The sequence below is a fragment of the Pezoporus flaviventris genome, unplaced genomic scaffold, assembly GCF_033815535.1.
Source record: "Pezoporus flaviventris isolate CSIRO_AGI_PZ_B2104156 unplaced genomic scaffold, CSIRO_AGI_Pfla_v1 ptg000001l, whole genome shotgun sequence".
In the NCBI taxonomy this organism is placed as follows: Eukaryota; Metazoa; Chordata; class Aves; order Psittaciformes; family Psittacidae; genus Pezoporus; species Pezoporus flaviventris.
The window spans coordinates 51414697-51486785 of record NW_026892549.1 but is presented as its reverse complement, the minus strand read 5'-3'; the positions used below and the strand labels follow the sequence as shown (position 1 = coordinate 51486785).

The following is a 72089-nucleotide window of genomic DNA, read 5'->3' as shown; positions in this document are numbered from 1 at the left end:
AGAGTAAACATCACTTAGCAAAAACTAAAAACATTGGTGTTATCAGTGTTGTAGCCAGGCTGAAAGTCAAGAACACAGCACTGCACCAGCTGCTAAGAAGGATTAAAAATGACTGCTACTGCTGAACCCAGAACAGTATCCACTCCTTATTCCATACCATTCACATCATGCTCAGATCCCACATTTTTCAATATACTTCATCCAGTCCATTAATGTTGGGCTCCATCTCTTTAACAGTCTTTCAGAGCAGGACAGACTGCGTCTAGTGTTAGTACTGTTGCCTGCTGATGACATCAGCGAACTTGTATGGTTACTGCTGAGCCCATCTGATTTTGTCAAAGTTCATTCTTTGTTGGCATGATGATCAGAGGGAAGTCGGGGTCAGTCACTGGTGACCTGAAACAGCTAGCTGAATTGAAAATCCAACATGCAATACAAGCAAATATACATTTTGATAGTTTAAAAAAGAAAATATAATTAACAGTACATTTTCATGCACTCAAGTGACAATTTGATTTACTTAATTTTTAAAAATCTAAACATATCTCTGCATGTTTAACATTTTTACTTGCCAGTTCTCAGAGAAAGAATATTAATTTTGGTGCTTGCAGACAGGTGAGATTTTTGAGACTTCTCTTGATGCTTCTCAGTCTGTGTAGTTGGGTAAATGGTGATCAAAGTCCAATTAATAAATTACATCAGTCATTCTTCTCTCTGAATATAGAATTACTTCACTGGTCTCCTACAAACAATGGAGAGTTTCAAATGTGGATGAACTTTGCCATCACTGGAAGTTAAACGAAGAGTTAAGTTTGCTTTGACATTGCAGTCCAGGCTGTGAAAAATAGGCAATCTCTACTACCTTACATTACAAATAGGGAAAACTATCTCTGTTTCCCATATCTTACATACACATGTGCTTTCTCAAATGCATATCAGAAGACTGTCACTTCGGAAGTGAACAATGAAGATTAGTTTCACCACCACATCATTTTAGGCTGCCTTGAAAAGCACGTGCAGAACAAGCCAAAATATATAAATGTCTTTTAACCAAAACAACAGAAATGATTTGTCAGTCAGATAAACAGATCCAGCATAAAGCTCTGATATAAGCAAAATATGTCTATAAAAATTCTCTCATAGATTATTGCGCTGCTTGCCAAATCAAAACTTAAAAAGAGATTCAGCATATGGTTTGCAGATCAGATAGTTTTCACAACTTCATAGTTAGGTTTTCTGGTTTGGTTTTAAGAAACAACTTGTACTTCATGTACCACATTTGTTAATCAGTATACCATTTTCCTGTGGTCAGTTTCTGCAGCTTTCATTAAAATGTCAATCCTTCACATAACTAAGCCCGAGGCAGGAAGAGAATACTACAAACTGAGGTCTTGAAAAAATCTGTAGTTATTGTAGTCATGGTAGTGACTGCTCTGGAACAAGTTAATCTTACTAAAAGATATTTCTTATTAAAACAAATTAGAGAAGAAAGTCAAGCCCACAAAAGCCAATCAGTTATTTCCGTTCTTTTTACGCACGTGCAAATCCTGAGTTACAACTGAGAGGGAATGCTCTAGTGCTTGAAAACTCAGGGTCTCACAAGAGTGGAGTAGAGGGGGAGAATTCACTCCCTTGACCTGCTGGTCACGCTGCTGGGGATGCAGTCCAGGACACGGCTGGTTTCTGGGCTGCAAGTGCATACTGAAGCCAGCTCATGTTGAGCTTCTCGTCAACCAACACCTCCAAGTCCTTCTCCTCATTGTCCAGTGCTGTCCAGCCTGTAGTTGTGCTTGGGATTGTCTCAACCCAGGAACGGGACCTTGCAATTGGCCTTGTTGAACTTCATGGGGTTTGCACTGGCCCACCTCTCAAGAGTGTCCAGGTTCCTCTGAATAGCATCACTTCCCTCCAGGATGTCAAATGCACCACACAGCTTAATGTCATCAGCAAACCTGCTGAGGGTGCACTTAATCCCATAATAATATGATTCATACTTCTTCATATTTCTTCTTGGCTAAGACAAGAGCTAAGTGCTATTAACTGCTGACTTTCTTGGACTAGCCTGTGGCAAGATGTCTCAAAACCAAACTCCTACTACATTTCAAAGCTCCATATCTTCTCCAGAGGTAGCTTCTTAGTGCGATTAATATTTCAAAAATACATTTTCTCTGTCTGAAATTCCTTACTTAGTACCAGAAACACAGGCTTTGCTAGAAGGTTTTGTCATGGAAAATCCTATCATGAGAGTGCTGTGTGTGGTTTCATTGTCCAAAAGGGCTATAAGCATAACCAGATGGGAAGATCTACTAAACCCCCCTTATTTTTCTTTCTCAAAAAAGCATTTATTGCTGTGGTAGTTTAGAATTTAGTTAGCCAGTGATTCTGGTAATCAATGTATTTTTGTGAGGAAATGATCCTGCTTTTGTAAAGTGCCAGCACCAGGCATCACTGTAATTCTGAGCTCAGCTGCAGATCCACCATAAGCAAGGGTAAAATGTTGTGCTAACGCCAAGCATACAATAAAACTACTTACTGAAGTCCTCAAATTCAGAATTACAGTCATAACATGGCAAAGAGAGATAGTGCAGGTGATACGTGAAGAAATATAAGCACCTCTGTAAACATAGCTTAGTGTTGGCATACCAGAGAAAGATTTACAGGACAAACGTAAGCCCATGAAAATGGTTTCCCCATTGATTTGGATATGAACTTTAATAAATGCTTGAAATCAAGCAGTAAATAAAGTTCTTACTGATTTACAAAGCAGTGGAAGCTGCTATGCTACATACCTAGCCAATGCAACTCCAAGGATTATCAATGAAGTTCAGTTTCAGGGTATTTTTGTTTGACAAGAGCTTTAGATGGTTCTGAATTACTTTTTATGTCATCAAAACCAGTTTGACATAATCTCTGGAATATGTGATACTTTTTCCCCAGTTTTATTCTCCTCCTGTAGTTTTATAGCCCCCATTAAGACGAAGAGCAAAATCTCAACTTCCAATTCCTTCACAAAGCTAATCCAAATTTTGTCTTGCTCTGCTTCAACTCTATCTGAATGATTTGTGATGCAACAGAGAGAAACTGAGCCTCACCACTAAGTCATTGCTACTTGCAGTAAGGTAAATGAACTCCAGTTCAAAGACAAACCCTCAGCAGAGCCAAGAGGCTGGACCAAAGAACAGAAAGGAAGAACGCTCTGTAGCACCCATTAAAGAATTTCAAAAGCTTGTTTCAGTTTGATATCTGCTGGTATGTCTCCAACCAAGTTTTGCTTCTATGTATATGAAGCTGATGAAAGTTAAATCTACAGTCAGTGAACACTTAAAATGGTTCATTGTTTGGAAATAGGCTGTAAAAATCTGTATAATATGAGCAGACCTAACTACTTGTATTTCTGAATTAAAAAAAAACAACCACCCAAATCAACTGAATAATAAGAAAATAAAAGAAAGCCTGAAACTACAGTACATAGTTGAAGCACAAATTTAACATGTTTGCTCGAAAAGGTATCACTAGTTCTATCATAAAATGCATTTAAAGAAAAGCTAAGGATCAAAGGCTTCTTCTGTTAGTGATGTACAGGATAACCTGCAATTTCTCCTGCAAGATTGCTCCTGCAATTTTGCAACAAATAAATATACTGATATTTAGGGGGCAGGGAAATGTCATAGCATGCCCTATGGGTCCCACCAGCAGAAGTTGCAAACGTCAGTCACACAGTGACAAGAGCCAGCAAAGACGCCATCCAGGAAGAGTCAGTCTCCTCCAGTGATGAGATTTGCTGCTGCAAGTCAGAAACCCTCTCGCTGCACTCAGGGCATTGCAGAGTCCCTGCCAGAGCTGTCCCACAGCCTTTCATGGCCCCGCTCCTTGTAGCGCCTTGCTCTGCTCACAGCAAGTGCCCAGGAAGGGGACACACGAATCTCACAGCTTCGCTCCCCCAACAGTAAGATAGAGACTGAGCTCTGGCTTACACCAGAGCGGGGAGGACAAGAACAACCCAAAAGTGCCACAAGACCCCTTCCCACCACCACCACTGCAAAACATTGGGAAGTGCGCACATCAGCATCGCAGGGCCAGTGGTGTCAGCCCCATCCATTCCCCTTGGACACAAAATTCACCTTCCCAAGAAACACCATCAGGATGGGAAACCATTGTGGGCATGAGAAACCATGACTTAGGACAAGGAATTGTCAGCAGGGGAGGAAACCATTGCAATGGGAAGCTGTTGGTGTCCAATAGCTGCCAGGCTGCTGGAGCAGCCAGGACTGGTGGAACGTTGGGTGGAACCTGTTGAAGAGGCAGTTGGCCCAAGCCCAGCCGACACCAACCAACAGTCACAGCAGGTACAGCAGCAGCTCCCATTCCTCCCAATGCTCCTGCCCTCCAGGTAACCCCCCAGCTGGCTCTGCCTGCCAGTTTCTCACCCCATCACCTCTTTCTGCTTCTCCCAAAAGAGAGGTTTCCCCTCCACCTGCCAGCGCCATTGGAAGTGTCTGATCTGAGCTCTGGCTATGCTGCCTCCCATGATGTCCCATGCATTACCCTCTGTCCAGCGGCTGCCGGTGTCCTTCGGGCCTGCCCAGGACCAGCCTGTTCCCTACCAGCTGGGGCAGGGGTGTCAGGGCCCCTCGGAACCCTGAGGCAGCTGCTGCAGCTCCCGTCTGTGGTGCCACTCGCACCCATGACACAGCTCCTCTGAGCCCATGGACAGGAGGTGGCCTCCAGCAAAGGCAGAGCAGCCTTGGAGGACACCATGCCCACCGCCAGTCCCCACCAGCATGCCCTGACCCCCAGAACCACCGTGAAGCCCAGAGGTGAGGCTTGGCGGGTTGAGGAGCCTGAGAGGGGGCAGTCACACTGAGCAAAGCTTCCATCGTCCCACACTTGGCTTGCCTTTGGTTGCTTTCTCAGCTGTGGTGACCACCCCAGCTGAGGTGTCTGAGCAGGGACCAGCTGCATTCGTTAAGGCCTTTCCTGAGTAGCCAGCAGACACCATCTTCAGCCATCGGCTTGCCTGGCTAGACACTGCAGACAGAGACGACACCATCTCTCACGTCCCCAACTGGGCCGCCTTCCTCCAAGAGTTCCCTGAACTCTCCGAGTATGTTGTGCAGGGTGGTGGCATGGTGGTGCTGTGGCTAAGGGACACTCAGGACACTTGCTCTGATGTCTTCCATTTCCCCAACTGTCTCACCATCACCAATTTCTTCACCAACTTCATCAATTTCTTAGGGCACGTAGTGAGTGATGACTGCCCATTGGACCAGGCAGTGCTGGCACAGCCTCCCGACACTGATCACACCACAGTGACTGCCAATGTTCCCAACTGTTCTGACGAGGTCCTCCACAAGCTCTCAGAACTCTCCAAGTACACAGCAGAGGGCAGCTACCCCAAAGAGCCGGTGGTGGCTGGGTTTGGGGCTATGGAGGACACAGTCCCCAATGTCCCCAAAGTCCCCATCCTAACCAGCTCCCTCAAAAAGCTCCACCTCCTCTTGGTGTACAGGGCAGAGTACAGCTGCACTGTGGAGCTGCAGGAAGGCAATGACACCTTCTGGGATGGCCTCAACAGCCTTGCCAGCACCACCTCCTACAGCCCAGTCCCTGACCTGCTGCAGCACTGGGTGGAGAGCAGGAGAAGCAAGGGCTGCTTGGTGACACCAATGCTGACCCCTTCTGGGGGGTGGCAGACTCCCCACTGTGGGACCCACAGGGGAAGCAGGTCAGGGGGTCAGCAAACCTCCCACCCTGGCCAACACTGAACAACTCTGAGATTCCTTCTGAGGAGAGCTCTCTGGAGACCTCTGTGCAGAGCTACAAGAAGGCTTCAGAGGCTCCAGGGGACGGTGCTGTGGAGAGTCCCTGGAAGGATCCCGACAGCTCCTGCAGAGAATCTGCTGCTGAGCCTCCAGTGGCAGCCAAGGGTGGTTCTGACCCACTTGCCACTGGGGAGCCCCCAGGCCAGCCCCCCCGCTGCCCTCCAGCACCATCTACCCTGCAGAGCCACACTGGTGCAGAAGGCACTGCACAGGCAGCCCAGCGTGGTTTTGAGCCACTTGCCACTGCCCCTGGGCCTTGTCTCCCACCAGGGGGTACCCAGATTGGCAGAGGTGGGCTGCAAGCAAGCCAAGCACCCAGTGCCAGCTAGCATCAACAAGGAGCAAGAGTCCTCTCAGCAAGACCATATCCTGCGAAAGAAAAGGAAGAAGACGGAGCCTGACCAAGCACTAGGCAATGCTGTGTGAGGGGCAGACCGATGGGGACAGCATGACAATGGGCAGCAGCAGGCAGTGGGCAGGAAGCAGCAAGGGGAGAGCTGAGGATGTCCTGCACTGACCAGCCCGCCAGAGCAGGTGGCGCGGCCCGGCCACCATCTCACCATCCCCTGTGCTCCCAAGCAAAGATGATTCCACCCCCCTGACTGAGCACTCAAAATCGCAAGCCCGAAAACAAGGAACTGAAACCATTTCAGTGGTGACTGAAAAGTCCCTTTGCCACCCAGGACTGGGATTGCTCAGCTCCTGCAGCACAGACTCTTTGAAAGTACCCAGTTGATGCGAGTCTGGGCAAAACTGGAGTTGTGGCACCCACACCACCAGAATTTATGCTTCTATAAGCAACAGTGCAATTACAGCTGTAGCACTGCTCCCCCTTCCACACTGCAGCAACCAACATCATTCACTTCTCTGCCCCACTGCACCCATGTGCATTAGTATCCTTATTTCAGAGTCACCCCTGCATCTGAAATAATGCTCCACAATATTCATCACTGTCCTGAAGAAGTGCAGAGCTGTGCCTGCTGTCATAAATAAAACCCTGCTCCAACCACTGACCTGGTGGATAGGACCTCTGCACAGCCAAAGCTGTTCCCACATTTAGGCACCTTCAGGACTCTCTTTGAGGAGTAGAGGCTGAACTCAACCATGTGCTGTCCCACACGTAGATGTCTTCAGCAGCTTAGCACCAATCTACACCAGCTTGAAACCCAGCTGATGGCTATTCATGGAAGTGTCTGAGAATTTCAAAGGATTTCACATCCTTTGAACACCCCTGAAGCCAACCTGGTCCTTTTGCTAGGAACCAGCACGTTGCTGCATATGGTGCAGGCCTTGTTTCAGGTTAAACAACTATCTAAGAATGCCACCAAGAGACACTCCCCGAGGCTGGACCATCATGAGTGGCAGGGTATGGGGACAGCATGGACAAGCACAGATCACTGGCACCTGCAGTGCTTTGGAACTTCACCCCTGAACAAGTGTAAAATCCAGACAAACTAGTAAAACACTTACAGACAAGGTGTGCTGTGGTCTTGGCACCATCAGAGAGGGACAAACCACTGCAACGTGCTGGGTCCTGGCCCATGCCTACTGAGCCCTGCTCAACACTATCCCATACCCTCAAGGGGAAGATGTCTCTAGATCTGACGGCAAAGAAACAGACACAACAGCAACTCCAACCCCAGCAACAGACACTGCAGCTTTTGATGGCAAAGAAAGAAACACAGCAACTCCAATCCCAAGAACAGGAACTGCAGCTATTCAATCCCAGCGACAGACACTGCACCTACTCCAACCCCAGAGACAGACACTGCAGTTACTCCAATCCTAGCAACGAACACTGCAGCAACACCAATGCCAGCAACAGATACTGTGGCGAATCCAATCCTGACAACAGGGGTTGGACTACTACTCCAACTCTGGTTGCAGGCACTGCAGCTGAAGCAAAGAACCAGTCCGTGCCGCTGTCCGTCACCCCTGTACAGAAGAAGACGCAGACACTGAAGTCACCTCGTGTAATGAAAGAGGATGAGGCAGGGCCAGCACAGCAAACAGAGGAAGAGGCAGAATCAGAAGTAACCTCTCAATCCCTGTCCCTGAGTGAGCTGAAGAACAGATTAAAGGATTTCACCTGCCATCCAGGCAAGCACATGATCACCTGGCTGCTCCGATGCTGGGACAATGGAGCTGGTGGCCTAGACATGTCGTCTAGTGCATGATTCATGTGGCAGAAATTGGTATGAAGTACACCATTGTCACACACCAACTCACTGGCAATAACGAACTACATACATATAGAGGCGCCAGTGGTGAATGAATTCACTTGCCAACTCCAAATATTAAGAAAAACTCTCTTCCTCCCAATGATCTTACATCTTGGCTGTGGGAAAGCAGTCTGAATGATGGGAGAAACGGTTGCAGGAATTCCAGCAGCAAATAGAGGAGAGGTTCCACTTCCCACCTGTACACACCAACATCTCAGTTACTGACAGTAAGCAGCCTTCATCTCAAGAGGGAGGATACAGAAGGTACACTCCATAGGCTTCCCTGTGGTTTAACCTGCGAGACCACGGAGAGGACATGAGGAAGTGTGATGAAAAACCTACCTCATTCCTGCTTTTCCTAGATGGAAAACCTATCTACCAGTACATGAACAACCATATATGGGGGTTCTTCCAGAAGAGACATTGCTCCAGTCTCTGGGAGACAGCTTCCCAGACAGAGTGGGAGGGCTGACCTTACACCTCATCCTAAAGTCATGAATTCTAATCCATTTTTACAAGAAGTGGAGCATCCTAGGACCAGGCATAGAGGGGCCCTACCTCCAGCCAGGTGCAGGAGTGAGAAAACCACATTAATGTGGTATGTATGATTAGATGGCCTGGCACATCTGAGTCACAGAAGTATAAGGCCCTTGTAGACCCCTGTGCAGAGTGTACCTTGATACCATTGAGCGTTAGACACATTTGTATTTCTGGAGTGAGAGGGGCATCCCAGTAGCTGACTGTACTGGAGACCAAAATCAGCCTCAATGGGAAGGAGTGGGAAAAGAACCCACCCCAGTGCGACTGGCCCAGAGGCTTCATGCACCCATAGCATAGACTATCTCAGGAGAAAGTACTTCAAGGATGCAATAGGGTACCCATGGGCTGGTACTACTTTGCCTGGTCTCTCTGTTGTGGGGTTGCTGATGGTCAAACAACCACAAGTGCCAGTCATAACCACAACAGTGCACTGGCAGCAATATCACACCAACCAGGACTCCCTGATTCCCAGCCATGAGCTGATCCACAGACTGGAGAGCAAAGGAGTGATCAGCAGAACCTGCTCACCCTTTAATAGCCCCATGAGGCTGGTGTGAAAGTCTAATGGAGAGCAGAGACTAACAGTAGACCCTTGTGGCCTGAATGAACCATACAATAATAGAATGGTTTGGGTTGGAAAGGACCTTAAGATCATCTAGTTCCAACCTCCCTGCCATGGGCAGGGACACCTCACACTAGACCATGCCACCCAAGGCTCTGTCCAGCCTGGTCTTGAACAATGCCAGGGATGGAGCGTTTACCACTTCTTTAGGCAACCTGTTCAGTGCCTCAGCACCCTCACAGTAAAGAACTTCTTCCTTATTTCTAATCTGAACTTCCAATGTTTCATTTGAACCCATTACCCCTTGTCCTCTTGCTACAGTCCCTGATCAACAGCCCCTCTCCAGCATCCTTGTAGGCCCACTTCATGTACTGTAAGGCTCCTATGGGGTCTCCATGCAGCTTCTCTTCTCCAGGCTGAACAGCCCCAACTTTCTCAGCCTCTCTTCATAAAGGAGGTGCTCCAGCCCCTGATTATCCACGTGGGCCTTCCATGATCCTCACGCCCCTCCTCTGAAGTCACACCACCAAGCACTGCCGTACCAGACATGCTAAAACTTCAATATGAACTGCAAAGGCAGCCAAGTGGTATGCCACAATTGATACTGCCAATGCCTTTTTCTCAATTGCTTTGGCAGCACAGCGCAGGTCACAGTTCACTTTTATTTGGAGAGGCTTCCCATACACTTGTAATTGACTGTGCCAGGGGTGGAAACACAGCCCATGTGCCATGGACTGATCCAGACTGCACTGGAACAGGGGCAAGCTCCAGAACACCTGCAATACATTGATGACATTATCGTGTGGGGCGATAACAGCAGAAGTCTTTGAGAAAGGGAAGAAAATAATTCAAATCCTGCTGAAAGCCGGTTTTGCCATTAAACAGAGAAAGGCCAAGGGACCTGCCCAGGAAAAACAGTATTTGGGAACAAAATAGCAAGGTGGACATCACCAGATCCCCACAGATGTGATCAACAAGATAACAGCAATGTCTCCACCAACTAATAAGAAAGAAGCACAAGCTTTCATAAGTGTTGTGGGTTCTGGAGAACACACATCCCAAGTTACAGTCTGATTGTAACCCCTCTCTATCACATGACCTGGAAGAAGAATGATTTCAAATGGGGCCCTGAGCAACAATAAGCCTTTGAACAAATTAAACGAGAGATAGTTCATGCAGTAGCCCTTGAACCAGACCGAGGCAGATATGAAAAATGTGCTCTACACTGCAGCTAGGGAGAATGGTCCTGCCTGAAGCCTCTGGCAGAAAGCCCCAGGGGAGACTCGAGGTCAACTCCTCTGCTTTTGGAGACGGGGATACAGAGGATCTGAGGTCGGCTGTGCTCCAACTGAAAAAGATACTGGCAGCCTATGAAGGGCTTCTAGCTGCTTCGGAAGGGATTGGCATGAACCACAGCTCCTCCTGCCACTCTGGTGGCCATGCTGGGCTGGATGTTCAAAGGCAGGCTCTCTTCTACACATCATGCAACTGACGCGATGTGAATTAGCACACAACGAGCTCAAACAGGAAACCTAGTCACCCAGGAATCCTAGAAGTCATCATGGACTGGCCAGAGAGCAAAGAGTTTGGAATGTCACCAGAGGAGGTGACATGTGCTGAAGAGGCCCCACTGTACAACAAACTACCAAAGAATCTATCTGCTGGAGAAAACAGCCTGGGTTATTCCAGCCTCGGGCAAAGGCAAAGCCACTCATGGGACTGCTTTTGCTCAAAGACCTGGGTGCACTTGATGGATAATGTGGGAGGATGGGGAAGTCCTGTGTGTACCTCAGGGGGATTTAATCTTGGGTGAGAACAGCCAATGAACTGAACTGCATGATACTGTATACATGGGATATTATCACTTCCATGGTGGCCATACACCCATCAGCATGCAACAATCCAACACCACACACTATCCATCTTTCCTGCCCGGAGAGACTCATGGCAGATGGAGCCCAAGTCATGGACTGAATGAAGTCAATGAACATTTGTAGGGATGGTCCACAGACTACAGGAATGATATCTCTGTGTGTGTGTATATATAAATATACAAGTATATATATACATATATAAATACATACCTCTGAAAGGACAGGAAAGGTGATGGTGGAAAGTGTGAGACCTGGTATGACATGAAGCTATGAAATAAGTGGTGGATAATGCCCTAGTTTCAACTGGGACAAAGCTATTTTTTTCCCTAGTAGCTGGTGCAGTGCTGTGTTTTGGCTTCACTCTGAGAACACTGCTGATAACACACTCATGGTTTAGTTGTTGCTCAGGAGCACCTACCCTGATCAAGGACTTTTCAGTCTCTCGTGCCCTGCCACTCGGAGGGGCACAGGAAGCTGGGAGGGAGCAGAGACAGGACACCTGACTCAAACTAGCCAAAGGGGTATTCCATAATACAGCATGTCATGCCCAGTATATAAACTATGGGGAGTTACCCCAAAGGGAACGATCAGCACTAGGGTCAGCAGGTGGTGAGCAATTGTATTGTGTATCACTTGTGTTTATTAGGTTTTTCCTCTTCCCTTTCTCTTTTAGTTTTACATTCTATATAAATATATTATATTGTACTTTAGTTACTAAACTGTTCTTATCTCAACTCGCAGGTTTTACATTCCTTTGATTCTCCTTCCCTCCCCTCTGGGGAGGGGGGACAAGAGGGGTGAGTGAGATGCTGCATGGTGCTGAGTTACCAGTTTGTGGTAAACCATGACAGTGGCTTACGGACAGAATTGTTCCGTTGCTGTGAGTCAGACTGTCATCACAACCTGCAATCGGCCCTCAAAGACCACACACAAACACTCAAGTCAAGTGCTAAACTTGACATTTATGATCAAAACAATAAAATTGCCATCACAACCAAACCCCATCCTAAGTGGTGCTTCTGACTGCTGGAGAGAGCTTGACCATGAAATAAGGAACAGAGGGGGTTAGGAGTTCTTTCTATTTACCTGTTCATACTGCACCCATGTAAAACGGTTCTCTATGCCTCTCCTACCACCTTCTCAGAAACTGAACATGCAAAATCCTTAACTAAGGATGCACTCAATTCCCAAACACCACCATGGGGAGAAACAAAAAAGTATCCACTTGCCTTACATGTGATGATACCCAGCATGAGCAGCCTCTGAAAGGACCCCAAGGCTGGGACCCAGAACATCAGAGTCACACTTAAAAGACAAAGCCCCAGACAAGCCCCCACCTCCGGCCAGTAACTCCAACCCTCCTTATTCTCCTTCATGAGCTGGCACCATTGCTCACCTTTGCTGGCAGTAGCTAGTTCCCTCAATGAGATATACAGGCCATTCTGAAAACAGGCTGTGTCAGATCTCCAGCACATGGCCCCAGATGGGATTCTGGAACAAGGACACCAACCACAGGACTGCCTGCCTGGACCCTTCTCATCCTTTAGACACAGGAGCCAGAAGCAGCCCCCAGACTGCTGCAGAGCCCCTTCGGAGCTGCCTATTGATGCAAATGCTGGGACCCCAGCAGCTGTTTGTGTTATATTGAGAATGGATGCATTCAACAGCATTGTCAACACGCTGGGAGAGATGGAACATGCCACATCTGGCAATGTATTTGTACTCCCTTGCTCCACAAACAACAGGCCCAGAAGCAGCCTTGCCATTTAAGCTTCTTTTTCCTCTTGTGCTCATCCTCATTCCACTGAGCTCACTGACACCAGTGCCTTTGCTCAAGCATAGCCCACAACAGCCAGCATGGTGAGCCAGGGAGGAGGCAGGATGGCACTAACACCCAAAAAGCTCCCAGCAGTCAGAAGTTGGCAAGTCAGAAGCCAGGTCTGCCCAGAAACAACACTGAAGGAAGTGGGCAAGCTGAAAGCAGGCAAGGAACAGCAGAAGGTATTCATACAGGTATTTGATTCAGTACTGTACAAATACATAGCTCTCAAAGGTCATATCTCACTGAAAACTGCTCAGAATGAGGGTCAAAAACCCCATGAAGTAACATCTCAGAAGGATACACACACAGCTTACTCCCCAGCCTCACAAAGTGCTTGAAAATGTCACTAGAAATCCTGCAACAAGACAAGAACACTGTTTAAGGGTCTATCACAAACATCTGGTGGCAAACAGGACTGCTGCCAAGCTTACCTGATACTCTGCATTTCAGTTGCTTTAGAAAGCTAAAATCTACCAGGAGAGAAACCAGGTATGCAGCTCTAACTAAAATCTGTGTTCAGCCTTATGGAGGAAAGTTTACTCTTCTCTTTGTTTTTAAATACTGTCCCAAGAAAATCAAGTCATTGAAGACTGAAAAACAAACCACTATGGAACAGCTCATTTGCATCTAGGAAGGAGCAGACCAAATGATACAAGCAGAGTCTCCTCAAAGAAGAGGCTTCTGCAAGCAGAAGAGGTGAAGCAGGCCAGTGGAACACTTCAGAAACCATCTCCATTCCTCTACTTGCTACAGAGCCACTGCCACAAAGAGTAGAGTAGTGCAGGGAGAGGCAGAATATGCCGTTAGCTCACCACCCTCTGCTCACAGAGTGCCAGCACACATCCTCCCAGTTGACCCTGACATGTCTGTCAGAGGCAGAGATCCCTGTACAGACAGAGGAGGTGGTCAGACCTGCATCAGACCTCTCCATTTCCTTCTTCACCCTCATACTGGGGAATTGTCTCAGCTGGTGGGAGAAACAAAGCAGAAGTGCAGAATCACTCATGGCCTAAATGCTATCCCAAAAGTCATAGCAGGCATCCTGCCTGCACTCCTGATGCTGGTTATCCCAGACACCCAGCATTGGAGCAAGAGACACTCCATGCTGGCAGCTCAAGGCTCCTCAGCCTGGCCACTGCCTGAACCAAACAGGAGTTAGTAAGGACATTCCTGAAATTGAAAGTCAGAAAGGATACAAATTCAGCTCCTTTGGAAACCTCCAACTCCTGATCAAATCCAAACAGTTATGTCGTGCTGCCTGGTTTTGATTCATGCTCATGTAAGACTGCCCAAAAAATGGAGACAAGAAGAGCATAGAGAGGGGGCGCTGCAGCCCAGACCCAAGCAGCAAAAGTAGAGAGTCCTAGGAACCTGAGCCGCCTTTCCCCAGGAGCAGCTACGTGCAACAGGCACGTGGCTCTACAGGCTTCATTCTCTCCACGGCAAAGCGTTAGAGGAAGGTCTGCCCCTGTGTGTGACAGGGACCACCATTTCCCTGGCTGTCTGCCAGCAGAAGAAAACACAGGCAGAAAAAAGAACCCACCAATCTTGCTTTATCTGCCATGATGCTGCTCCAAAGTCTGTGGGAGAAAGCAAGGAGAAAGAGCTAAAGACAAGCCAGTGACAAAAAAGAGCTAAAGACAAACCAGTGACAAAAAAGGCTTCAGACAGAAGAGGACAAGGGGAATAAAGAAACAAGAGTCCCACATGAGACTTGGAAGCAACACAGAAAAATGAAGATATAAGAGCTATCTTAAGGTTACATGACCTACAGAAGAGAGTCCTAAATCCACATTTTTATCCACATTAATGCTGTAATCCACATTTTTACCTTGAGGCTCTGAAATATTCCCAAATCCTATAATTAGAGAATTCTCTTTCCATGGATCAAAGACAGTGCAGAACTGTAATTCTCACTTTATTGAAGTAACCTTCCTCCACACTGCAAGAGGGCAGGCAAGAGGAGCAGAGTCCAGATGCATGGACTGCACGTGCTTGCTCTTGACTGGCGCATGCTCATAGCAGTGCAGCTGATGCGCGGATTGACTCCACAACTCGTTCAAGTTGTAAAGTAGGTATGCTTTTTATTCAGTGCTGAGACGCACGGGGATAATTCCTCAAAGTCATGCGTACCTCAGTGTTGTTTCCCTCTACATTTATTCTCTAAAGTTATATATATTCATAAGGTTGCACAACACGCCTATACATATTCATGTCCTATCCCCGCTTCGTATTATAATGAGCCAGAAGGTCCTCTGCACCTGCGCAGTGCCCCCTCTGGTCATGGGCAGGGGTCTCAAGATGAAGTAACTGAGTCTTCCTCCTGTGGGTAGGGGTCTTCAAGATGAAGTAAATGAGTCTTCCTCTTCTTGCACTTTTCACCTTTCAGTCTTCACATATGGCCTTAGGGTTTGGTCGGTATCCCAGCCATAAACCATCTGCTTCTCCCCCTTATCAGTAGATTCAGGTGTCTGCTTTTCCTTATCAATAGCTGCTTATCAATAGGATCAAGTGCCTGCATTTCCTTATCAATAGCTGCTTATCAATAGGACCAAGTGTCTGCTTTTCCTTATCAATAGGACCAGCTGCCTTTGTTCTGCTTAGCAGGCATTTACAACAGACAATACTTTTGTTTAAGCAAGCAAATTCCTCTAACCCCCTTGTACAACCCCCCTGTACAACCCCCCTGTACATTGGTCAACTCTCTGCATCACAGCCACAAAGCCATTAAAATGGAGCTGATGAAATCTTCTGCATGTCACATCACAGCCAAAGCAAGGACAGAAAGCCTGCAAGCCCCTACCCAGACACCCCAGATGTGGACTGAGGCCACATCTGTCAGAGGCACCCACCCCACCATCAGCTGAGGAAAGACACCCCAGATCAGCAGTTGTCCTGCATCTGCAATTCCAGACAGATGCAGGAAGCCGAGTCTCCAATACTTGGAAGTTTTATTTGCAACGTTAGGACTCTGTCATTCCCGTTCTCATCACCTGATAGCATTGTCTGAGATGACACAGATTTTCCAACTCTCTTCAAGGAGGCTTAAAAAATAACTTCCCCCGTGCCTGTCTCAAGGGTAGACTGACAATAAAGTGTGCCCCACGCTGCAGTTACAGTGATTCTAAAAACAATTACATAGACATAAATTATATATATATGAATAAAAACTCCATTAATGAGATAAAACTTGGATTGTGTATTGCTGCCTCTGCAGTAGTGTTTCTAAACCAGACACTGTAACTAGAAGATTAGAGGAGTTATGGAAAACCTGACCTTTCAGCTGAAAAAAATTCACCGTCTTATTTTAGGAATCATTTAACTGGCAGTTGGTGCACTTGGCCTTTCATCTGTTCCACAGCATAAACTCTGACAGTCTAACATCCCTCACTGCTGGTCAGTTCAAAGTGTGCATTTTCCAGTGACTATGTAATTCGGGTTTGGGCTGATGTCATAGCTGCCACTCCAGCAGACCCACTGAAAACATAAAACAAACACATCCACAACTTCAGCTGCTCTCCAAACCAAAACAAAACATGTAATTGCAGAAGGAAGCTACACCACCTTATAAAGGGGTTTGCTGCACAGCATCTGTTTTACTCAGAAATGCTGGAGATTCTTAACAACTAAAAGTACACACAGTTTAAAACACTTACAACTCCAGAGCAACAACACTATGCAGCATTACAAGAATACCAGATACGCCCCCCAAGACTTTCTCCAGTTGAAACTGTAGCCATAAAAACTAAATGATGCAACCGTAGCACTCAGCAAAAAGCACAATTCAACAGACACTCTCTCGTGCAATTGTTTTAATTCACTGTAACACAAGAATAAAGAGTGATGAGGCTGCTGCTTGAAAAAAAAAGTTTATTTAAGGTATCAAACCAGGCCTAAAATACAAAAGAAAATTCAGTGTTCCTTCAAAATGGAATCTCTAACAGAATGCTGAACAAATGGGGAAGGAAGATTAAAAACTTTTAAAACATGTAGTTGATGATGCTGGTCGGAAGGCCAAAAATCCATTTTCATGCACAAAACACTCATTTCCCAGCAATACATATTTGAGAAGAGATGGACAGAAATAACTCAAAGGCATGCTTTGGCAAGTGCTTAATGAATGAGCTTACTTTCCTCTTAACTTAAAAAAAAAACATGCTATAGACATGAGGTTCTGCACTTTGTCATAGCAAGGCCAGGTAACAGATACAGTAAAGTTTTAGTTTTAGATTTATGAATCAGAAGATAATGGACTTTCTGGAAAAAAAAAGGATTGCATAAGCGGTACTAAAACTGTCAGCAAGAAGCAATTGATAACGCTTCTAGAAAAAACACTTATGAAGGCTATTTTTGCCAGTGGTCTTCCTCAAATATACACAGGCGGGAACTATTGCCATCAAGAGCATTAAACATTCCAACACCATAATGCAAACTACATAACGTGTTACTTCGTTTTCCTTCAGCCTCCCATCTCCTTTTTCTCCATCCTCTTCCTTCATGAAGGAGGGAGATGATCATTAAAGTGTGCTCTGAGTTACTTAGAGTTGAAGTATTTCATTTCCTTCGCTTTGGTTGCTTCCTGAAGAAAAAAACACACCACTGTACAAAGCCTGTGACCTGACAGGGGCAAAACACACATAAATCAAAAAGTGATCTAATTATACTTTTAAAGCTACACATTTCAGAGCAAGCAAATTCCTTGAACTGTGATGACTCCATTTACGCTGTTGTTGATTTCTTCATCCTAAAACTGTAATGATATCTTTCTTAAAAAAAGAAACCTTCACACAGCAATTCTTAATAAATGTTAAAATATCACTGTGATTTTTCTTCTGCTTTTGCAGGTGGGGTTTTGTGTTTTGGCATGAATAATTTAACCATGCCACAGTGTCTTGGAATTAAAAAAGTTTACTGATTAGCCTTCAATAATAATCTTATTTCTGCATATTCTGAAAGAAAGTATCTGTAAAGAATCAATAAAACAGAGGAAGCTTCAGTTTCCTGATGCAGAGATTTACTACCTGGCTACCACATGCCAGTGACTAGCAGAGCATGACACTGACTTTTCCAGCTGTGTCTGGACAGATGCTGCTGGAAGATTTTCTTATTCATCTCATCAGCAATTTTCATAAATTAGGTGAAAGAACACCTCTGAAACAGAAATTCTGAGTAACTCAAAGCACAGTTTAAGCTGGAAACATCATGTGCATCACATGACAAATTCCATCCTTAATGCTATTAACCAGGGAATATCCAATATTTTGTGCAGTAGAAAGGAAAGTGACACACTTTTAGAAGAGTGCCAAATAAAAATGAGGGAAGATTTGGTCATCAGTTATGTCTATGCTGTCTTTCTGCTCCTGAAAAATGCTGTTGCTTCTTCTTCTCCAGAGCAGTAGACGACCTTCCAGCAGTTTCCATCAGCAAAGAATAAAGTGAAGTTCCTGGTTGGCTGTTGTTTCTACTCAGGGGGTAGGTGCTGACCAGGTACACTGGAGTTACAGTATGATAAATAAACACTTTACTGATTGCAAAGTTGCCCATTAAATGTCAGATGGGTAGAGACTGAGGAGAACCCAGGCTCTAACTGGATAATGCGTCACAAAGATCTTAGTTATCTTTGTCAACCTACCAGCTATTTATTAAATAAATATTAATTTAATATTTATTTAAATGTTATTTAATAATTATAAATAATTACTTAAATATTATTAAATAATGGGCCTTAAAACACAAAGGTAGACCCTGCTGGTCCCATTAGCCAAAGGCACAGAGAAGAGCCAAGATAGCATGGAATATCTTTAGATAGTAAGCTCAAATGATCACATAGATGTCTGGTTTTCAGTTTTGTTTTGGTTTGTTTTTTCAAGCAGTACTAGTTAAGTTTGCATGAAATAACAACCAAATAAATCAGAAAACTAAAAAGAATGTACTGTGAAGTCAGGAGGTGAATTCCATCAGCACATTCAGCATCTCCTGACTCCTTAGCTTGTAGTTAGAAGGAAGGCTTTCAATACAAAAATATTACTACCCTTATGAACACTGAAAACGTTTAAAAAAAGAGTAAGAAAATGTGTTTAGTTTACTAAACCCAGACAAGAATGAAGAAACAAAAATTATTCTTAATCTCACTTTTAAAAACCCAACCTGAAAACAGTGACATGCACATTCATATTTTGTACTGTGTTTGGAGAGCTTTAAACCAAGAATAATTTCATATTAGCTGTAATGATCATTCTTAAATGCCAAATAAGACTGATGTATTTTAATTCATGTTGAATGTCTCAAGAATACAAAACAAAGCCATTGTTTAAGTTAGCTACTACTTCAGCATCTTTTTTTAAATGCCACATTTTCAGAAAGCAGCATAGGGGATTGAGAGAAAATAATCTCAATACTGAACAAAGCCACACGGAAGCAAGAATGCAAAATATCTGTATTAAGAGCATTTTGCTGGAAAATCCCAAACTTCTCTACAAAAAGTAAGACTTTTGGTGCTCATACATGGAGCCTGTGAACTGCAAAGTTAAGAGTAATAGTGAAGTAAATAGTGAAGAGAGACGTACAGCATGAAGAACATCAAGAATAGCTGTGCAGTGTACTGCCTTGCTCCTCCTAAAACGTCTATACTTTTTCAGTGTGTGTGCTTGCAAGCATATCCCATAAAACTGCCTTACAATCATTTGTACAACTGCAATGTACAAATTACTTTTGTTTTCAGTTTGCCTCCTAAATCCATGTATTCCTGCATTGATGCTTTTATTCTGCAGTTGTAAATCCAGATTAGAGAATTCCTGTTTCTCCCATCTCCACCTTTTATGGCATCATCTCTAGTATCAATGCCAGCCATAGATCACAATTTACATTGCTAACTGCTATATAGTGCAGTAAAGTTAAAAGAGCTATGTGGGGGATCAACAATATATATGAGTACTAAGCCCCCATACCAAAGTTGAACACAAAAGAACCAAAATGATCACCATTTAGATCATCATTTTTAATCTTAAATTTTAAAGCCTGGTTCTCAAAAAAGGTGGATACTGTATTTCTCAGTGAAGACAGGTAGTTGTGAACAAACTCAGAATGGGAAGAAAGGTATCACTTGATATGGCATTACATTAAGTGTTTGGAAGATGCTGGCTTTGCCCTGTTCAATGCAGGAAGGTATTCTATAGATGTCTGGATTATGCAAAATAAGCAGAAATATTTGTTTTCTAAAAATATTGTAGTATTTGCACTGACTTTCAAATAAGACCTCAGGAAAAAAAAAAAAAGAAGAAAGCAACAATCAAATTCCCCCCCTACTGTTACAGTCACTAATACAAATGCCTATTCTGTGATACAGCCACAATACCAGGACTGCTGCTGCAGTAGGAATACGTCTTCTCTTTTCCTACTAAAAGCCATATATTATTTTGATGAATAACACATCAGAGGTTTGTTTGGCTGGTCTAACAACATGATGAAATGCTTTTTCCACTCTAACTAGAAAAGTTATTCCTATTCAGCAGATGAGTTAGGACTTTGCTTTCCTCTAAAGAACTGGCTTTGAAACAGGTTTAGGCAACACCTTAAAAATAACAAGACCTGGATTCTTCTACTTTCTGGGAGGGTCAGTCCCACTGAACTTCACTCTGAGTAATTCCTGGAAACAGAACCAGACTTTAAGATGCTGAAAATAACTAAAGCTAAAATATTAAAGAATAGTTTATATGCTTGAGTTATCTGTATGTAGAATATTGGTAAAACACAAGTTCCACCACTCAGAGAAGGTGGGATATGTAACGACTGATGTAGAATACCTTTGCAGAATACATGTTGTTAATTATCTACATTAGCCAGTGTAACTCTGGGCTCCTAATGTATTCTCACATCAAAAGTTTACCTGCAAGTTAAACATAGCAGTCTCATGTTTCTTTTCTTCAATCCACAAACAGTTCATTATCATTTGCAAAATAACGAAAGGAACAGAAGAGATTCACTCCTAGCAAACTACGAACTACTGAATGACATTCGTGTTGACAACTGTATTTCTTTCATCTCAGAAGGACTTAATCTTTTTCCTACACAGAGTAATGCCCACCTAAAAGGACCTAGTTTATTTAGGATGAGATACAAGCTTTTCTGTTCTCCCACCTAAGCACCATACACTTTAAAGTTCAAATATTTTGGCACTTATGTCTCGGTACAGAACAAGAAGTTATATACTTCAAGCAAAACGTTTGGTATGGGAGAAGGTATCTTTCCAAGCCTTGGCTGTACTCCTAAAGGCTGAATGAAATTCAGGCTTCTTCAAATTTTGGCCAGTGCTTCAGGTTTTAGGGTATTTTTTACTTTCTTAAAATTAAATTCATAGTCTCATGACTCTTAACTACACATTGTCTGTAGACTCCCCTCAAATTTGCTGGAGAGGACTAAAAGGAATTTATTCAGAAAGACTGTCTTGAAGACCTCTTGCTTGAGCATTAGTAATTATTACTTTATTTATTCTAAAAAATATGAGGTCACATTCTGGAAAGCAAATCCCATGTTTGCCAGGGTACAGGCTTAAAGGAAAAGTTAAGCCTTTAGGCAAAGGGCAAGTTATTCGCAACACTCTCCTCATTTATGGTAAGGTCTCCTGGAACTAAAGAACACAGCTGAAATGAGCTGAAGGACACTTATTTTCATGAAAGTGAAGTAGAAGCCTCTAGTTCATTCAAAACAAAAATGTCACTATTTTGTTTTCAGTTAACTGATCAACAAAAATCTTGCTTACCAGCTGGGTAATGACTCATAAGGCTCCAGCCACTCCTCTATGCCAAAGCATCTTCCAAAGTGTGGGGAGAATGACTTAAAGGCTGGCTTCAGGTAAAATTAATTCATCAGGGCTGTCCCCTGAATCAAAAAGTAGGAATTTTGGCACAAAGAAAGTACAGAAACGATTTTGAAATGGTGTAAATAGATAAAAGTGAACTAACAAGAGGGAACATTATGACCTGATGCAGGTTCTCTAATATGTATCACAGGTGTACTCCTCCTAAAGCTCATACAAAGGGGGATATCATTTAGTACTTGCTATGGTGACTATTTATTAAGCAGCTACCAGTATCTACACAGTGTATATTTAAATATATACCTTCTTGCTGTACATGAATTATGACTTGCTCACACTCATGCTCCGAGAGCTAATTTATTAAACACCAGTGTGTAGCATAAGGTGCTCAGTGGTTAGCTCAGTGGAAAACATGACCAAACTGTTCCTCTGCCTGCTTCTCACTCAGCCCACTGCCAGAACACTGTGCAGCTGTCAAAGGGAAAGATACAGTAGTCATATAAGTTGATCATGTTCTACAGTTCCTTCAGGGATCACAGGAGTCTGTCTCAGAGAAAGCCGTAAGTGAGCAAAAACAGAGCTGCACACTCTTGACATTGTAGAGGGGTTAAACTATCATCTAGCCCACCAAGGTTCCCCGTTTTAGCAACTCCGTATCTTTAACAGTTTAAACAGGAACTAGGATTTCTAAAGCTAAGCAAGACGAAAATAACCCCCAAAACTGTGTAGAAGTTATTCTTATACACCCTTTCTGTCATGACAGTCACCTGGTGATCCATCACTTCCAGCTCCTACAGACAATCACCACTTCCCCAGACTGTTCTCATATGCCTCTACTAACAATAATTTTCTGTCTGTGACAGAAATATGTATTATTTGACTTTAACCTTCTGACGCAGAGATCCAGAGTTTCACATGAAATAATTTAAACTGAGTAAGAAAAATGCTCATCACACGACATTTTTACATCATAATTGAAGATGAAACTATCAAGTTCAATTATAGCTTGATCTTCATACTTTAAAACTTGATTCACATACTTAGTAGCCCACATTTTATGTAAACCTGTCGGTTTGAATTACAAGGACCTATTATAGATAAAATACAACTGCATACTTTTTTCAGTGCATAATTCCCAGTCAAAAAATCCAGCGCTTCCATTTCTAATGGAATGATCTAATGAAAGTGTCTGAAAACAGATGCTTTCCATATTATCCTCAGACAAAAGTGGCTGGTATCCTCCCAGACTGGATGACACTGCCAGTGGCAAGGTCTTTTCCTTCAAAGGATTATCAGCAACCTCTCCCTCAGGTACTCTCACTATACTCTATGTAAATTGCATCATCCACAGGCAATACAGAAATAAACCTCTATAAACCTCCTTCTGTTCTCCTACTGAGGGTAAACAGTGCCTATATTATAAGCGATTTTTCCATTGTGATGGAATTGCTGCATGGCTGCAAACTGAAAAGCTGGATGTTCACACTTCATGCTGTAGTAGGATTGCTAGTGAAAAAAATTTGGGAGGGATTCAAAAAGCGTGATAAAAGAAGCCTGTCTTTGTTGCCAGAAACACGTTCATTTTACCGTCTGTGAAAGATTAGGCTGCAGTTTCCATTGTTTAATTTAGAAGTTCTCATTTTTTTCCATCTATATGTAACTTAATGGTTAATGAAGTGAGAGACAATGGTGAAAACCAGAAACTCTTGATTTCACCTGCACAGCAGAGGGAGCTGGCACTACAGTATCTCTTTAACTTTCTCAACAGACTCTCAAAACTCTAGATTAGTTACCATACCTGGAAAAAAGACAAATGGATTAGTTACCATATCTGGAAAAAAGACAAATGAAAGCAATTCAGCTTCATGCCCTTCTAGTTCTTTTTACTTCTGCTGATCTTCTGCTCCAACTATAAACTGGTTCTTGGTGTGCTGATCACATTCCATAAACACCATTTCTGATCTTAACCTTCTCGGATCCTTTCAGAAGGGACACAAAGGGAAAGCCATTCCTCATTGTTAAGTCTCAGAAGTTTCAGCCTAGGGCCTGCCTTTTCAGGCTATAACAGTTTACAACATTCAGCTCTGAATATTGTCTCTCTCTCTTTTCCAAACCCCTCACCTTTTCCCCCCAAATGTGCTGTTCTGCTCAGCATCTTCCAAGAATTCCTGGTGTGCTTAGTAAGTCAGAAAGCTAGACGACCACATTGAGACTTGTTCCTTCACTTGTTATATGCTCTGTTCAATACTGTCAAAAGAAAAGACTGTTCATATTTCTATCTTCAATGCTATCTTGCTTTGCTGTCTTGACTCCTCTCTCCTTTTTCATACATTTCTTCTTTCACTGCTGGAAAACTCAACTGTCCTCTAGCTTTCAAAATCACAAGAAAAAATACCTACTCTATTGACACAAAAGATTTTCCTCTTGCCCTTGAAGGAAGGGAATTTTCATCTGTCTGTAGCTAACATTAACATGCATCTTTGGAATCTAGCATAAAATAAGAAACATATTTGAAAGAAATGCCTGACAGATACCAAAAGCTATTTTTCAGCTTGAAGTTTTGAAGCAAAATTATTACAACAAATGCATCCACAAATAGAAAATTGAAGCTTTAGGTTTCTTTTTTTTTTTGTTGTTTTGTTTTGTGTTTTGATTTGGTTGTTTGGTTTTTTTTTCAAGATTATTCCATTTTAGTTTCAGGTGACTGTGTTTTTGACATCGGGACATTGTGGGTCACAGCAGGCTCTGTACTGGAAGCCTGTGTAATTCAAAGCATGACAAGTATAGGACTTTTTCTTTTTGGACTTACAAGGCAGCAAACAGACTGGTTTGCAACTGAACTATAGGTAGTATGTTTCAAAAAAAGAAAACATTTCTATTTATTTCAGTCCATATCAGAGGGGTTTGTTACAGAACTTTCATATTTATTACATTTTACTTTGGCATATGTTTTAGTTCCTTCCACACAGCTATAAATCAAACACTCCTCCTGCACACACCCAGAACAGACTTACTACGACGATTCTTCTTATGACATGGAGACACATAGCCAAAAAAGAGAAAAACAAGGAGAGTTACCCAACTAGCCAGTTTGTTCCAGATACCCGCTTACCAGACACAACCAACAAGGTCTGCTAGTCTGCTAGTGTGATGGAAACAAAAAAGCTTCTATTACCACACTATACAAGAGTGACACTGAGAAATAACCTTTCATCAGTTAATGCTCAGGTTCAAGTAACAGAGAATTGGGAAAACCTGCAGCACTGCCCATGGAAATAGTTTAGAAATACAAAAGTATTACAGTTCTTTTGTTTGTAGGCTCTTAGTAATGAAGACCAGCATCCAAGTAAAAGTGCATTAAATTCCACTCAAATCATCTAACATGGCACTCTCGTACACCAGTTGTCTTTCTTTTTTTACCTCTATTGAAAACTTGTAATCCACAAAGTCAGAAGTTGGTCACCTCCATGGGTAAAGCAGGGGTGCAGCACAACCACTGAAACAAAGTGCAGACGCAAGCACATGTCAGCACTTGCCATGTGGCTGAGGTCTGGCTTTCCAGCTTTGCACAGGAAAGCTTTGTTGTATTTGGCAGTCGTTCTCTTGTGGAGCTCTCAGGCTCTTTCTTTCGTCTACAGATATAATTGCTCAATAGAGGAAGAAAATGTAGCCAAAAAAAGTCAGTGGCAGATACCTTTGCTATTTTACTTTGACAACCCAGATTATTTTGGATATTTAACAAGCTACACATCCTCTAGGACAAGATTATTTAACCTTCATACTGCTCCTCAGACCTGACAGTTACTTAACAGCACAGATTGCACAACAGTCATCATGTGGCTAACAAACAATATATTTTACACAGAAACTGAGCACTTATCAAACTCTCTCCCTTGCCAGCCAGGTACTTCAGTTCTTCTGATGTCATGGGAGAGACTAAACATTGCTGATTCCTTTTCCTGGTCCACACAGAAGTGTCTGGAAGCACTACAGTGACAATATACTTAAGTCTCTGGAGTAAGGGAGGGCCTCACATTGCTCAACAGCTCATCTGCTGGCTGACCAAATTGGAGATTTTGATGTCTCTGGCAGGGGCTATGTCTGGCCTTTCACAGCCAGTAACCATGAGTTCTCATAAAGGATGACAGCTGCAAGTTTTGGGGAAGAGTGGAGGCAAAATATTTATCTACAAATGTCACATATAATCTTTTTTAAACATCTTAGAAATAGGAAATGCTTGCATGCTATGTCAATATAACTGATAAAAGTAGGCACATGGCAGATTCTTACTGTAGTTAAAGGACATTAGCTACCCAGACACCTATTGAGGCAGCAAAACAGCAGGATACACCATCCACTAGTCTGTGGAATATGTTGGTGACATTTTTCCTCAGAGACAGAGGAAATTGCTGAGGATTGTCAGGTTCTTTACCACTGATATTCTCCAAAAAGCTTTTCAAAATTTTCTTGCATTACTTCAATGGTGCGCAAGAGGAAAAAAGCAGATAAACCCTACCAGTTGTCATATACACTGGGTCACAACCTTACCCATTACATTATCTGCAACAGGATACCCACAAGTTCTGAAGTGTCACTCCCATTGATCAGACCTATGAACATTTGAGACTCCTCTGAGACTTCTCTCCCATTAAAGATAACCATCTCCCTTCAGGAATATTTCCAAAGTTAATGAAAATAATGAAAAAATAAGAGTCTGTGCTCACTTTCTAAACTGCTTCTCAAAACGTTGTGCAGACATTTAATCATAATGAAGTCATGCAAGAGAAGTGCCATTTTTCTCCATGAATTCCAAGTTTTACAATGAGGCTTTTCCTAAGGACACTAAAAATCGCACCAAGACCCCAGTCTCTTTGGCCTGTTTCCTCCCAGTTCCTAGGTACATCATCCACTGCTAAGCCCTATTCTTGCTGATTTCGACAGGGATAGCATTTAAAATCTCAGTGATTCTCAGCAGTAGGGGAATAACACAGGTCAAATGAAAACAGAACAGTAAAGTCTACAATCTGTTGCTCTGGGGTTGGGAATGGTAAGAGCAGAACACTGTTTACACAGGCAGTAATGCACAGTTACAGCTGGGCTGTATCAGAAGAAAGGCCATGAAAATTTGATAGGCTACAAAAAGAGAGTTTCTAAAGAACTAAGAGTCTCTCCTTTTTAATCCAGGACCTTTCTGTAAACATTACAGTACTTGCTTCCCAGCAGGGACAAAGCTTGGCCTCCTTTGGTAGTGGTAAGCATATAAACCAATAGAAATCTTCAAAGATATTATGGAACAAGAAACACCAGAGATTCAGTAGCTGCTTGAGGTAAACAAGCTCACAAGACTCATTTAATCCACACTCCTCTCACACAGTATCCTCTGTATCCTTGCTTGCTGTCACTATTCAAAGAGAACAAAACCTGTAAGCAAGATCTTGACACAAAATAATATATTCTTCAAGTATGTCTGTCTCCTTACAGCAGATTCTCTGCACAGAACAGTTTCAGTTCAGAAAGAAGTTGAAGATGCAAGAAGTTGAAGATGCACTGTTTTACTTACCTGGATATTTTTAGAATACTCAGCATCTGCTAAGGAAGCTCTGAGTTGCTCTGTTTCCATTTTTGTGGAAAGGAAAAAATATTCAGCAGAGCCAATGCCTTATCGATAAAGTAACTTACAGTCATTTAGTGTCGTGGCTGATTATAAAGGTCTTACTCTCATTTATACCAAAACTTCTTTTTGCTACTGGATTAGTGGAGAAATGCCGAAACCTAAAGGCAGCACTGCACTTCTACATCCAGCTGGTAGGAATAAGCATTTAATAGCAATGGCATTTGACTGGCATTGCCATCACAGAAGCGCACAATACATAGCATCTATTTTTCAATGAGCGAAACCCAAGCTGTAAAATGCACATGTATTAACCCTCTGGCTCCACTCTCTCTATTGGGCCAATCTAGAAGGTACTCCCAGCACTTTATCTACCAGGCACTCGCCCAGCTGAAGCCCTGACTCTTCTATGATTGCACTGGTACAAGGCACATATACATGCATAAAATATAGATGCATAAAATGCAGGTGCACAGCTTTTAAAAACTGCCTTATGGAACAACATATACATAGGATTATATACAGGTGGCATGCATGGGCTAAAAGACTATTCACAATCTGCAGACAAAAGCACAGCTGTACTTACATGGAGTTCAGTTGGCACCATATCTTCCACAGAACACCCCTTCCAAAGGGAAAGGCACAATCCAGTGCACCAAGAAAAGGCCAAGCACATCTGCAGCACCATAATGTGAGCTTCTGCTTGCCTTTTATATTACAGCTCACTTTATTTCCATAAAGGGAAGAGATGATTAACTACTAGAAATAGCCACAAAACAAAGCCTATTCCCTTGTTTCTCATTAAAAAAAAAAGGAAAATGCAGAAATTCATAAAATAAGAAGAAACATCAATGAAATCCATGTTGCATCTAATATGAATTCTCCATTTTGTTTATCTGCAAAGCTTCTCACCATGTCATTGCCTCCCTCCCAGGTAACTGACATCTACTTATGATAAAATATTATCCTAAAATACTTATCATATTTCTGTTTGCAACAGACATTCCGAATAGCTCTATTGCCAAACTAAATATACTTTAAAAATGTGAGTACTTCCTGGCCAATATTTCCAAGATACTTAACGTCTAAATCAAACTATTATGGGGTGACTTTTAGTCTTATAACTTCCAAGAGAACAGTGCATTCAAAATTAACCATTTCAAATTAAACTGAAAGTATACTAATTACTCTGTTTCACATTTACCAGAGACGGAAGCATACAAAGAGATTAAACTACTTAAAAGATATAAGGAAGAAATTCTTTACTGTGAGGGTGGTGAGGGTTGCTCAGAGAAGCTGTGGTTGCCACACCCATGGCAGTGCTCAAGGCCAGGTTGGACGGGGCTTTGAGCAATCTGGTCTAGTGGAAGGTGTCCCTGCCCATGGCAGAGGGTCGGAACTAGATGATCTTTAGGGTTCTTTCCAACCGAAACCATTCTTTGCTTCTTAAATGCTAGGCCAACCCCAAGGGGAGTGGCCTGCAGGCTCCTCCATTAAATGACACTAGTCAAGTTTATCCTGCAGCCATGGGGCTTGTGAGGCACACAGGCTGTGGGCCCAGCAGCACAGCACAGGCCTGGACATGCGCAAGGGAGTCCCAACTACCATGGGTCATGAACTCCTCCAGGTACAAATGATCTTCCCATCAAGACCACTACTACACATGGTAACAGCTATTAGGATGAGCATTTACAGTTTAATTCTTGTTATGGTTTTGCCTTTGGTTGACATGTTTCTATGGTGTCAGGTGAGACAGTACCATCTGTTGAGCACCACAGAGGAAAGAACAGGTCATATACATGAGAGTCACCATGGGTCACTGCCTTCCCCTCAACTGTAGCGGATACAGAAGCAGAACACAGGCCTGCAGTTCACAGCAAGGCTAGGCTGGAGAGATATCTAAGTGACACCTCGGCTTAAGCAACCTCTGCTTTTCCAGCATACGAGGCACTAAATACCCACTTTTCCATGGTGCAGCCATTCTTCTAGCACCCTCTGGTGTTCAGAGCAGCTATAGATCGTAAGGGGGACATGGCCGCATTACAAACCAACCTTCCTCTCCGGAAAGAACTGTTTTCCCAACTGGAAAAAGAAAACTACTAAAGTGTTCCACTGTAGAAGCTCCCCAAACAATATGTGTTCCTCTAATATACTCAACTGTAACCTCTGTCATGTTAAACTTGCTTTCAGTAAATAAATGAAATGCTAGTTTTGTTTACCACAGAAAGGAAAATTTTGTAATTTCCCTTCAAATGAATACATTTCCCAAACTGGAAATTAACATGTGAATTCACTACCTTTGTGTTAAGCAAGTTTTATACAGGCAAATTGGTAACATCATTTGAGCCAGTCACATCACCTCCTAAATGACTGAGCTATTAAAACAAGCAGCCTTTCTCATCTCTTATTTCATTACGTAAGACTACAGGGCATCAATTTCAGAACCTTCTTCTACTCTTTACAATCTACAAGCTGGTTAAGAAAAGGAAAACAAAAAAAAAACCTCACTACAACAATTTTTTCAATTAGTTTGATTTATGACAACAAAAAAAAAAAAACAAAAACAAAACATTCAAGGCCAACACTGGAGTTTACAAACAGATTGGAATTTGAAAAGTACCAGACACACTTGCTGAAACCTCAGCCAACAGGGATTTGAATGTCAGAGCAGGGTGCAGGGGACAGCAAGGGAGCTGACCATAGCTCTCTTTGAGTGGTCTTCAGAACAATGACACATAGCTCGGGGGTACTCTGTTAAGGTGTAAGGTTGAGATGAAATAAGGTCCAAGCAAGTAAGAAATCTACTGAAAAGAAAGTCAAATGTAAAACAGAATTATCATTTCAAAACAGTTTGTGTCCTCAACTGTATTCCTGACTTTATGAATTACAATGGCACAGCAGCACACTGCACCCTGCCTTATAGGACTGTCATTCTGCACCCTTGAAGCCAGAGCTGTGGTTTTCTCCTGATTGCTCTTGCATTCTGTCATTTATATAGGCTTTTACAAGGGTTTGAACAGGAAAGAAATTTACAATCTAGACACTGTACATAAATCCAACTACTTACACTTGTTTAGAAAGAACTCTTTTAGACTATTTTTTACAGAGTTTTGAAACTCTGGGAAAACAGTAACATGAGGCAAGACCTGATCATAAGTTGTATACATAACCTGACATTCATTAAATATGAGACAAGGTTTTTAGGATCAAATTCAAATAAGCCATATGCCAGCAGTACCAATGCAGAACACTGTTCCTCCACAGCAAAGTCACAGCTTTCAGCACTGGTTTCTCTGCTTCCAGCAGCACAGTTAATTTGTATTTCCCTTCCTTAAGCATTAGAACCCAGTAATGCAGCTACAGCTAACATGGTTTCAGTAGCAAAAACCATTTGATAGTTATGATATAGAGGTGTTTGTTTTTTTAACTGCATGTGTACTGAGTATTTGTTCTAAGTAATGCTATTCAAAGACATTAATCATGCTATTCCAAATGGAATTGGATTGTGTCACTATAGTAGGCTTGGTATTTGCCCTCCTAGTTTGGGGGTAGTCTTGAGTTCTACATGGCTTACTATCTTCAAAGCTTATGACAGATTTCTTAAAATCATAAAATTAAATGTGTATTACAACAGTATAATAAAAACCATATGTATTAAGACACACAAGGTATTTGCCTTGATGGATCAAGGAAGTTGAACAGGCCAAGTTTCTGGGTTTTAACTGGGTTTTAGCATAGACTCAGACTAAAGAGACAATTAGACTTTCATTAATATGGATTAAATTAAAAGGGTCTTTTCCTAAAGACTTTGCTTCTTCCCCCATGATAGAACTCTGGCTTTACTCAGGCTCCATGGCTCAGAACTCAATCACGTCCTACTGTCCCACACAGGAAGAGCATTAGAGTGTCTCTGCCTTCACATCCTGAAATTTTCACCAGAATGAGAGCCATAGCCGTAAAACCCAACAACTGCTGTCAGTCAGAAATTGTAAATCCCACTCTCAGCTCCAGAAAGCACACACTGTTTAACTGTGAAGCCCTTGGAAATTAGGAGCCATGCTTATGGCTGCATTATGCTCTCTAACAGCCATACCCAGTTCCCTATAACCACAATACTCCAACATATGCACTACTTTCCCTGTAGGATTCTCATCATGTAGGATTTCCCTGTAGGCCAAGTGGCCTACAGCAGATAATCACAAATAGCCCCCCTGAATGCACCTGTTATTGTTATTTGTGTTCAGATATATGTATATGAAGCGGGACTGTTTAACAAACAATTACAAACATACCAGAGATTGCCTCAATAGCATCAACAGCAGCCCAAAATACACACCTGAACAAGAACCCCAACTACTATCCTAGACCTGAAGTGAAGGGCCCAGACACCATCTATCATGACTTATTCCTGACATTCTGACAGGAGCTTTCCTCCAGACATGAGAACATTCACACAATTGATACAAGGTTAACCAATGTACAGGGAGGTTGTACAGGGGGGCTAGAGGAATTCACTTGCTTAAACAAAAGTAGTGTCTGTACCTATCATGCCTACTAAGCAGAACAAAGGCACTAACCATTGATAAGGAAAAGCAGACACCTGGTTCTATTGACAAGGAAAAGCAGAGGCCTGATTCTACTGATAGGCAGCTATTGATAAGGAAAAGCAGACACCTGAATCTACTGATAAGGGGGAGAAGCAGATGGTTTATGGCTGGGACACCGACCAAACCCTAAGGCCATAAGTGAAGACTAAAAGGTGAAAAGTTCAAGAAGAGGAAGACTCATTTACTTCATCTTGAAGACCCCTACCCACAGGAGGAAGACTCAGTTACTTCATCTTGAGACCCCGCCCATGACCAGAGGGGGCACTGCGCAGGCGCAAAGGACCTTCTAGCTCACTGTAATATGAAGCGGGGATAGGATAGGACATGAATATGTATAGGCGTATTGTGCAACCTTATGAATATACATAACTTTAGAGAATAAATGTAGAGGGAAACACTGAGGCACGCATGACTTTGAGGAGTTATCTGCGTGCGTCTCAGAGCTGAATAAAAAGCATACCTACTTTACAACTTTAACGAGTTGTGGAGTCTATCCGGGTATCACTCTCACTCAGCAAACTCACACTTTGTCCAAGTCCAACGAACAGAATGACAAAATCTTTAGTTAGGGTTGCAGGGACCTCTGGAGATCATCCAATCCAACCCCTGCCAAGGCAGGGCCACCCAGAGCAGGTTATGCAGGTATATATCCAGGCAGGTTTGGAACGTCTCCAGATGCCACAACAAATCCCTGGGCAGCCTGTTCTAGTGCTCTGCACCCTCAGTGTAATAACGGCTCTTCCTCATGCTTTAGTTTACGACCATTGCTGGGCACCACTGAAAAGCCTGGCACCATCCTCCTGGCACCTGCCTTTGTGATATTTACATACATTAATGAGATACCCTCTCAGTCTTCTCTAGGTTAAACAGGCCCAGCTCGCACAGTCTCTTCTCATAAGAGATGCTCCACACCCCTCACTGTGGACAGTTTTAACAAAAGATAACAAATTTTTAGCTCAGCCTTTCTGCCTGCTCAAACAAGGAGTTTCACACTCCTCCCCTCAGATCACCGTGCCTGCGCCATTCCTGATGCGGGCAGACAGCTTTCCCTCGCAGCGGCACGGGTCCAGCCGCCATCCTGAGGCCCATGCAGGAGCGCTGTCCTTGGCACACGGCCGGGTTCTCCCCGCGGGCAGCGGCAGCACCGGGTGGGCTCTCCCCGCGGCATACGGGACACGCGGCTGTTGCGCTGCCGACTCCGAACGACAGACCGCCCAGTGGAGCCACGCGGCTGCACGATCAGCCCGCCACTTATACATCACAGCCAAGGAGCCAATCGGCGGCGGCGCGACACCACCCCGGCCGCCATGCCAGGGTCGGGCGGAACTCAGTGTCGCGGCTGGGCACCGGAGGAGGGCGGGGCGGGGCGGGGCGGGGCGGGGCGGGGGAAAAGTCGGAATTCTGCCTGGCCAAGATGGTGGCGCCGGGTGCGCTGCGCGTGGTGCGCTGTGGCGGTGGCACCATCCACCGCGCCAGGGCCGTTTTCTCCTCCGATTCCAAGTAAGTGGGGCTGGGACCTGGGCTTCTACCGTTAGGGGCGGGGGATGTGCTCCTAAGCTCTGCCGCGGTGACGGCTGCCCGCTGGTGCCACTGCGGCCTGGCCACTCCCGGGGGTGCGGGTTAACGGCGTTGCTTCCCCCCCGCCTCCACGCTTCAGGTACCTGCTGTGTGCCTCCGGCGACTTCGTGAAGATGTACAGCGTGGCTACTGAGGAGACGCTGCGGCTGATGGGCGGCCATGCCGACCTGGTGACGGGCATCCAGCTCAACCCGCACAACCACATGCAGGTCTTGGGGGGAAGGAGGGTTTGGCTGGAGGGGTGCTCCTTCTCCTTGGCCGAACCTAAGTGCCGCTGCGGGGTGTCTGGGGGCTGGCTGGAATTTGAGAAAGGGTTGGGAGCGAGTGGAGCGTTGTTCAGCTACTGTTTATAGCTGGAAGGGCAAGCCTTAAGGCTGTTTTCTACAAACAGAAAAGTGAAATATCGTATGGGTTACACTGGTTGAAGGGAGCAACGGCAAAATGGAAATATCGGCAAAATTTCCGGGTTTTCATTTTGTTGATTTAAGGGGGGGAAGAAGCATGCAAGAAAATCGGTAACATTTACTGTGGTTGGTGTTTGAACCTCTGCATCTGCCGATACAGATGCAGATAGGACTTAATGCCTTTAATTTGCCCAGTGGCTCTCTACTGGCAGCCTGCCTTCCCTGTGCGCTGCTGCTTCCCCCTGTGCGCTGCTTCTCGTGCCCTGGTTCTCAGCGTGCTTGGGGTTTTTTGGTGTTACACGCAAAAAAAAAAGATACAGTTGCCCAGATGGATTGCACACTATGTATGTAAAATCTGATGCAAAGATTAGTACTTGTTCACATAATGGATATCTGTGTGTACACTATTAGTATCAAGTGTTTAGGCATAAATATTTGTTGGTTCATTTACATTTGGTGAAAATGTATGTTTCATACCGGAATAATAATGTTGTATTTCCATTGTGCTTTCTTTGAAGATAGCACAGAGCTGGTCTGTGTCCTGTATTCCTGCATTTTTGGTGATTCAGTCACTTGGAATCAGTTCCATTGATCAACTTTTAAGCTGTGATTTTATGTAAAAGCTGGCTTTGATATTTTTTTTTTTTTTTTTTCCCTCAGCTCTATTCTTCTTCTCTTGATGGCAGCATTAAGCTGTGGGACTTCATGGATGGCATTCCCATTAAAGTATGTTCAGTCATTCTTGTTGAGTACATGTCAGACCCAGAATAAGGATTTCTGCAGCTGTTAGTACAAATGGGCACAAATCAGTCTGAGGTGTGCTGTTCTGCCATTAAAACAGCCTGAAAACTGTCTGTCTATAGCATGATAGAATGTGGTAATTGTGTGTGTCCCTGCAGAAATTCATGATGATGCAGAATCTTTTTTTTGGGAGAAAAGGTGGGATACGTACTGACATGTAACTTTGCCCCTTGCTGCAGTTCAGAGTCCAGTGTAGCTCTTGAGGAGTGTGCTGCAGTTCGTGATATGCCAATAGGAACTGATATGATGGCTTGAAAATGTGTGCTGCTGACTGTCCCTTTGCTCACGTTTTCTGCTAAAGAGAGGCACTTTCCTATAGGTGGACCTTCTACTTTGTATTAGGCGTAAGGTACCTTCAGGTTTTTCAGTAAATCTGATGTCTTGTATTTTTAGTACTGTTTTAACATTTGTATTAGTCCTTCTTAGAATAAAGGTCTTCTCATTTATTGTAGAATTGAGAATTTTAATGCATCAGTTTCATTAAAGAACGCGTGTTTTCAGTATTGAAAACAGTACACAAATGTCGTAATTGTTGATCTCCTCATCTTCTTTTTCTTCAGACTTTCAGTGTAGGATCCAAACTTCTGGCACTGTATGCACTTCCTAGTTCTGAGGATTCAGTATTTGTAGTAATTCCAAAGAGTGGTGAAAGAGGTACAGTATGATTAGCATCATCCTTGTCATTCTGTGTCTTAAGCTGCTGTCATGTCAGTGAATGGTATGCTGCAAGAACATGCTTTAATGGCTTATTTTTAAAAGTATTTCTAAGTCCTGTGCCAGATGTCTGCAGTCCTGCATTTTGTACCTGTTTTGCTTTGTTCATTCTGTGATACCTGCTTTCTAACATTTGTCTAAAAGAGTGCTTATTTTGACACACATACTGCATGCATATGTTGTAGGTGAAGTAAATCTTTAAGCAATATTGACCATGGTACAGGGTATGCTGCAGTGCTTGTGACTGTTCACCCACCTTAAGCAGCATTAACATAGATAACTTGTCATATTTAACAGCATGCCTAGAAAATTTATTCCTTAAATTTTTTCCAACATAAATATGAATATAGCATGACTTTACTCTTAACTGTATTGCTACAAATGTTACTTCAAACCAAGAGCAAATTCTATGTAACTTTGCTTGGGTTTTGCTTACAGTTGCACTGGTATTCACTAGCTGGTCCTCAATCTTTGATATTATTGTTTCAACCAAAATACCTGGAAGTTAATTTTGAAAGGTATTAAAAGCTTTTTCACACTTATAAAAAATGTTGGAAGGTACTGTCATAGAATCATAGAATGGTTTGAGTTGGAAAGGACCTTAAGCTCATCCAGTTCCAACACCCTGCCATGGGCAGGAACTCCTCACCCTAGACAGTGTCGCCCAAGGCTCTGTCCAGCCTAGCCTTGAACACTGCCAGGGATGGAGCATTTACCACTTCATGTTAGTTTTAAGGTGGAAAGGGTGTAAAGCTCGTTTGTAAGGGACATACATAAACTTGTTCATAAAAGCCTTTTGATAACAGATTTTTCTTTGCTCAGATGCATTCCAGCTGGTCTCAGTTAAGCTGACAAAAACAGCAGGCCAAGATGTGGAAGCCAAGGAATTGTCAGTGGTTTTGGATGGTGTGGGTGCATCACCGAAGCATCTTGCATTTGGAAGAGAAGTATATTCACCTTTTGGGGTTTTTTTTCTTCTCTTGGGTGTTGGTTGGGTTTGGGTTTTTTTGCCTCTCAAATGAATTATATGCTGTTATGCTTTTATACAAGCACAGCAGCACAGAAACAAAACTGAAGTTAAATGAGTATGTCAGACCTACGCTTTCTATTATTAAAATGATAGTTAAAATAGGAAAATATTTACTTAACATCAGCTTATATATTATCTTCAATTATAAATATTTTGTAATATGATTTTTTTCTTTCATGTGTCAGAACACAAACTATGTCCTAAGTTGTTGTTTTACTATAACAGGGTCAATATGTGGCAGCAGTAAAGGAGGCTAATCTCCAAGTTTATTTTTTTAAACAGAAGCAGTTGAACAGGTAAGAATGAAAGTGTCAGGTATTGATTCAGTGAGATACATCATAAATGTCTCTTAACTGGTGATGCGGGCACACATTAGTTTACATTTATCAGCAGCCATTTGATTTTATGCTGGAGGGGGTATAGTCACTATGTAAGAAGCCTCCTGTAGAGGCAGACAGTGAGGTGCTACAATAGCAGCTTAGCTTTTTAGCTCAGGCATGTATTTTTTTCATATAAATGCTTAGGCTGATGCTGGACTGAAACAAGTGACATAGTTTGGTCACGGAGAAAGGGGAGGTGGGGATGGAGAAGGAGAGAAAAGGAGAGACAAATCTTTCAGCTTGATTGAAAGCAAAAAACTAATGAAATAAAGAGAAAAATATGTCACGTTTTTTGAGAGTGCATGTGACGATAACAACTTGGAGATGTGTGGTTTTGCTAGTCAGAATTATTTGTGTGTGCATTAGGTGATCCTTTTGAAGCTTTGTTTACCCTAATATAATTAAAGTTACTTTCTAAACTCTTGAAGGTTTTCTGTAAATACAACGAAGACAAAAAATAGAAGCAGTCAGTTCACTTGCATAGCATGTCATCCTACAGAGGATTGTATCGCAACGGGCCATGCTGATGGAAAGATTCGCCTCTGGTATGCATGTTTTGGTTCAACTGTGTACCCCATAAACTGATGTGATCATAAGAATTAAGTGAAACCTGAGCAAAGCAGTCTGATTCACACATAGCATTGCCATTTTCAGAAGTCATAATGAGCACTGAATGGCAAAGCTCTGTGAAGCTGCAGTACTGACACACTGACTTCAAGGTACAGCTTCAGTTTAATATCATATGGGAAAATAACTCCTTTGCTCCATGAATCTAAACTGTATTTGAAAAAGGTAATGCAGAAACAGCTGAAATAACTCTTTATGGGCACATAGAGGCCTAGGGACAGCACACTAGCAGAATTGCATGGATAAGAACAATACGCTTGCCAAGTTCCTCCCCACTGCTGAATTGCTGAGTATGTCTAAGGTATGCAGTGTGCACCAGGAAGGTGCTGAAAACCTGCTGGCACTGTTCTTTCCCTCCCTTTGCATCACTTGAGCATACAAGAAACCCTAGTCTAGAAGTTAGAGGAGAGGGTGATATACTTAAGTATTTCCTTTCATTTGCTCTGTTGATGTGCTTAAAGAATTGTTCTGTTTCTCCCCACACAGGAGGAATTTCTACCACAAGAAAGAGTACACGTTTTCCACACTGCACTGGCATCATGATATTGTCATGGATCTAGCTTATTCTGTGGAGGGTGAGTAAAAAAAAAAAACAAAAAACAAGCAAACCAATGCTCTTGAAGTCAGAGTTGCAGCAGGGAGGGAAAAATCAATAGAAGTTCAAGTTTGTCTATTAAGGAAGTAGTATCTAGAACTTCAAATATGTCCAGGAAGGATCTGAAATGAAAAAGGAGGCAGTTCTTGTTACATATTTTGACTGGCATTCATAATATCAAATATCTGCCTTCTCTCTTGGAATGTGAAATCCAACCCCTCCTCTTATCTCTTTTACCCCCACTGATGAGTTCTTCCCAGAGGCTTGTTTGCCTCCAAATAAAACAAGCCAGTCTTGTCTGAGCTCAGACCTAGTGGCAAAAATACAGTTAACTTTTATCTGAACTATGCGACCTGAGCTGTTCTCCTTAGAGCATTTCTTACTGCTAAGTACTTTTGTTAGAAGGAGGACAATTCAGCTATGTTCTAGCGCAAATAATTCAGCTGATTCAGACAGTAATAGGATCTACTACTCCCAAAACAGATTAAATTTTAGCACAAATTCTTGTTACTTCTTCCAAGTTTCTGTAGCAATTTAACGTGGGATGATGAGAAACTTATCTTTGTGCCCAGGCTCAATATGAGAAATAATTGCTTTGTTCATGACAGTTTAGGAAAGGCTTTCTAGAGACTTGTTTGTCATTGTAAACATGTATGCTAATAATACGTTTTTTAACCAAAACATGTAACTGTATTTTTATTTCTGGAAAAGGAACCAGCTTGCTGAGTGGTGGAGTTGAATCTGTTCTAGTTCTGTGGCACAATGAATCAGACTGTCGAAAGGATTTCCTTCCTCGTTTGGGATCTCCTATTGAGTACATCTCCGTGTCATCTGATGGCTCTCTCTGTTGCACCTTGCATAAAGACAACAGTAAGCCAAAACGTATTTTATGTGTTGCTTAATGCAAAATGGAATGCAAATCTTTGAGCTTTATTTTGTTAATTTCAGATGAATTAACTAGATACTACATAAAAATTCAATATTGATCTGAAAGAACAAATGCTTTAAGTGATCTTTTGCTCTTTCATTAGTTTTGTGAATGTGCCTGGTGACTGCTGTAACTTCGCTGTCCATCTTGGTGTAGGGTTGTCATAGATAGAGAAAAGACACATTTATAGGATTAAGTACAGCTGGTTAAGGTCCCTGCCCGACCATGAGATGTGGTTATATTGCAGAAGTTTATCACAACACCTTCTCTGCTTTTCCTTTCAGGAATTACAATTATCAACAGCAACCTCAGATTTTCCAAGAGTATTCAGGGGCTAATAAAAAGTAAGTGCAATAAAATTCGCCTTCCACTTTGGAGGCAGAATGTCTCACTTTCCATCTTGGGTAACTTGTCATCTTTTTGTTTCTAGGTATAGATGTGAAGACTGGTCTAGTGGTTGATCCTAGAACCAAAGCTTTGGTGCTGAATGGAGAGCCTGGCCACTTGCAGTTCTATTCTCTCCAAAGTGATCAGCAGCTGTTCAGTGTAAGTTGGATGGGCTTATACTAAAACTTTAACTTAAATAAGTCATGTATCAGAACTTATTTGGGGACTTAATATGGCAAATGGGACAAAAGCCAGCAGCTATACTGTGAGACTGGATTCCAAGCTGTTTTCAGCTTTATCACAAGATCCTTATACTTGTGAAGCATAGCTAAATGTTGATAGTTGAATAAATACAGTGTGTTAAATGTCAAGAAATTCTAGGTTAAATCCCCCCAATTTTTTTTTTTTTTTCATCCTTTCCTACAAGGAAATTCCATAAGAATCCGTAGAATTCTTGTGGAACGTTACATGCCCTAATTATACTTTCCCCACATTATTTTTGTATGCCAGAGCCAGTCAGTTCTAATTGGTGCTTTCAGAACATCGTTTTCCCATGGTTTTATAAATGATACCTTTAAATCTATACTTGAATTTTGAAATTTAATTTTGGCCTTTTTGTTTTGCAGCTGGATATTGTTCAGCGACAATACATTCACCAGGCAGGTTTAAAGCAAGCTGACTTGGTCAAGGTTGCATTTAGTGCCCGAGGCAAGTGGCTGGCAACAGTGGAAGAGAGAGAAGAAGCAGCTGACCCCGAGCTACAGTTGAAGCTGTGGTTCTATGATGAAGAAACACAAAGGTAATGATAATAGAACTGGCCTTCTAGGTGTCAAGATCTTAAGTATTACACAAATTCTGCACAGGCTTTATCTTGCAAAGGCAGTTTTTCCAGATAAAAAACTAGGAGTACCCTAGGGAGAGTTTACCATGCATGCTACATGCATCTGAAACAACACAAAGTTGACATAAATACAGATCAAAAATCATTGCTCTCAGTCTGATTCACTTACAGTAATCAGACAAGCTGTTTTAACCATGGGACTTAAATTCACATATTTTCTTGGTATTAAAAATGGCCATGGCCTTGAAGGAAAGGTTTCTATAGCTTGTTCAGTTTTCCAGCCTCTGTCTAATCCATCATGAATTGATTAGTCCTTCTAGGGTACAGATGATTATGATTTTATAGTTGATTTTTTTCTTTAGCTAACATATGCATCTGGCTCATACACTTTCCCTTATTTTATTACTAAAAAATTATATATTTTTACTATAAGTCATTATTTTCTTAAAGAAGAAACAAAGCAAAACAAAGTTGATTTGTGTAGCAGATACGTGACTGATGTTCTAAGTACTAGAAAGACTGCCCAGAGCTCAGGCTGAATATTTGAGAAATATGCTTGCTTAGTGATAATCCCTTCTTAGTGCTGGGCCACAACCGCTCTTGCTGTGTGGAGGTGATTAGGGAAATGTGATCTGTAAATGCAATACCATTTAGCTACCTAATTAGACAGAATTTGCTTTGATTCCTTTTTTCCCTGCCCCTTTCAGAATCACCTTAAACTGAAATCTTTCCCAAGTTCCAAAATGAAATAAAATGGCAGCTTCTGTTTTTTTTTCCTATAGCTTTAAGCTGAATACTAGGGTAAATACGCCCCATGAGGACCACATAACAGACATGTGCTTTCGTGACATGGATGAATGTCACGACTCTCCGATACTGGTAACAGCTGGCAGAGACTGTGTGTTTAAAGTCTGGGTGACGGTAGAAGACACTGATCCAGAAGGTAAGTATTGTCACATGCTTGTCATCTTGTGACATGCTATAGAAATTCTTACCCTAACTTCATCCTGTCAGAACTAGGGCCTTGCGTCCCATGTTTTTACCTATTTCTGCAGTTGCATGAAGTATCGTGTTCTCCTGAGGATCCTATGTAACAAGAGTTCTGTCATAGTTTTGTAGTTCTATGGATTGATGTGGAGGTTCCTGAAATAGCAAAGGCCTTCCTGAACTTGCTGCAGAAGGGAAAGGCAGCCTCTGTTGATTGTTTAAAAGTGTAAAAGTAGAAATTAGTGCTGGCTTCTGTGGTGTATTTGCCCATCAGGGACAGAGCAGAGAATGCTCAGGTAGAAAGATTCAATGTGCTGCAGTTTCTGTTAGTAAACTCATCACTTCAAAGTAGAACACCCTGGGATGTTTTTAACTGCAGCAGATCTCTCAGTCTGCCTCTAGATGGTGCCATGCATTTTAAAGTAGTGAACTGTTTCTGGCTCCTTTTTTACAGGCAGGTCTTTCAGTCATCAACTCGTCATTATATAAAGGGTATCCTAGCATAGGGTGAATTTATTTTCCTTTCTTTCCTCATCTTATTCATGTTTTAAAAGCATGTTGTATGAATTTATTTATACTCGGAAGTGTATGTTATGTGGTAAGTACATCACTTTGCTGTTTATTTGATGGTTATTATCAGCATTGGGGCAGGTATCCCAGTGGGGTATACTGGTTAACCAATACAAAGCTGACCATGCTGATGGGCCACTGTGATCCTCAGACTTCATGTAAATGAACTGTGAGCTTTGCTGGACTCAAATGCATCCTGTATTCAGATTTTTAGTAATGCTTGTGTTCTTGCTACAGTTTAAAAGAACAGTATGTTTCAGAACACTAAATGTTGAATCTCCTTCAGTATCTTTTTTCCTTTTATCTAACATCTGTGTGTTTGAGAACCCAGTTAATGTAGTTGGCAAAGTAAACATGAATATTGTACCATGTCAGTCTCAGGATTCATTGTTTGAATGCAAAACTGAGGACAAATGAAAAACCTAGATGTTTCATGTACTAGAATAATACAGAATCTCTGTTCTCTTCAAAAATGTAAGACTTCTGAAACAAATCTGTCTTCCTCTTGAGATTATTTTGCAGCTCTAATACTTGAATTCTTCTTTCTTCATGTATAAACTTGAATTAACTACCTTGTTTGCTCAATGCAGCACAGCAGAGTGTGAGCTGGAGCTGTGACTTTGTAGGCAGCTACCACAACTACCAAGCCACAAACTGCTGTTTCTCAGAAGATGGCTCTTTGCTTGCTGTTAGCTTTGAAGAAATTGTCACTGTATGGGATTCAGTTACTTGGGAACTTAAGTGTACGTTTTGCCATCCACCTGGAAAAATAAGGTATATTTATCATCTATTTTTTTATGTCTTGAACTCTCGGAACAGAAAGAATCAATTCATAGCAGCCCGAGATCTCCTGTATGTTCACCTAATCATTGAATTTAACAGTCTTAAGTTCATATATAGAAAAGACTCTAAAATGGCTTCTAGGTGGCGGGTAACATACTGTCAAAAATAGTAAGATCAAGTTTCGCAGTTCCATCTTTTTATTTTCTTGTGACTTCTGTACCTCGCTTACTCAAATATGTGTCACTGCGCGCGTAACAGGAGTGTGTTAATAGCCCTTTTTCCCCATTAATCTAGGGATGAATCAAAGTACTGAAAAAGTATAAGAAATTTGTTCTTTATTCATGCATGCATGCATAAAAACAGTAGTTGTATTGATAAACCATAAAGGTATATTGACCTGGTTATCTGTATTATAAAATAGATTTCTTGATCCTTTCTAACCTCTGTGGGAAAAGCCACGTTTGCCTGGCAGACTCTCTCAGCATGCTCCATTGTGTGCTGTCATGATAAAAAACATCCTGAAGGTCTAGATGTTGTTCTATTGTGTAAGGATAATGAGGAATGGCATAGGTTGATGGTAGAGATAAAAAACAGACTTGAAGAATAGGACAACCTTAATATTGAGCTTCCTGGACTGTACTAAAATTCAGCAGTTTCTGATCCAGGTAAAGTACCATTTTTCTTAAAATAACCTTGAAATAATAGGACAGTAGGTGACCTCACAGGTTCATCTACTTAATCTGTCTGCTAGATCTCTGTATCTAAACAATTCCTGGAAAAGGAAGATGCTACAAACCTTCTGTTAGCATTCTCTTTTAGTGCAGAGGTTTTTTTCTACCTGCTTCTGAAACTTGCTTCTCATAATCATTTCTGCAGTAATGTCAGAGGTATTTTATATACCAGCTTCCAGGAACCACTTAAAATGGAAAGCAAAATGTTGTGTAGTCACAATGTTTTAAAGACTGTGACACAAAGAATCATAGAAAGATAGAGAGATTTCTCACTTCCATGTTTGTGTGTGTATGCTTGTAATCTTTTCTTTTGCACGATCAAGTGTGTTTTGTTTCTGCTGGCCCTCTAAGATTTGAAATTGAGAAACATGATTCTGAAACTGGTGTTCAGGAAAATTGTGGCAGGCATGTAAGTCACACCTTTACTGCATCTATGGTGAAAACTTCTCTTGACAGCTTGGTACAGTGGCAAGCTTTTCCCAGGCCAGCTTCTCCTTTTGTTGTAGCCTTTATTAAATGCTGTATTAAAAGGAAATAAATTACTCTGGGACTGTATTAATTGCATAACTTTAAAGGGTTATGTTTTAATACAGAAATTACAACCCTTATCAGTGTTTTTGAAAACTTTCTATAGCATTAGAAATTAGAAGGCTGTTGTATTGCTGTCAAACAAGAGAATGGGAAATTAAAATAAGTGAAAACAAATCACACACTGTCTTCAATTGGAGCAGCCTATAAGAATAACTTCTACTGCCTTTCTTCTCTAGTGCTTAGAGCAATGGTAGGAATTCTTTAAGCATGGAATTTATTTTCCAGTCCCAGTGTGAACACTTACTATTAATTAAGGGTTTGAAACTTGTCTAAGAGCTTAAAATCACGCCTTGAGTTTGGAATGTTGTAGGAATATATAATTGTTGTAGATTTATGCATACTTTTAAATCTTCCAGACCTATCTGGTGGCTCTGTGTGAAGTTTTATGCCACTAGAGATGAAAGCAAAAAGCAAACTTGTAAATTAAATATCAGAACTAAATCTTAACAGAATGTTTGTGACTTGTGAGTCATCACTACATAGAGAAACAGATGAAGTCTGAAGGTCACTAACTTGTTTTGACTTTTTACTTCTGTAGGAACATCTGCTTTGGGAGACTAACATGTTCCAAGTACCTTATTGGTGCCACTGATCATGGCTTTCTGTGTTGCTGGAACCTGCTCACTTGTGCATGTAAGATCAGCTTAAATGTTTGCTAGTGTGGTAACATTTAACACCTGAATTTACTATGAAACCTTAAAACAATTCTAGTTTGATTCCAGATTGACCCCCTACAAAATGTCCTATGGAAATATAGTAATTTTCATATTTCAGGCAAGATAGTATCCTGTCTAGCATATATGCACCTTGTGCGATGTGCAGAGTAAATTCTAAGTTAGATGATGGATAACACAACAATAGGTAGTATTTCATGGTAGCGTAGATGTTGATAGTATTTGTGTATTTTAATCCACTTAGGAATAAATGAAGTTGCGTGCCTTTTCCAGAGGTAACGACCCTGCGTGTCATTCCCATTTAACCTTCTGTGTGGCAAAGTAGTGGGATAGAAGTGAATGCCACTTCTTCATTTCTGGCTGTTGCTGTGTTTGCTTTTCAGTGGAATGGAGTGCCCACCTCAACGTCTTAGTTCTGCAACCTGATACCCTGTCAGAACATATTGCTGCTGTCTCGTGGCTTTCCAAAGAATCCAGCTGTAAGTACATGGGCTTCTTTGACAAGTAAGAGTCAGTGGAATTTAAAGCTATGAAAGCATAATTTCTAGAAAAGGTTTTCCTGGAATTCAGCCCCATGAAAGCCATAAGACAAACTTGAGTCTGTGTTTGCACCTGGGGGAAGCTGAGCCATGTCTGACAGCAGCAGTCAAGTCAAGTATGTTGGCTTTCCATCTTTTCTTCTAACAGTTAGTTCCTGGTGCAGGATATAGCACACGATCAACCATGCTCTCTGGGTGAGGATCTGGAATGTTCTTGACCCTCTCCTATAAATAGAAAACTGGTTGAATTTTGGAAAATCGCCACATTTTAGAGCTTTAACTCTAAATTATGATTATGCTTCCTAGAGCTACTGTTCTACAAAAACATTAATTTCCAAATATGTTCTCTGGATTGAAATACTGTGAAAGCCACGTTCTATTATGTAGTGAGGTTATCCAGTTATAATTCTTGCAAACTAGTGCTTAAAGGCAATCTTGCCCAGCCCTTACTGGCAATGGTACACAGGGCTTTCACAGCTATTCAGGAAGGCAAAATGTCATGATTTAAAGAGAAGGTGTTCTTGGTTTTTTACAGTGTTTGTGTTTAAACCAAATGAGCCACGGCCAGTCTATATCCAGCGAAACCTTTGTAAAGAGAAGATCCTGCTTGCTGCCTTTGTTCCAAGAGATGAACCTGAAATGACTGGCTCAGAAAAATACCTTTGGCTAAGAAGTTCCCAACTATTTTTCCTTACGGATACGCAAGTAAGAAATAGTGATGGGCAGGTGGTTCTTGGGGAAGAAGTATTTTCCTGAATGTGGATTGATACCGATTCAGAGTTCTGCTCTGTTGAGTGTAAGAGTTTCTTTTTGTAATTTCTGGGCAGTGTAAGCCATGCTTTGTTCGTTATTAAAAGCTTTCAACTGTTTTTCTACTATGTCATTCATCCACGAAACTAGATATTTTGGGAACATTGCCTATGCTGTTTAACTTCAACAGTCACCTAAAGCTGTATTGCTGATTATCGAAATGTTTCATATGATATTCAATTTTTCCTGTAATTTTTGGATGGGTGGGGAATTTTTTATTTGCTTTCCCAAAAAATTGAATACAGAGCCTCTGTGTCTGTTCCTGCTTCCTTTGCATTTCTTTATAAAATAAAGAAGAAGATACCTGCTGCCCTCTTCCACTTGACTGACAAAAGCTTTTGAACCAGTTGAAAGCTTCCACAGGCAAGGTATGGGAATAACAAAAGCAGTTTCACATACTATAACTCTGCTATTTTGTTGTGTATTTTAGGAGCTTTTGACGCTTAGCACAAGGTCTCTAGAAGAAAGGCTCACACCATCCAGCAAACAGGTACCTCTTACAGAAGCTCTGACAGAGATGTACAGAGCAGTTCAGAATTCTGCTGGTTTGTTTATCAGATTCAAATTACCTTCTGTCATCAAAATGCACACCAGATCCTTAGATGGGGTTATAGGCACTTGGCTGAAGGGGCAGTCATCTGTATTTGCTTATTTTTTGACAGAATTGCTGTTCTTTAAAAAGGTAAAAATCCTTTTAAAAAGTAAAAGGAAGTATTAGTGAGCTGCTCTCACCTTCCCTTGTTTTCCCTGAACAAAAAAAGTTATACTTTCCTAAAGGGATTCACAGAAATGAAGCAAAACCACTTGATATTTGAATAAGCTCTTCACTTGGTTTCTTTAACACTTGGAACCTTGAGTGTAGCTTGAGCTGCACAGTCTGATGAGGATGAACAGTGTCAGTATCAGTGAGAAGGAATTTCAAAATTACGTTTCAGTTCGTACTTCTGTGGAGAAGTATCATGGGAAATTCAGTCCTTTAAATTCATTTGAAGAAAAGTGTTTCGTATCCATTGAATGGAACAAAACAGCAGCACTTGATTGATTTGTTTGGTTAGATAAAATAGATCAACATATAGGTTAATAACTTTCTAATACAAATTCCAGTGGGTATGTGGGTACAAACAATCACTTTCTTTGGAGGGTGGGGAAGTAACTCAGTACTCAAGGTTTATTGAGCTAGGAAAATGCTTCCAGTTATGGAATTAAGTTGCTCAGCAGATGATGCTGGGGTGTAAATGATCTTTTAGTCATAAGTGGAATCTGAAAGCCATACTTAGTGTTTCTGGCACATGCACCAGTTTCAGTATTTGGAAGTTAATTGGTACATCAACCAACTAAATCTGGTGTTCTTGAACCACAAATCCTGGAAGGTTTTACTACCTCTGTGTAGGATTCTCTCAGGATGTCTGCCAGAGAATGAGTACAAAGAGCCATATGGCTCAGTTGAGTCAAATTTTGTCACCTCAGTTGGTTCTGAATTTCGATAACTCAAAACGAGATAGATTTGTGACACTAAAAGTGTAATTAAAACTTTCACCTTTTTCAAGCTGGCAACAGAAGAAAGTCTTCCTGTGACCCCATTTAGTTTGCTACTGGGAAAGCACAGATGTCGGCAATCACAAGAGGATACAGACCTTAGAAAACTAATTGTTCATAACAAGCATGAGCAAGATTCACCTGCTGTCAAAGAGGTAAGAGTAATTAAGTAAGTGTACGAGCAAAATCACGACAAAAGCTTTCATAAAGCTTCTGTTTTATTTTTCAGCTTTTGCATACTCCAGCACATGTTCTGCCATCTGCTTCTTTCCTGTGTCCTATATTTATTAGTTCATTGCTCATCTCCAAAGAGAACAAAAGGTAAGAAAAATGGAAGAACTCTCCCTAGTTATTGAAGTTATTTTAAATTATGTACATCTTTGTTTAAAGCGTAAAAGCAGTTTTCCAACACTCTTCATTCTTCTGTTGACATAAGTTAGCTTATCGCTTGATTGTGGCAAGGTGTTTTTTAAAATAACTGAAATTTGGGGAGAGATGCAGAGTGGCTGTGTAGTCTGTTGGTTCTTTGCTGTTATTTTTACTGTTCTTTGGCATAATGGGCTTGTATGCAAAATGTTTGCCTTTGATACTCAAATGTTCTGTATGAATTTAACATTATTCCAGGGATTTAATGTTTTTAGTGCTATTTAAGATAAATGTCAGATTCTCAACTTTGATATAACTTTCTGCATGATTCTTAGTTTTGGTTTCTAGATAGAGCAAGAGGTTAGTCCTTAAATTTAATCTTAACAGTTTGTTTAGAACTCAAATTTCATTCCTAATTAAAATCATAGACTCAACTCAGTTGCAAAATCCTTTACATCATTAAGTCCAACCATTACCACAGGACTGCCAAGGCCACCACTAAACTATATCACTAAGGGCCTCATCTATGCTGTTTCTGAACACTTCCAGAGATGGTGATTACACCACTGCCCTGGGCAGCCTGTTCCAATGCCTCATCACTACAAAATCAACAAACAACACAATCTGAGTGTGTACTGTGTAGTGTACACTCCACTTCATAGTGTATACTGTGAATACAGCTAAGATTGTCTTATAGTGCATTAATCCCAGTTGAATGGAGAAGTTTGATAGGTACTTAGAATGTATTGTAGCTTGCTCCTCTGAGATTCATGCATGCTGCTAAAAAATGAATGCAGGCACAAGGGTTATGACTATAGTCTTGTGTTAGGATTAATATCTTGTCGCTTAGACTGAAGCCAATTAAATGCTTGCATTCTTTGTGCAATCTATAAAAGTCTAATGAAACTCTACTGAATCGGAGATGAAAATGTGTCACTGTGTTAGCGGCCATCCTGAATTTCAAGAGACCAGAGAGAAGATGGTTTACACTCCCCGGGCTTATCCAGAAAAAGACCGTGTTTGCATCGCTTTTGATGCATGTTATATTCTGTCATAATAACAGTGTAGTCAATTCTGCTATGTTGTGTTGGCCAGTATTGCTAGCTTTCTTACTGGGTGCCACAAGTAAAAGTCTTTTTGCCACATTAGCAAAACACTGGCAAAAGTCTAATACAAGGAATGTATGGAAACTTGCATGTAGTTTCAGTACTGAAGAATTTGGGAGTTCAGGGGCCTATGTAAATATTTGCGCATGTAGATCTTGTACTTTGACATGGGTAACAGCATGAGTGCACATTTAAATTACTTAGAAGGGTTGTAAGATTGGGCTCTTGAAGAACGACAAGAATATGTCACTGTATAGATAGAAGACAGTATAATATCAGTGTTTGACCATTTACATTTTTTGAGTGATAAATAGTTTGTATTAGATGATTTGGGGAGTACTGTTCTGTCATGCAGGTCATTCCTAACAAGATTAAAAATATATACACACATTTGAATTAATAGTGTTAACATTGATGTTCTAAGTGGCAACTGTTCTGTATAATTCTTTGCAAGAATGCTTTCTAGTTCAGCACAAGTCTAACTCTTGAAGTCGGAAGCAGTCACTGCAAGCACCTCCCTATGTTTAAAAAACAACTTTTTCATTTTCTAGTAATGCTAGATCTTGTAGAAATTTTTAAGACCAAGTAACCCTTTTCTGATTTGAAAGGGAAGAATAGCCTTCTTAAATATTATCTCCTCTACAAGTGTATCCAGTGTTTCTGATCCTGTGAGATTATAACTTCTTACATAATGATCTGCCTGTTCTGACATTATGCATGATATTTGGAGAAAGAAAAATAGTTTCTCTAAGTTTACTTAAAACAGAGGACAGCTGAAAAGCCTGAAAAATGTCTTGTAACTGAGATGGCAAAAGAAGTATAGCAGTTTGCAAGTACCCTGAGATTAAATACTAAAATCTAATATTTACTTAGTTATTTGCATGATAATGTACCTCTCCTATAGTATGTGAGAGTATCCATTAATTGGGTTGTTTCCAATCATCTTCTTCCAGTGCTGAAGAAGTTGCTGATGAAGTGGAAATGGAAAGTGAAAAAACAGATGATGATTTGTATGAGGAAGGAGATGTGACTGAAATGGAACAAGAAGATACAAATCCTATGGAATTGTTAGGAGAGATGACATGTAAACTGTCTAAATCTCAGGAAAGAGAGCTACGGAAATTAAGAAAAATGGACTACAGTTGGCTATCAGCTTTCTAAATGGACATCTTTGGGGTTTTATACTGTAAACTGAAGGTTTTGTGGATTAAATATTCATTTAAAAAAAAAATCAAGTCTTTTGGCCATAAATCTTAGTAACCTCTACTTCCATAAGCAAGGAGAACTGGGGGAAGGGGTTAAAGTTCAAAAAAGCAGGTTCTGCTCCTAGGTTGTTACTGGTTCTTTGTGACCTTAGAAAACGTTTAACCTGTGGGGTTTTTTTCCCCTTACAAATGTATTTAAAAGGCAAAACAGTTCATTATCTGACTTGTGATCTGTTAGCAAAGTGACAGCTAAGCTTCCGAAAATCTCCCCCACTGAGGCTGGCCTACTGTTGCCAAAGCAACAGGACAAAGAACTTCAATTAAAACTGCTTAATTCAAGATCTGGTAGGGGAAATCAGGGTAGTTTTAGTAGTGTTGTATACAGGTAAGTAACAAATCTCCTTCTCCTAGGAAGTTCCTTTCTAGCTGTTGATAGCGATAACAAACGGTTTAATATGCCTGACTGTAGAAAGTTGTTACCTGCATACTTGCTAGTGGTCATAGAGTGTGGAGATTCTTGGCCAATAGGGTACTTACGTAAGCACAGTCTCTGAAATTTACAGGAAGTAAAGGAAGACACGACAACAGTCAAACTACAGCAGTTTTCTGCTTTTGGATTTTTCTCCCTGTTCAGATAACCTTCTGGTATATGTACCTGAAAGAAATCATAGCTCCCCAGGTTATTATGCAGTTTGTATTTCCATCCTCTTATATACAGATCTAGAACTGATAAAGCCTTTTCAGAACCTTGGACCCAAGGGACTTTTCTCTAAATTAAAAGTTTCAATAGAACAAATAGGAAAAATGTGTTAAGACTGTAACTGACAATTGACAGCTTTTGGAAACTCAGAGGTTTATGAAACAAAGTAGAAGGGGGAAAAAAAGGCTTAGTAAACAGATCCCCCCCAGTATGAACTAATCTAGGAAAGACACCAAAAAGTTTGTCTTTTTTCTTAAGTAACCTCAGACTTCAGTTCTGTGGAAAAACAAGTGCAAGTTGAATAGAGATCCAGGCACATGTATCAGAAACACTGGCTGCATCAAAGCCTGGTATTGTTATTGTGTCAGCGGCACTTAAGTGTGGCTTTAAAGGTCAGAAGGAAATCTCTCTATTTGTTAATGTGGAGTTTTTTAAACTCCACATGTTGTGAAAGTAAAGTGCTTTGCGGGAAAACAAGCAGGTATGAACAAGAGACCATTTAGGTACAATTCAGCTCCTAAAGGTGCAAATTCATTTTATGTTCAGGTAGTAAAGCTATATTTAGGAATCTTCATCAAGAAAAAACAGAGTTGTTGCAGTTATGTTTTCTAAACTTTGCCTTTACTAAATTCATTTTGCTTCGCACAGTCAATTAAATATACTAGGTTAACAGAGTCCTCACTTTGTAGTTTTGTGTGTATGTTTTTTCTGCTTGAGCAGGAAATACAGTTGTGGTTATAGTTTTGCTGATTCAGTAGGCACATTCTGACCAACCTTTTTGAAAAGGTCTTCTGAGAGATATTGCAATTACAACAATGAATTCAGAGGGCTGCAACTCATCTGTGCCTGCTTTGGAATGCTTTATTTTTAAAACTTTTTTTTTTTCCTGCTGTTCCTCAATATTTGTTTTTTTGAAAAACAGGACTTTTTTTCCTATCTCAATGGCCATGAAAGTTCTCTACGTTTACTACAATGCACTAAGTCAAATCTTAATTTGATTTTTTTGGCTTCTGCTTCTTCCTTCTAAAGGCTACTTCGATAAAGAATAATAAAATCCTTAGAGAAAGATTTGACACAAAAAGACTTATCGAAATACATTGAACTTAATCTCATGATTCCAGTTACATGATAAAAGTGAATAGGTATTAAATACCTCTGCAAGAATTAGAGGCCAGTGTTCAATAATTGGGGGTCCTTCTGCATCACCCCAGGACGGCGATTTTTCACAGAAGCAGTACACCTTTCTTTAGGTCTGTCCTAAGCAGGAGCCTAGAAAGGAATTGCTTACTTCCAAATCCTCCATTCGAACAAGTGGTCAGATAAGCAAGAGGACCTGAAACAGCAGCAGCTATGAAAGGCATTATAAAAAACAAATAGATAAGGACTTACAGAAATGGATCATGGCAATGGGGTTTGGCTGAGATGCTGCTTCTCTGTGACATTGCTCTAAAAGTATTGGAGAGGTGAGCAGTAATTTTAACCTACTGGTTCCAGTTAAGCTTAGTTCCACTGAGACTGAAAATCACCGCTGTGCATTGGTATTTTGCAGCCCTGGACTGGTTCTTAGTAAGCAACAATTCCAACTCATAGTGTGGTCTTTGGTGGGCAGACTTGACAGGAAAACTGTTGGAAAGGCTGATATTACTACAGTCAGTGGCTTTATTTCCTCTGTTGCTCAAGAACAGGGAAACCATAAGAACTCCAGATTGTAGAGTGTGCTTTAGCATCACCTCAGTGTTTGTATTTCACATGTATTTCTGTCTTACAGTCATTTGGATGTCTAACCAGTTAGGTACCTCAATCTGCCAATTCCCAGTCTGCAATGAATTTTTCAAAGCATGCAGTAACAGCCAAAATTAGAATCGGCAGAGAACAGGACAGATGTAAACAACAACTTGAAATATAATTCAGGGAGACTTCAACAAACATTCTAGTCCAGGTATACTTAATCCTGACAGATACTTGTCTGATTTTGCAAACCTCTGATAAATAAAAGTCATGCTGTTCAACTATGTGATCTGCTCAAAGCTTGCCTATTCTGACAGTCACAGTTTTCCTTATAAAAGTAACCTTTCTTTCCAGCAAAACTTCTCTTCTTCCATGTTTGTTGTGAACAAGTAGTACTTCAGATGCAGAATCTTTGCAGGGCACCATTCTCTCTGGATACACCAGTTGGATCAAACGGCATGGGCATTAGTTTTGGCCTCTGCACAGCATTTCTTTGGGGAGTTAAGTAGTAGATTATAATTACGTAAACTGGAATTTAGCCAGTGCAGCAGGGTCACTCACCTCTAAGGTTGCAAAAGACATTAAAATAATACTCTGAACAGCTCAGGATTTTAACTGCTTTCCTAACTTAGTGTGTAAAGGGGAGAACTTGTCAGAAGAAATCATTACTGGATGGCAGAAATCATGACTGAAATTTGTGTTACTGTAAAGCAACTCAGCATGAAATCCTGACTTTTCAAAAATCATTGGCAAAGCACACTTTGACTTTATAGTGTGGGGACAGAAAGACATACCAACAAGTACTAAATCTTAAAATACTGCTATAACAGTGGGTTTAGTGTTATGTTTGGTTTGAAAGTAAATATAGTCCAAGCTACGTAAAGAACTTCTTAATATCATTCATACTACACCAAATGAAGCCCTTTAGGTAAATAACACGATGTGGCTGTAAGGAAGAGTTACCACACATCTTTGGGAATGTATGTATCAGCAGTTTCAGAGGTTGCAGGTTTCACAAATGCTTTGAACACATAAGCACTCACCGTGGGATGAAGCATCCGCACCTTCCAGCTAACATCAGCTGCTTACTTCTGCATCCCCGGTGCCAACACAAGCTGTCATTGCCTTCACTGGAAACTAAGCTGAGGAAAGAATTCTGCTTATAATGAAACCAGAACATACACAAAAATAGTTTAAGATGTTCACAGAACACCAGCCAAATTCTACCAAAAGAGGGAAGGACTTTTCTTCAAGAGGTTTGTGTATGTTCTGGAGATGAGGTTTTAACATTACACACGCACAATACCACTCTTTTGTCCCAGAGCCCGTCCCTTGTGCTAGGAGAGCTGCAACCACACCTAGAGCCTTCCTGAGAGGTGTTTGTTTGATGTAAGACAGGAGACACCTCAGCTCGAACGCAACAGTTCCTGGTTTCCCCTTACATCCTCTTCCTCCTCTCCCAAGCTAATGGACTAAACAAACTTCAAATAAAGCAGTAGCTTGCAGCTTAAACAGAATGAGACCAGCATGGCATTAAACTGTTGAGGGGGGATCTTTTCTTAGCTTTTAAAGTGAAAATCAGTTAAAAAATCATGAAGTTTTTAACATCTAATGAAGTATCATTATTGGAGCCATGACCTTTCTCCTCTGTTGACCTCCACAGGTACAGCTGTGTTGTTAAGAATGAGGCTTATCTTTCAGGAACAGACACTGCAGCCATAAACTCATCAAATTTCTTCATAAAAGCAGGAACAAAAGGATAAGGTTTGTGATAGAAGGGATTGTCCAGAAAAGTAAGGGGCTTTTTGCCAATTTTTCAAAATGGCTTTTTCATATTTCTAACCCCTTTATTTTAAAATAGCACAGAATTTAAATTACCTCAGCCATAAAGCTGATTATGAGTTTCTATTATGGATGCCTCAACTTATGTTTGTTTGCAGTGCTACATAGTTTATTATATTTTTAGATTTGAGACTGTGATCAAAGCTTGGCTATTTCATTTCTTTTAGTGACCAAAGGAGTTTTCATTTCTTCCTCAAAATGGTAAAATAAGCCAACAAATTCTCAAACATTATTGAGGATGTCATCTCTTTCATTTTTTAGCCACCTGCTTTGCAAACAGTGAAGGAAAAGTGCCTCGTCACTCTTGTAAATCAAAAGCAATATGCAATTTTCATCAAAGTTTTATGCTTCTGCAATAAAAGGTTTTGTATAGGTTAAATTTCTGCTGTGCTTTGAGCTTCCCCAAGCCCTGCTCCTCTCCTGCTTTCAGTCCAAGCTCATCTAAGAAAGAAATACAGGGGAAAGCAGAGAGATCTTCCACAGTCTTCTCTTTACCACTTTGAAAATTGAACTTAATATAGCAAAAAGTTCAGGGGATTCATTAACATTCTGTTAAAGATGACCTTTCAGTATAAAAGACAACTAAAAACAAATCAAAGGTCTGACTGGGAAGAAGAATCAGAATGGGTTTGTCCCCATCTGCAGCATGCACTGTGCCCGATGAGGAGCACACACGCTCTGTTGTGCTCACGCCTGCAAAGACAAGGATGTGCAAGTCCCGAAGTGCATCGCTTTAGTCTCCTTATTCGTCACATGACCCAGCAGAGGCTGCAGATTGCTCTATTTCCCATGTCACTGCAAAATTATGGGAAGAAAAGTACTAAAACTATAAACAAAACTAAAAAGCAGTGCATATACTCTTAACACAAAGAGACTATTTAAGCCCTGAAATATCCCATAAATGAAAGGAGTCCTTTTCCGCTTGCCATAGTGCGGATGAAAGCTGTATTTCTGAGAACTGTCACACATGCTAGGAAAGGAAAACGTTCATAGTGCTTTTGCTCTATCAGTCAATACACCCCTATTTCTGGACTGCATCTTCTGTGAGTAGACCCAGGATACAGTGACAGTTTATCTTTCCTTTTCTTTATGAAATCCTCTCAAGCATTTCATGGAAAGAAAAACTCACATCACTTGCAAAATATAAAACCACCTCTAAATTAACTCTGTTTTAGATGAAGCCAGAAAACCATCCAAAATGCCTATCAGTGCAAATCACCTGGAAGCAATAAAATCCAGCTTTCCAGTTAACCAGCAAAGAATGTTCCAGAAACATTTCCACTTTCAATAATGCATTGTAAGTAGAACTACTTGCAAAACAAAGATGGGCTGGGATATACAAATGGTGGAGGTTTCCTGCTACCCTTCTCAGCTCAATAACAAATCAAACCACTTACGTAGTTGAGGCAAAACAATCCAGTAGACCCCACGGCAATGCTGCAAAGACATATACTACATAGATACATATATATCACAACCATCCTTGAGACCTCAACTTAAAGATGTGTGCCAGTTCAAACAGGGTCATTTCAGTAAAAAAAAAATAAACATAAAAACCCAAAGAGAGCTGCCTATTTACAATAAAAAAAAAGTATTCGGAGGTTCTCAAGCAGTGTTTCAGACTAAATACAACCATGTGATGAATAGCATGAAAATCCTACATCCAGGGAAATACATTTTAAGCATATGTAGCTCTTGGTAACCCAAGAATGAATGAATCTGCAGAGACTCACAGGTGTCTACTCAGATTGCAAGAGCTGTCTCAGCAGAAGGAACAGCAAAGGGGAGCTCACAAAAAGAGAGAAATATGCCTTAAGGCTTTAGGAAAAATAAAACCAAAAAGGTTCCATGCACAGCACACTGTTGCTAGTTTCCCCATCATTCTGTGGCTTTGGCTTTTGCTTGATCTCCAACGGCTACTTTTCATCTACATGGAGCATTCATGTCTCTTCCACAGGAATTCACTAGTGTTGAGTCACAGACTCCTCTTCAGCGGGATGCTCCTCTTACCTCAATGAACTTTCTGCAGCGTAACCCCTCGATCCAACAGGACTAAAACTGACCAAAGGGTTCAAAAGTTATTTAGAAGGGGAGGGGACAGGAGCCAAACACACACACAGAAATTGCAGGAGGTTTCATTTTTTTGATGGAACCACCCTAGAAATCAATTCTCTTCCTTCGTGTAACTCTCTCCTAGTCAGTCATGCCAAGCTGGGAGGCAGCTGCTGTGCCTGTCCACTGTATTCATGTACTTGGCCACCAGTGGTACTAGATAATGGGAAGTGATCATCCTGATCATGCATTAATGCACAGGGACCAGAATCTCACATCTACACCCCAATGACCTGTGGACTTGAAAATATATTCAACAAGGAGAAGTGTAACAAATTCAGATCACTCTAAGTAAGAATAATCTGGAAAAGCAGAAAGGAGGCTTCCTGCAACCATTGCCAAACAGACTTGAAAAGTTGCTACATTTTTGTAATTATTTTCTTACAGTAATTCAGATTACCATCAAGATGTCCAGAGGCAACCCAAAAACTTAACGAGTTTGACACACAAGATCACGCAATAGCAAACAACACTGTAGAACTGATTAAGCTTGACTCTGAGCAGCAGCTTCTTTTTTTTTAAGGGAAGTTTCTCTTGGCATTAAGGCTCTAAGTTCTGTGAACTCGGAGCAAGCTATTAAGAAGATAAGTAAAAAACAGCAACAGAGATCAAAACAGATTAAAGTAACCGAGTAGCAGATGCAAAAGAGCATAGCTGCAGAAGAAGTTGATGAGACTTCAGTAAACCTGCAGGAAATAACTCTCAGGTCTACAATGTCCCAGTTGATAGTCACAGGAATCCAAATTAAAACTGACACAAACAGCATCTTCAGAAAAAAGGAAGAGCATTACAGAGAAGTAAAGTGTCTCCAAGGAAGATACAGACATCATCTGGTAACTGTTGGGGTTTGTTTCTGGTTTAATATCTACATATAATTAAAGCTCTGGCTATCGTGTCTGTGGTACTCTTACATGAAGTACAGTTTTGCTTCTGCAAAAGCAAAGCCCTGGCAGGAATAGTGAACTCTGTTGTTTTCAAAGCATGCACGTTTTTCCCATTCACAAGTACTTGCTGATCAAACAAAATGCTATAGACTTGAAACATTCTCAGCTACTTGGTACTGGATATCATCATGAAAAGTGGAAGAAGCCATTGTGCTCTGTTTGATGTTCTAAAGAAAGCAGAATTGAGCTGTGGAAGTAGGCTACTTTCATTGGAGAATCCAAACCATACAATTGATTTAGACATGGTTTTAAAAAAGTTTCAGGAGTTACTAAGAAAACACATCCAGACTAATGCAAACACTGCTCTGACCTAAATGAAGTTTAAAATATGAATTGCTTGACAAACCTCGGAGAACCAACTCATTTGTTACATTTTTTTCCTCCACAGGAAAAAAAAAAAAAACCAAAGATGTCCTCTTAACAATACGGATTAGGTTAATTTTCTTAACATTTTACTGAAATAATCACTTTAATTGCCATTTTCTTTTAAGTTTCGTAAGAGTTCTTGCTCAGACCTATAGAATTTAGTAAGAATGACATCAGCAGGGTTTCACAGAAATGACCTCAGAACTTTTAATTGTTGTTATTTCTGAAGAAATTCAGAGAATAAGGCATGTCATAGTGTCCTGAACCCAGGACACATGATAAAAATTAAATTTAAAATGACAGATTAAAAAGTCTACTTTTTTATTAGGTCCAGTCAGCTTGAATTACTTCTTAGGTAGAATCTGAGAAGTACAAAGCAGCCTTTTTTACCCTGTGTTCATTTCCAAAATTCAATTTGAGTATTCATTAGTGAGATCACACTGCAAAGAAAGAAATGTTAACCAACCCATTGTGCAAGTTTGCTAATCCTGTGTTTACTACTTGCCCAAACTACCAAGAAGGTAAGGAGTTTCATTTCCATAAAGAAAAAATAGCATAAAATGAAGTAAATATATATATTTAAAGAAAGAGAAACTAGGCTATTAGAAATCCTTGGAAAAACCTGAATAATTGGGAAACACTAAATAAAACCTTTAAGGAGGTAGTTTTGAGAGAGATTTGAAAGAAGCTGGTATTTGTGGTGCTATTCTCTGTAAAGTAATAGTGAAATAGGACTACACTGGGCATATTCTGGATCAGAGGGATTGAAAGGCACAGAAAAATACTATCTTGGTCCAGGTTTTTTGAGGCAGGAAAAGGTTACTATTGCTTCTTCTGATCCTGCCTCGTGCTAAGGGGGGGTGGCTGCTGCTTAAATACAGTCCAAACATCACCCAGGGCAAAGGGGGGCTTTGTGTGGTCACGATACAAGTAGAAGTGCAAGTCAAAAGCAAATGTGTTGGGTTTTATATTCAGGGCCTGTAAGGCTAAATACATATTCCAGATATGGCACAGAGGACACCAGAGGACATACTTCTCTGCACATTATGCTGTCACACTGACAGAGACAAGAACCATCTTAAAAGCAATTACTGGAAGCTCAGTTTTACTCATTTTATGGCTTTGAGGGTGAGTTGCAAACCAGAAGAAATAAGTTTTGTCAACCCAATGTGTTTTGTTTGCTCACTTTGTGAGTCCCTCATGAGAGGATTAAAAGCCAAACAAACATACATAAAACAGCTGTGTTTGCGTTTAAAGAAACATGAATTGATTGAAGTAATGAGTAACCTCAAAAATAGTTTAGGAAGTTTATAGCATCCTTCAAACATTTTGTAGATTATAAGGATTTAACTAATTTAATTGTGCATGTAGTCTTTTATTACATTATCTGGAAATAAGGGGAAGGCACACTGCAGTTGTACATCTAAGTATAATGGGCAGAAATAAAATGTGAAATGTGAGTTAAATACTTGAGAAAGTTTTCTTGACAGTAAACCTACCTTCAGCTTCAAGTTTCCAGAGGACACAGTTCAGTTACACTTCTGCTCTTTCAAGAGAAAATTGGGGAAACCTATTGTAGAAGAAACCTGACAGCTGTGTCTCTGGCTTACTCCAGCTGTCCACCTCCCGCAAATCTACTGATACATCCAATAGATATATGAGCAGATGTTAGTATTTACAGTGTATTCTTTTTAGAGAAACACGACCAATAGGTTAGAGAATGCATAGGAGCCCCAAGAATGGTTGGGAAGGAAACACAGCACCTATAATGAGCCATCCCATGGCTGTGCTCAACTGGGGAAAATGAAAAGATGAAAGAAAGGAAGACCACATTATGGACATGTATAGTACATCTTTAAAGGAATTTGACATACGGTATGTTCCATAGAACAAGACAAGGATTTCTCATCATATTCTTTATCAAGTGTGATTCCTAGGTTGTCAGAAATCACTGCTTAGAGAGATTTTACTAGCCACTTGTTCCATTAAACTCTTTCAATAGTATATATTGTTGCATTCTGAAAACAACTGGTCATTTTGAAAGAGGAAATGCAACTTTCAGGACTACTTTGTTTTTAATTAATTTACTTTTCGGAACACCTTAGCAAAAAAAATTACTAGGAAACTGTTTTCTCTGTATTTACCTTCAATTTCATGCCTAGAATTGATTTATATTCCTGATACATTTGACCCACTTATTTCTGGCTTTCTTCTGTGGAAATTAAAATCAATGCAAAAGGATCCGTTAAGCACTCTGTAACGACAATACAGGGCACTGTTCCGTAGCAAAGAATCTATTTCCTTTCATTTTTTTCCCTTGCCTGTAGGTTAAGCAACATCAACTCAGAGTTGTGTGCTAACAATAGAAATCAGGGAACATTCTGCAATGCACTAATATGCCTGGAAACCAATGAGCTATACAGCAGGCAAGTCCAAAACATGTATCTCATTAATCAATACCAGGTTTCTGGACAGTACACTTGCTTGCTGAATAAGTCCCACTGCTATTTAGACAATAAAGCAGGTAATCAGAACCAGATGATAGACACAGAACATTTATGATTTGCTTGGTTTAATTTTTCTGAAACTCTGGAGCAGACCCTGGTTTAAAGGAAAAAAAAAAAAAAGTTCTAATTGAATTTAGATTTCCATGATGGTAGTTTAGCACACTAAATGAAAAATTCCCCTTAAATCAAGCCTTCACTGTGGATACATGAAGCTGTATGTGCAGGGAATACACAGCAACAGGCCAAGGGGCAGTGCTAAGTAATTAAATCTAGTCAGAGAAACTGTTCAATTCGCCAAATATTTAAAGTTGTTCAATACTAGATGCAGTTCTAGTGTTTGATTTTTACCAATCCAAATAAACCTAAGTTTCTCAGTCTTTCTCTGTTCAGAATTTAATATCATTAAAGTTACAAAGAGACCCAGTCCTTCCACATGAGTTAGAACACATGAAGGTAGACTATTTTATTGGGACAATTAAGATGTATTAGAAATTACTTACATAAAGTTTAGCAAAAAATAAAGACTTCTAGATCCCTTCAGAGAGTGAGAAATGGGGGTAGGAGAGGAGGCAGAAATTTCATGTCAAGGAGGTAGGCACCACATGGTCTTAATTAGCTGCTGTCAGTCTTGCCTGGATGCTCAGCAAGATCATGGAGCAGATCCACCTGGAAACTAAGCTAAGGCCCATAGAAAACAACAAAGTGACTAGTGACAATCAATATGGCTTCATTAAGGGCAAATCGTGCCTGACGTTTGGTAGCCTTCTATGATGGGCTTACAGCTTTAATGGATATGGGAAGAGCAAGTAACACCATCTGCCAGGTCTTCTGCAAGGCATTTGACACTGTCCCACATGACATCCTTGTCTCTAAACTTGAGAGGCATGGATTTCATGGATGGACAACTCAATGGATAAGGAATGGGCTGAGTGGTCACACTCAAAGTGTTGCATTCAACTGCTTTACATTCAAGTGGAGACCAGTGACAAGTGGTGCTTCTCATGGGTCAGTACTGGGACTGGCACTGTAGATTTATATTAGATATTAGGAAGAAGTTCTTCCCTGTGAGGGTGCTGAGGCCCTGGCACAGGTTGCCCAGAGAAGCTGTGGCTGCCCCATCTCTGGCAGTGTTCAAGGCCAGGTTGAATGGGGCTTGGAGCAACCTGCTCTAGTGGAAGGTGTCCCTGCCCATGGCAGGGGGTTGGATCTGGCTAAGCTTTAAGGTCCCTTTCAACTCAAACCATTCTGTGATTCTGGTTTTCTAGCACCACAGAAATACAAGAGGTTCCAAAAGTGTCCTACAAGTTCATTAAGTTTAATGACAGTCTCTATCTCCCCAAAGACCCAAGTTCCTAGATCTACCAAAACAAAAAAAGCAATCTTACTTGGACGGCAACTCAGCTACTTGTACATACACCCATGTTTAAGAGCACAAAGAAACCCCACTAAAGCCTACCTATAGAGTCAATCAGATGGAAAAGTTGGACAGAAAGTAAAAGTCTCAACTGGACAACCATATACATGATCTCAGTTCCTACTTGTAGTGTGTAATAAAGATTCAAAGTCATCAGGCATGTAATTATATTTGTACTTTGTGTCTTTGTTTTCCTAAGGTTGCGTGGCGTAGAAGAATTTACAGCTTTGAAATAACAGCGCATATATATAGATGCTTTTTCACATTTTCCATTACAATGTACCTCTCTATCTGTATGCATATGGAATGAATCCCAGTGTGGTGACATCTCAGAGTCATGAAAAATATATATTACTTTATGTCCTTAAGCTGCACTGTCTCCAAATAAAACATGTTATCTAACACACTCAGCATAAGCATTTAGCTACTGCAGTAGTTCCTAAACAGAAGCTAAGACCTGTAAATACAGTGGGGAAACCCAAACCATTTAATTCTGATAGAAGGCTCTTGCTCCATGGCACTGAAATTGTGTATTTTGGTATTAATTTTCTGCCTTCTTAGGGAAGCTAGAAAAAGATGTCACTAGACTGTATTTCAGTAGTCAAGAAACTTCTGAAATCTGTACTTGTGAATGATTAGGAGAAAAACCCCCAACCAACCAACCAAACACACACCAAAAAATCCCCAAACAAAAACCCTATCTGAAAAGCCTCTGCGTCAGGGACTTCCTAAAGGCTCATTTCTTGGGATCATTCGGGAAACTATCAGTATTACTGCAAATTTGAGGCTTCTCTGATAGAGAAGTTAAGGATCCTGCTGAGGAACTTGTTTCATGTGCCATACTGTTGAAAACCTTTTCAAAGTACAGCCTTTTAAGGAAACTGGGGAAAAATTTACAAGATGTTTATGTAAAGGATTAGGGAAATGTGTAATGAAAAAGGCATCTTGTACTGGGTAACAAAGGCCTCCTAGTGCATATCCGCTTGGAGGTAACTGTGCTCAGAAGAGCAGCAATGTCTCCAAGTACACTGGTAATATTTCAGTATCTATAATATACTGGCAACCTATGCCAGTATCTCACCACCCTCACAGGGAAGAGTTTCTTCCTAATGTCTAACCTAAATCTCCGCTCTTTCAGTTTACAGCCATCCCCATTGTCCTGCCACTACATGCCCTGGTAAAAATTCCCTCTCCAGATTTCTTGTAGGCCCCCTTTAGGTATTTGAAGACCATTTTAAGGCCTCCCTTGAGCCTTCTTTTCTCTAGGCTGAACAACCCAGTATTCTCAGCCTGTATTCATAGGAGAGGTTTTGAGGCCACAGACCCCCAGGACTAAAGCTAAAATCATGAATCATGACCATTTATGCTACCAAGAATGCTGATCTCACATGGGAACAATATTACTACTGTGGACAGTATACCAAAGCAGTTTAGAGTCTACTTTAATATTCTGTAGTTTTTAATTTCTCATACATGGCTTTAAATTTGTATTTTACCATATTTAATATTTTTCTTTTAGTAAACCAAAGCTGAAAACTATGCCTAGCTTCTCCTTAATCCCAACCGTTTATTCTCCAGATCAAAATCATACGATGTAAGGGTCATTTTTATTCCTTAACCACTGCTTCAGACATGTCTGCTCATTGAACCAGTCACAAGCTCATTGAAGTAGTCACAAGCACTTTTCTCCAGCTACAAGCACCTAAACAGATGAGAAAGCTGACACAGCAAATATGCTGTGGCTTGAATCGTTTACAAAAGGGATCTTTTGTGCTTAGCAATCTTCACAGTCGTGCAGAGAAAGGACAGTTTGACTAACCACAAAAAACAAAACAACTATTGAGTAATGCGCTGTCTTCATTTTACTGCTCTCATGTCCAGTTTTTAATGTGTTTTTCCAGTTTTTTCCTTTAAATTTTCCTACACAATTTACTTATTTTAATTATTCTGCTGAAGAACAAACCGCTCAGTAGATTGGTTTTGTAGTTTCACTGGAATATATTCCTACAAAGACCTCCAGGGCCACAGAAAGGACCAAAAGAAGAAACAGAAACAATCCTTAATCATTTACTTCCCACAAAGCACACTTTGTGCTGTGTGGCCTCTTTCTGCTGAAGTGTCTTTCAGACTGTCTCAAAGTGCACTTTTCTTCCTAGAAGAAAAAACCTGTCTAATAAGTAAGACGGAGAAAGCATGAAGTATGCCTCTCACCGAGTGCTTTTATCTCCAGTTTATGATCTATGGCCAACTATAGAGCTGAAAGAAAAATATATTGGTTTTCCTATTAAAAAATGTGCCTACACCAAGGATTTTATGTCATGTTTGAATTCCAAAAAGGGAAGATATTCAGAAATTAGCAACATACGCATCTCTTTTCATATCAACAAACTGCAACTTGGTTAGATTAATCGCAAAAGTAGCTTTAGAGCTTTCCGGGCTACTATGAAACAGGAAAAGTGTTTCCTTCCCCTAGTTCCTGAGAGCTGACTTCCTTCACGAGACTACATGTATTTCATATGGCCAAGCATGGAAGCAGCTTTCCTGCCCTCAGCTGCACCACATCGCCATGTTGTGGAGCAATAGAATTAATGGAAGCAAAGCAGAGCATGTAAATTCACCCTGTCCACTGCTGAGGGACGAAAAGTGCACGATGACTTACTTCCATTAGGCTCTGTGTTGCTAGAAACAATTTTAATTTTCAAGTTTTTCTGACCCCTATGATGCAAATTAGCCTTTAGACAGGTAGAGCCACTAAGGAGTTGGACACGTGGGAGAATTGGACTATGCCTTGGGGTTAATGGGGTTCATGTTATTCCCCTTGGTTTTGACTCCAGCAAGTCTGGCAGTCTGAACAAATAGGCAGTCAGAAGGCACGCAGGAGATGTGTAAGGGTGACTGTAGAGGTAAGAAGAAAGCACGGACTCTTTAGACACTTATTTTTATTCCTTTTCCAAAGACTCCTCTCTTGGGCTGGCCTGGAAAAAAAAAAAAATACCTCTTCCTGAAGAATTTAGGGTCTGTAAGCAGGAAAAGAAAACATGGAGGTTTAGAGTAAAAATGATAAAACAGAAACATTAACAGCTCTGCAGAACAAGTAGTTGGACACTAAGAAGAGACAGGACTCTACCTGAGACAGAGGTTTGAGGCTGAGGAGTGAGATTTCCCTGTTCCAAGCGGAGTGTTTGCCCATCTAAGTCATGCAGTCAGGAAGACAAAGTTATTTATCTGCAGTAACACACATCTCTGCTGTTACCAGTGTAACGGCACACGTTACCAGTGTAATGTACAGACATAATGGCTTGAATGGATAGTTTAGTATGAATGCATTACCAACTGAAGCCATTTGAACCTTTTCAGGAAACACAAACAACAGTCAATACACACAAGTTTTGGCCTGAGTCTGAATTTCAAAAGCAAAACATTCAGAACTGGCCTTCTGCAAGTAACCTGCAGACCAGCAGAAGAATCCCACAGTACAGGGTGGTCACATAACCACAGTGGCAAATCCTGTACAGTTACACCAAGTGATCACAGACAAGGCTTTGAGTTATTCTATGATTCAGGCAGCACAAAGGTATTAACATTACTGTCCACATTTTCTATCAGTGAGCACTGAACTTTGATTTCGAGGATGAAATACACTGTCTATTACTTGGATACAACAAAAAAATGGAGTTACCATGGAACTCTGTTCCATGGTTGTCAAAATCGATAGATTCTTACAGTACAATATGCAAAACATGTAGATTTTTATAGTATGAGTAATCCCATTCCTGTTTTAAATTGATTTTTCCCCAAGTACTTTAGTTGCATCAGAGTGATGTTAAACAACCTGTTTAGGCAGCAGTTTGATCCATCAAGCATAAGAAAACAGGCTTGTTCTGGGATTTTTTTAAACTCTTACCCATAGGAACAATTCAAGCAGCAAAAAGGTTATGATGCCAAAAGGGAAATTATACTAGACAGGACTAGACCACCCAGATACTTAAAACTGAAACACTTTGAGATATATCATCTGTAATCACACTACAATCACACAGCAGCTAAGGTGTGGAGATGACGATTTTTATAATTCTTTCCAAAAGCAGAAAGAATAAGCAATAATTAGTAGTGGTCCTTATTAAAAAGAGTAAAACATATTTTCTTTCAGGCAAGCAACTGAATTATTAGTGTTTGTAAAGTATAACAAGATCAATAGCAAACATGCTAGGAGTGACAAACACATCCCCACCCATGTGTTACAGAGACCTGCATTAATTTTACCCCTTTGAAACCCAGTTTGAATTAAGAACTACATAAAACTTTGATGTAAAGCAAATAATTGTTCTGCTCAGAACACAAGCTGGTTTTGTGCTTTGAAGATGTGTGACAGTAAAGAGAGGGAAGTCACAAATTATTTCCATGGGAAACACATGACTTCACAATACTCCTATCATTGCTCAGACATCTACTCCCGAGTCTCCTGATTACATTGTGGAAGGATGTGAAACCTCAGAAGTATTATTTCTTGTATATTTTCATATATCATGAGCACAATGAATGTGACTGCTCCCAGGAGCAAATCACAGAGCATGCTTATTACTAGAATCAGAAGGCACTAAACTCAGGGTTTGATCTATTTAAATAGACTATTTACAGCTAAGGTTTCCTTTATGAAGGAACTTCCTCTTCTGAAATCTCCAGTATTTTTTTTTTTGGCACATTTACAGTTTGATAGTACATGTATACTTACATGAGGATGCACCATTACGCATAGTGCACATATTATGAGTTTGGCACTAAACAGCAAAAGCTGATATAGCATAATTCATTTTCCTTTCAATGTGTAGCTCTCCACCAGGGACAACCACCAAAACTTAGCAGAGAAATCCACCTCCCCTGTGTTGAGGCCTGAGTATTTTCAGGACTTTAAAAAAACAAATTGCATTTCTGATGCTGTAGTAAATAAATTGAATGAAAAATAACTTTCACCAAAAGGCAGAAACACCTGACTGGCTAACTTTAGCAGATGACATGTAAGAAAATGTATTCTTATAGCTTTATAGGCAGACAGATTATATGATTTTACATACCCTACTGGATTTTATCATGCTCTAAATAAGTTTCCAATATGTACCTCTCAAAGTGTCTGAGTATTGTCACAATTTCTTCCCGCCCAGTGCCTCTTAGCAATACGCAGCCATTCTGCACTTGCTACCTGTTATCCCTGTCTTTCTGGCAAGTGACTCTACAATGTGACAAATGACTTTTGGCCCATGATACCAATTCTACAAAACCACTTTTTAATTACACTGTCATTTGAGAATCCCTTCTTATCCTATCTTCTGAAATTACTTAAAACTAATATTATAAATGTATTTATAACTCATAAAATATTTATCTTTGGTTATAAGCCTGTCTTTTATTATTTATTATTATTATTATTCTTTTTATTTCTAGCTTGTGTTACAAAAAAATAAATAACTTCTCTGAAAGAGTGCAAACAGGGTCTAGGGGTTTGTGGGTTCATTGCAGAGCATATGCAAGGTGAAAGAGGACATTAGCTCTTTTCAAGGCAAAAATAAAGATCATGTGAGAAATGTGCCAACTCTCCACAGATAACCAATAGACAGCAATTTGACTTCCTAATTGCATTTCTGTTTTTCCAAGGGCAGAGGAAAGAGAAGAGCTTCAAGGAAATGAAACTCCCCAATTACAAGTATCAGCATAATTATATTTGCTATATCTGTTCTGAGAAACGTGAAATTTTCCTTCTAAGTAAAGAAATAACCACAAATATTCTAACAAGTGATCCTAAGGCAAAGGGTACCACATGAATTTTCTGATTCACATAGACATAATGTTTGGAGTTCACAGATCCTCGTATTTAAAGTCATAGTAAGCCCTCCTGACATTGAATAAGCACTGGGAGCAGGCTCTTCAAGAGCTAGTGCATCCTTGTTATTCACAGCCTCTGAACAAGCAGAAGAACCTGCTCTCCAGCACAACCTTTCTTCCCTATCAATGGCTGCATGGGAGACATATTTCATGGCTGAAGTTCATTGTGTTAAATTAATCATAAACTTGGTACGCTGCAGATGATGTTTTATACATCACTGACCTCATAACCACATCTTTTTGATTTGCATAGAAATGTTTTACTGTATCCTGCATCTCTCTTAATACTTCCTTAAATGGAAGTATTTTCACTATTTTATTCATAAATTTGTATTTGAAGCCTAACAACATATAATGATGACTACTAATGTTCCATCAAAAGTAGCTTAAAAATTTCCAATAATAGATACACTGTGACAGGACTGTAGCATAAGAACTGAGCCCTGTGTCATGCTCTGCTTACAGATGCAGTGCTCCGGGGAAGATGAAGGGGAAAATGGTGAAGGTGCAGGCAGGAGCTCTGAGCTGTTTCTTAATGAATCCTTTTAAAGTGCTACCACTTCCTTGGAAGCTCAGGGGAAGAACAAATTAAAGCTAGGATATCAAGCTAAAGATGATCACCAGGTCTGAATGTTAAAGGAATGTTTAAAGTTGGCTAACTGCTAGTTCATAGAGAACATTTGTGTCCTCTCTGTTAGAGAGCAGGACAGCTGAAATTTCCACCTTGTTGGTAGCTGTTAAGCAGAAGTCCTCCAGAATCTAACAATTCATTGTTGCTTTTCTGCAATGGGTAATTAATAGCAATCTGTTCTCAAAACACGAGAGCTACTTTTTAGATTGCTGGTTACTGCTGATAATTTTTTTCTTGTGTCCTCAGCCAGTCAACAGAACCCAGGCTGTTTTGAAGAACTTCTATTTTTCAGTTGCAGTCTCTCCACATTAACTGTATAGTTTTCCTGGCTTCTGGTTAACTCAGGAAACAGAACCAATAATGAGCACTATTACAGGCAAAAGGAGAAACAATTGAGTTGAAGCACCATTAGGTTCATAAAGCTTAAATCATTCTCATGATTGTTACCCATCATTCTTTTCATGTGAAGCCTATCTTCAATTTGCAAAAACTTTAAAAATCCTAACAACTCAATTATTATTATTTTGCCTCAAAGCAAGAAATTGCTTCCTATTCAAGGAGATACAAAACAGCTGCTGCAGAACATAGTAATGTGACTTGATTATTAAAATTCAGGTTTGTGTTTTAATGCATTCAAGATACGTATTAGTAGTAATAAACCTGTCTCATAGCAGGCAACACACATTTCCTCACTCTGTGAGTAGGTCTTCTGCTTGTGTCGATAAAGAATCAAAGTCTGCGGAAGAAAAAGTGGGCTAATACTCTGTGATCAGATGTAATTGTCATCCTAATAATACTTTAGTAGTAAGACAGGCAATGCTTTTGATCTCTTCTCATTCCTCAAGGCAATAGTCTATGCAGGGAATCTGCGTAAAGTGCTTGCTGCAATAGTTTGAAATTAAAGTTTACATGATAAATGTTTAGGCCTCAAATCAATAGCCTTAGCAGATTTGTGTCATTTAATCTTTATGCTTATATCCTTCTCATTCTAATAATAAACATTTTCAGAATCTGAAATGAAATATGAGTGGTAAAGGCAATATTGTTATATCTTTTAAATGGTGGAAGGCCCTGTACAGATGTCCCTCTGTTTTCATTAAACAGTGTTATGCAGGTAAAGTGATTTCAGAGCCTACTTTGAAAGGGTGTTTCGTTTTCTAAAACGACTGGCATGTACAGTTTGAATAGCATGATGTTTTACGTAGAAGAATAAAGTTAAAGCAGGTAAAAGCAATTCACATCTCCATCCAGAAGCACAATGTGAGCTGGTAAGGGACTTTCTTACATGGAGATAAAAAACCACAAACCAAATAATGCTGATAGAAAAGGCTGTCACCACCTAGGAATTTCACAAGAACCTTCGCTACAAGAATCTAAAATAAATGCAAGACACTGTAAAATTGTTACCTTTACCAGTGCTCTGTATTGCCACAGATTTATAGAATTTATAGAAGGATCTGTTTGAAGTGTTTGGAACTTTCAAGACTTTTTAGCCATTTCTCTAGGTATTAACAGAGCAGTTTCAAGAGCCAATTTTAGTTTTTCCCCCACAAAAAAAGATACAGGTATAACGTCAAATGTTCTCTGTCAACTTCCCAGGGACTGAAACAGGGAGACATTCAAAAGAGCCATGGCAAGGCTCCAGCAGTGGTAGGAGGAAAGCTTTGTCGTGCCTGCCAAGAATCCCAGCGATGGAGAGCAGAGAGCTGAACTTTGCCTCACATAGTGGCTGACAAGCCCTGAGGTTTGTACGGCTTTCATTTGGGGTTACTTGCTTACAAAAATGTAAATGCTGTGGGAATCCAGGGAGGAAAATAGCTTTAATTGTAAATTGCTAATTCAAACTGCATTAAGCCAGTAGTTACAGGTCAGCTTTCTCTATGGTATCCAGCTACTAGACTTCTTCTAACATACCTTCTCATAAACACTTCCCTCTCAGTCATATTGACTGACAGAGTGGCTTTATTCATTTCTTGACCTAAAGGGCCCTTCTTTGCCAGAAATAGCCAAGAGAAAACCTCACGTGACATACCTTACATTTGCATTTCACTGCCAAAGTGCTTAATCTGGCCCATGAACAGCTGAGTGAACACAAGAGCCACAAAACTTTCAACAGGCATTTTCTTAAGTTACCTTTGCCAAAGGACAAGTGATTTATTCTTGGAGGGTTTTGTTTCTTAGTTATTTGGTTTGTTGCTATTCCTGTGCTGTGATGTGACATAACATTCATTCTCACCATTTCATTCTCATACATCTTGTACCACTCCACCCCTCCCCTAAACCCCCCCCCAAAATACAAATCAGCAGGCTGGGACTACAGTGTTAAGGAAGTTTTGTTTGAATTTGATTTAAATCACAGAACAGCTACAACCAAAATAACTAGGGTTTTGTTACCACTTGAGTAAAAAGTCAAATTTTTTTGGGGGTTGACATTTAAAAGCATTTTAACATTCCACTTTGCAGAGTTACATCTGTGTAGAGAATGGTCTTTTTTCAATCATGCCTTGGATAAGGCTTAATATTCTGGCTTTCCCAAAATATTTTTTGGAGTGTGGGTTCTTTTGTTGTTAATTTTTTTGTTGGCTTTGCCAAGAACATTCAAGCGTTTGAGGCTTAGTGAGACCCTTTCCCTCCCTTCTCCCAGTTCAGTCACTGAACCAACATCTAGTTTTATAGCCTAGGTGGAAGCCTTACTTTAGTTCTAGATCATGGACTGAATCTGCAAAGGCATTTAGGTGCCTAACTCCCATGTGATCAACAGGAATCACTAACCTCTGCTGAGAGCTGTGATTATTCTTCGTTTTCTCAGTGAACACTGTGCTATCACACCAGATTCTTTCCACCTCTCATTCTCTGCCCCTCCCTGCAAAGGAAATACCATGAAATCTTTCTCTGGAGAAACATGTTTGATTTCAAGGATACTGGAAGTTGCCCTTTACAATCCCACTAATCTTAATGCCCCACAGAAGACAAATAGTCTGGGCAGTCCCTGGCATGGTCACTTCGGCGGGGAGCTGGAAGGCTACTTGTTGGGCTCAGGCCATCTCACAACCCTGTAGATTGTAGAGGCTCCCAGGGTCAGCACCCTGCACACAGGCTCTTCCTCTCTGTGCAAGGAATGGGGTGGATGTGCCAAGGGGCATCAGATGTGCTGCATCCTATTTTCTGGCTGAAAATTGAGGGGGAGCTGTGAAAGCTCAAAGTTTATGAGACAAGTGGGCTATTGTAGCAAGGAGGCCAAAGTGCTTTCCCATAGAAGAGCACCATGTCAGGATTCTTCCCTGGGAAACTGAAAGAAAAGGTGCTCCTGCTCAGGCTATTAGCCAGCTACCCAGTGAGATGGTAGGGCAGTGGGGAGAGGGGATCTGTGCTAAGCATTCCTGTGGGAATAAAGAAAGGGAACTTACAAACTGCTGAGGTGTCCATCACATGAGTTTTGTCTCCTTATTAGCTCTACTCAAAATTTTTATGTCAAAGGCATTGTTTGCTGGTAATGATGTTGTATTTCTACTATACAGCATGAATCCTCAACACATGATGGTAGTGCACACCTCACTGCAGATTAAAGAGCAGCTCACTCAAACATCCCACATTTTAAGATAGTTGAATTCTATCTTTCTCATTATGTTCTGATTTCCTATCAGTTCAAATTTCCAGCTTTACAGCTGACCTCTCTGATCATCGTATTTTTCTCTTCTCAATGTTAAAGGAGTAAATGTAACCAGAACCCCAATCCAGGAAATACATAAAAGTTGCTTCCTTTCTATTAGTAGCCTTAAGAAGATTACTAATCCTCCCACCTGTGTGCAAAGTGACATAAGAGTAGTACGGTACAATACAAAAGAGTTGACCAAGCCATGGTTATATTTCATTGCAGGTCTCTTTAGGTCAAACTTAATTTTCTCACAAG

At 40.8% G+C, this 72089-nt stretch overlaps 1 protein-coding gene across 1 annotated transcript; it reads left to right on the top strand.

Moving 5' to 3' along the window:
* Positions 1–33248: 33248 nt before the first annotated feature.
* WDR75 (WD repeat domain 75) lies at positions 33249–50084 on the top strand. The gene is made up of 21 exons (XM_061457602.1): positions 33249–33375; positions 33533–33662; positions 34518–34583; positions 35219–35312; positions 36195–36319; positions 36628–36698; positions 37211–37327; positions 37896–37984; positions 38716–38874; positions 39217–39276; positions 39363–39478; positions 39946–40118; positions 40943–41103; positions 42308–42491; positions 44361–44455; positions 44880–44975; positions 45571–45740; positions 46276–46335; positions 47393–47536; positions 47611–47702; positions 49807–50084. The coding sequence occupies exons 1-21, from the start codon at positions 33290–33292 to the stop codon at positions 50012–50014; spliced, it is 2496 nt and encodes an 831-aa protein (XP_061313586.1). The 5' UTR covers positions 33249–33289; the 3' UTR covers positions 50015–50084.
* Positions 50085–72089: the final 22005 nt, after the last annotated feature.

Excerpts from the sequence above, each read along its gene's own strand:
- WDR75 (XM_061457602.1), top strand. The coding sequence starts at position 33,290 with ATGGTGGCGCCGGGTGCGCTGCGCGTGGTGCGCTGTGGCGGTGGCACC. Across the intron at positions 33,376-33,532 it reads GTTTTCTCCTCCGATTCCAA|GTACCTGCTGTGTGCCTCCG; the intron begins GTAAGTGGGGCT and ends TCCACGCTTCAG. Across the intron at positions 44,456-44,879 it reads GAACCTGCTCACTTGTGCAT|TGGAATGGAGTGCCCACCTC; the intron begins GTAAGATCAGCT and ends TTTGCTTTTCAG.